Genomic DNA, 72,089 nt, shown 5'->3' on the forward strand with positions numbered 1-72,089 from the left:
AAGTAACTTTCTTATTTAAAGGCGTCGCTAAAAGCCAAGTCAAATCTTTGCAACGTTTTCACAAAGTATACTGCATTTACATTCACATAAAACATAACCAGAGCTTTTAACAATATTTATTATTCATTTTATAAAACTATACACTCTATCAAAGTAATTTGAGGGACAGTATTTAATTTTTACAGGGAGTCGCTAAATCTCGATTAATTCTTAATCTCACCTCTATGGCGTTTTCCTTTGGTCATGTGCTTCAATCGTACATTTTCTTGTGCTCTTTTGTATATTTCGCACTCAAAAACCTAAAATGTGGACAATAGCCTATTTTAAAAAACATTTTTTTTTTGAAAAAGTCTATTCAGATCATGCCCCCCCCCCCTTCTGAAGAAAAAAAAACACTGAAAAATGTACGGGGTTGTCCAATAAAATCGTGGAAATGGAGTCTAGTGTAAACTTTTTTCTTAATTTTCCATACTCTTTTATTCTTTAGAACTCTTTTTGTCAAAATAAACATCAAATGTCTACGAAAGACGAATAGGGCCACATAAAAAAATATTTTTATCTCGTAATTACGAGAAAAGATCTCGTTATTACGAGGTAATTATCTCGTAATTACGAGAAAAGGTCTCGTAATAACGAGAAAAGATCTCGTTATTACGAGTAAAAGGATCTCGTTATTACGAGAAAAGATATCGTAATAACGAGAAAAGATCTCGTTATTAGGAGTTAATTATCTCGTAATTACGAGAAAAGATCTCGTAATTACGAGGAAAGATCTCGTTATTACGAGTTAATCATCTCGTTATAACGAGAAAAGATCTCGTTATTACGAGTTAATCATCTCGTTATAACGAGAAAAGATCTCGTTATTACGAGTTAATTATCTCGTAATTACGAGAAAAGATCTCGTTATTACGAGTTAATTATCTCGTAATAACGAGAAAAGATCTCGTTATTACGAGTTAATTATATCGTTATAACGAGAAAAGATCTCGATATTACGAGTTAATTATCTCGTAATTACGAGAAAAGATCTCGTTATTACTAGAAAAGATCTATAAAAACAATATTGCAACCGTCAAGCGATAAGCGCGTGCAGTTATCAAAGTGACGTCACGAAAAATTTAACACTGAATTAAACGTTTTCGCCATTCTATAGATCCATATAAGGAAGTATATTTGCAAATGTATATATTTGGTTAAAAACAGAGACATAACTGTTTGATTTTTGTAAAAGAGAGAATAAAGAAGATGGGGGGATAAGATAGCGCAAATCCCCATTCGGTTTAGTCGTGAAATACAATTTTCAGTTTATTTTTGTCCAATTAAATCTATTCAAATATATTATAATACAAGTTTGCAAAAGCACAATTTCTAACTATATTCAGTTTTATTATGTTTAACAAACGATAAGAAAAAAAACCATTTCCTTGTATTTTGGTGGTTATCGAACCCACACCATAAAAAGCCTAGTTATATAAGGTTAGCATTACTTGTATGTCTGGTGCTCTTTTTTTTATCTTTTATTTTCTTTTTACTTAAGTTTGTACATATTAAAAATATATGCCAGAACGTACTGTAATTCAAATGCAATTTTAGAGTCAGAGCTCTCACAAAACGAAATTAACACTCTGATCGGAGAAATGTAAAAATTTGTCTGGTGCTCTAACCACTGAGCCACTTCAGCCACAACAAAGTACGCTGTTTAAATATTATGTGTGTTTTTGTCCAAGAATTTACGGACTTGTATTATTTTTTCAAAACGTTCAATTGTTAGAATACAAAATGATATTTTCAATGTATATAGTGTGTCATCTCTCAACGTTTTTGTCTTGAAAAAAGATATTTTCTCGTAATATAACGAGATAATTAATTCGTAATTATGAGATCTTTTCTCGTTATAACGAGAAAATTAACTCGTAATAACGAGATCTTTTCTCGTTATTACGAGATCTTTGCTCGTAATAACGAGATATTTAACTCGTAATAACGAGATCTTTTCTCGTAATAACGAGATAATTAACTCGTTATTAACGAGATCTTTTCTCGTTATTACGAGATATTTTCTCGTAATTACAAGATAAAAATATTTTTTATGTGGCCCTACTCGTCTTTAACTCGTAATAACGAGATCTCTTCTCGTAATTACGTGATCTTTTCTCGTTATTACGAGATAATTAACTCGTAATTATGAGATCTTTTCTCGTTATAACGAGATAATTAACTCGTAATTACGAGATCTTTCTCGTAATTACGAGATCTTTTCTCGTAATAACGAGATAATTATCTCGTAATAACGAGATCTTTTCTCGTAATTACGAGATCGTTTCTCGTTATAACGAGATAATTATCTCGTATTTACGAGAAAAGTTCTCGTAATTACGAGATAAAAATATTTTTTTAAGTGGCCCTATTCGTATTTCGTAAATGTCAAAGAGTTAAGTACTCATTGAAACAAATTTTGGGATTAGATGGTAATCAATACCTTTTTCTTAATTATTCTTCAAAAATTTTCTTGATTTAAAAACAAACGCAACGTACCTTACCTACTTATCGATAGCTTTTCAAGATATTCATAAATGAACATCATATAGTGTCATCAGATGTTCAAAGACAAAAAATCGGAAAAAGACAAAAAAGTTCAAAGTAGGTTGTGTTAGTCCTGAAATACATTAGTTACTTATGTTGATGACGCAAATTGTGCGTGCCTGTTCACGTGTCGAAAACAATTGAGAAAATGGACAAAGGGAGCTCCTCAACCCCTTTCGAAAGCCTATACCCCGCGCACAATATAGTGTTCGTTTGAATAACCTTGAATCTCTTCAAGCAAGAAAACTTTGTGGCAAGTTACGTCTCAATTTGCCCAGTGGTTCGGGAAATGTCAAAAATGAGAAAGGTTAAAAAAGAGACGGAGCTCGAAGACAGATAGCTGATAGACGGACTACAGACAAAATTTGATAAGAAAAGATCACTTAATTATTCTTTCAATTCAGGTGCTCTATTTAAAACGTAACATTTGTCGTAAATTTCTACTGAAGCAGTTTCTGAATTATGGTGGCATATTTCTGCCCCTTGTGTGCAAGTTATTTTCTATCAAATATGTCGACATGCAAGATAGATATGTTGACATGCAAGATAGTTATGTCAACATAACTATGTTGACATGCAAGAAAATTGCAATCAAATAAATATTATAAAAAATCTTCAAAAATCTCAAATATTGCCCACATGTGACATCAAACATGCTAGATGCTACTTATTTATGTTAACATGCAAGATAAATATGTTGACATGCAACTTAGTTATGTTGACATGCAAGATAAATATGGCGACATGCAAGATAGATATGTCGACATGCAAGTTATTTATGTTGACATGCAACTTATTTATGTTGACATGCAACTTATTTATGTAAACATGCAACATATTTATGTCGACATGCAACTTATAAGTTTTATAATGATTTAAAAATGTTGTCAAATACAATAACTTCTAGGTTTAATAGCGATTTAATTCTGACGACAATTTCTGTTGAATGATACTTTTCTGATATGTTTTAAACGACTGATACACTTTGAATATCCAGTCCTAGTTGTATTCCTAAATGTCGCACATAAAATAATGTGTAAACATTATGCCGCTTAAATTAAATATCGCGGACTTTAATGCAATATAACATACTAGTATATGAAGACTTTGCTTAGATGACTCGATGTTATAAAAGAGAAAAATTCCTTTCACTTTCAATTTTTTGGCATACAATTCTACATTTTCCTTGATATCACTATCCTGTGGTAAGAAGTGCGGGGGGGGGGGGGGGGCAACCAACGTTTCAATGAACATTTTCAATGGTAAAAGTAATGTTGGGAAAAAAGTAGGGGAGCTGGCCCTCCTGTTACTACGTACCTGTACTGTATATATGTTATAATTATATTATACATTTAGTCAAGGGTAAGCTACTGGGAAAAAGGTATATATATGCATATCAAAATATCTTCAATTAAGGTAGATTACGAAGGAATCTAGCAAGTGATCTAATGCATAAGGATGTAAGGGTCTTCATTAGTCATGAGCCAATCAAATTAATATTATCATAAGATTGAGACTGAACAATTTTACGTTTGATTTTACAAACATTTATGAGTTCAAGTCTTTTTACATTATATGATGAGGACAGACAAGGAAAAAATGAATTTCATCCTAAATAATGTACTGCATAGAATTGATGTCTGATTTAAATAAAATAATTAAAATAGTTATAGGATATCTTGCAGGCTAAATAATAAATCTTATGAATGCTGCTTCAACGGACAATCACTGTATCGATCTGGTAAAACTTGTCCACTACCAGTATTCAATGCAAACTATGAAAACGATACCTTTAATCATGTTCTTAGCTTGGAGAACATATATAGACATAAAAGCATAAAACTATTTTCGTCTGATGTGATGCTATGCATTAAATATGACCTCAAAATATTGTAATTTCAAAATTTCAAGAAAGTTATTGTTTATTCAATTGGAAAAATCGTTCACACGTCTGCACATATTCTATTATATAATAATATTTAAAATTATGTGAAGATTGATAAAATGATATAATTACATGTATTTGCATTTTGTCCTCTTTCATTTAAAGATAACACACAAGCTCGTTAGTTAGTGCTGTCACAGACACAATTTGTTTTCCCCATTCAAGTTTTGATTAATTTGGTAAATTATACAATCATATACATTCTATGAAGTTGCTCTTTGAGCTCATTAACAAACAAGAGGTCCATGGGCCACATCGCTCACCTGAGTAACTTGGGTGATGCAGATCTTTTTTAAAGATTAGTTCTATATATATTTCTATGTAAAACTTGTATTCCCTAATGTGGCCCGGCCCTACCCCAGGGGTCATGATTTGAACAATTTAGAATCTACACTATCCTAGGATGCTTCCACATAAGTGTCAGCTCTTCTGGCCCAGTGGTTCTTGGGAAGAAGATTTTCAAAGATTTTTCCTATATATTTCTATGTAAAACTTGGATTTTCTATTTTGGCCTCGCCCCACCCCGGGGGTCATGATTTTAACAATTTAATATCTACAATACCCAAGGATGCTTCCATATAACTTTCAGCTTTCCTGGCCCAGTGATTCTTGAGTAGAAGATTTTTTAAGATTTGTTCTTTATATTTCTATGTAAAACTTGGATTCCCTATTGTGTTCCCGCCCTACCCCCGGAGGTCATGATTTTAACAATTTAATATCTACAATACCCAAGGATGCTTCCATATAACTTTCAGCTTTCCTGGCCCAGTGGTTCTTGAGAAGAAGATTTTTAAAGATTTGTTCTATATATTTCTATGTAAAACTTGGATTCCCTATTGTGTCCCCGCCCTACCCCCTGGGGTCATGAATTTAATAATTTAATATCTACACTACCCCAGGATGCTTTCATATAACTTTCAGCTTTTCTGGCCCAGTGGTTCTTGAGAAGAAGATTTTTTAATGACCCCACCCTATTTTTGTATTTTCTTGATTATCTCCTCTTGAAAGGGGTCTTGGCCCTTGATTTTAACAATTCAAATTTCTCTTTACCCCAGGATGCTTTGTACCAAGTTTGGTTAAAATTGGCCCAGTAGTTCTTGAGAAGAAGTTGAAAATGTGAAAAGTTTACAGACGGACGGACAGACAGACAGACGGACGGACGACGTACAATGGGTGATCAGAAAAGCTCCCTTGAGCTTTCAGCTCAGGTGAGCTAAAAAGCATATTCATAAAGAATTACAAACTGCAAGTTTCTTTTTGTTTATTCTGAGAAAAAAGATTGCATAAAGTTTTAGATTTTTATTTTCAATTTTTTTTTTCAAAATAATATTATTCGGAGAATGAAAATCAGGCACGTAGCTATGGTTTTTCAAAGAGTGTCACGATTCCTTAGTAAAGCACACACTCAGAAAAAGAGGAAAGCATTGTTTAGACATGCATTACGGGCCTGCAAGTAGTGCTATAACAATTTGAATTATTTTATGTAAGGTAATTCCAACCTCCTATGATGTCATAGGTTTTTGCAAAAACTGTAATTCATACCTTATAGAAAAATATCTATGGAAAAATGCTTTACAATAAGTTTAATGATAAATATTGTTTAGTTAAAGAATTTTAAAAATGCCTATTTTCTATATTTAATCAATTATTCAATCTTTGATAAATGTTGATGTGCGCTTGATTTTTTCCAATTGAATTATTAAAGAAAATATACAACTTTTTTAAAATCTTGAATTTATAATATTTTGAGGTCATATTTAATACATGACATCACATCAGACGAAAATATTAAATGCTTCTACGTCTGCATAATTATGTATTCCAAGTTAAGAACATGATTAAAGATATCATTATCATAGTTTTGCATTAAATAATGGACAAGTATTAACAAATATAGTGACTGTCCTGGGAAGCAACATCCATAAGAATTATTTAGGGAAGAGCGTGCCTGTAAAAATTCAGTTTCAATCTTATGATAATCAATTTTATTGGCTCATGACAAATGAAGATTGAAGACCCTGACATCCTGAGATCAATTGCTAGATTCCTTGGTAATCTACCTTAATTGAGGATATTTCGATATGCATATATGTATATACATTTTCCCAGTTTTTTGCCTTTGGCTATAATATTATCATTATAACATACGTACAATACATGAATGTATATTTATGAATGTATATTTATATACATTTTTACCAACTGCTCTCATTATATGTAAGATCATGTTCTATCAATTGGATCCTCCTCCTTCTTTTGTTTGGAAATATCTTTTTTGCTCCTCCAAAGGCCCAAATTGGACTGATAAAATCTTGTATAAATCTGATGTTACAGGTTGTTCGAATTTTGTTGATTTTTTTCTCTTTGATTACATCGAATCGTCTAAGCGAAGTCTTCATATGTTATCTTGCACTTATGTATATATGTTATATTGCACTTATGTCTGCGATATTTAATTTCAGCGGCATAATATTTACACATTATTTTATGTGCGACACTAAGGAGTTTGACTTGGATAAATTGAAGCGTATAAGTCGTCTAAAACATATCATAAAGGTATGCATCAGAGACTGTTACGAAAGCGTAAATAGCTCTACACTTGTTGTGTTATAACTTTGTATATTGTCTTATATTTTATCGACATATCAACATATAATGTGTTATACCTCTTTATTTCTGCACATATTTTGAATTGTATTGAGCTGTATTTACATAATTAAAGGCATCTTCTTTTGTTCAATAGATTTTATTGCTTTAACTTTTATCGACTGAAATATTTTACTAATTTTGAAATATCGATCGAAACAAAATATTTAATAATGTCAATATAGTATTAACGATATGAAGAAATAAATATGAAGTTATATCGATATAGATATATAAATATTTTCGAAAAGAAGTCAGAAAAAGGTGTTTTTGAATTAACTTTGGCGGGAGCGGGAATTCCAATTAATCTTCATTTCACCTATGTACCATGTATTTGCTATTGTGTACGATTATAGGCTGAAACAAAATTCAAAAATATTTGAAAAAGGGAGATGGAGAGACATCAATAAATAGATTATTACCATTGTCATAGAGGGTTATTGTACCCATAACCACCTCTGAAGAGGGGGTCTATTATATATTCTATCATTGTTCACTGCCTATATCTCTTGAGTTCAGTGGGGGATTGTTAATCGCTGATGAAGCGAAAATAGAAAGTAACACTATGTATTATAAAAGTAACACTGATTATATATGTACTTTGTAAGTATTTGATGTTGTTCCACTCTGTGTTTTACATAGGATCTGACTCATGAATGCGAACCTCAACAGTCTTGAAACCCCCCTCCCCCCTCCCCCTTGTATAAAATATAAACACCAGATCTAACTTCTAACTTCTTATGCTTAAATAATATAAAATAATTTTTGATTTTAGCCAATCTGTATAAGCTTAGTCACAAAGTTTAAAGGAGGAAAGTGTAGTGTCAGCCAAAATAAATATATAACAAACAAAACACCCCAAGGATTTAATAATCTAACTGCGAGAATTTTCTAAAATTTGGGGACATATTAGAGGATCTCTGTTGTACTGAGTTTTTTTTAAAGCTGGATTAGGGGCACAAAGATAATCTTGTCTCTCCATCTTCAAAAGTGGTGATCGGTGCAATAGTCCACTATGGATCTATAACTTTTAATGTGTCTTCATCTCCCTTTTTCAATACTGGAGTATAATTATACTTTTTAATTTGATTCAGCCTTTAATCGTACATGATACATAAGCTTTCACTGAATCCCAAGTGAAGTGAAGCTTCATTGGAATTTCCGCCCCCGCCAAAATAATTCAAAAACACTGTATTCTGAATTCTTTATCACAAATATTTATAAATTAAAATCGATATCTTTATTTCATCATATCAACAATACTATATCGATATGATTAAATATCTTGTTTCGATCAATATCTGAAAATCAATATATTATTTCAGTCGATAAAACTTAAAGCAATAAAGTCTATTAAACAAAGGGAGTTGCCTTCAATTATATTATCGCAAATCTCGCCTGAAAGTATTACACTGCGGCCTAAATAGCGTTGCCTTGAGTATTGATACAGTTGGATTTGACAATTGAACAATTTGAATCACGGGTTTCATTCCAAAAAAACAAGCATTTTAATTGGTTGATTAGGACCCGCCCACTCTCGTGCAGTATCCTTTGCCCGAGTTGGAAAGCGTCCAACACTACTGAATTAAATATCCCCTTAGATTCCAAAAAATCCCCTGTTGTCCCCCTGTCAGTCCCTGACATTTTCCTGTCTCTCCCTGACTTTCTCCTATGATTCCCTGTCGTTGTCCCTGCTCTCCCTGTCCAGTCCCTGTCGTCCCCTGTCGTTGTCCCTGCCTTCCCTGTCTACTCCCTGTCGTCCCCTGACATTCTCTGATCTCCCTGTCCAGTCCCTGTCGTCCCCTGTCGTTGTCCCTGCCTTCCTTGTCTACTCCCTGTCGTCCCCTGACATTTATTTTGGCCAAAAAAAGGAGTTTAAAACATATTTTTGTTGCATTTAAGAGTGAAAAATGATATAGTCTTGAAAACTTTAAGTTTTTTTTTAAAATATAGGCTTACTTAAAAGTTAACACATTTTTAAATGCCTTAACAAAATCCCCTGTAATTTAGTTTCTATTACTTGTATCAATGTGATTTTTTTTTAGTTTGGTAGCATTTCGGGGGTGAAGGGCAGAGAATTGCATCATTATAAATAAGAAATAAATTAGCAATTTATTTCATCTTGTGATGCTAGACGGCTTATACATTGTACTTTATGGACCTTTTATATATATTTATAACTTTTTCTTTTTTTTATTTGATCTACTTTGAAACATCTTTGAGCGTAATAACTGTCTTTGTAAAAGAACTAGATTTAAACATTTGAGAATACATTATCAATCCATGCATGGGATATTTTGTTTTACCAAAGAATTAAAAAATTAATTGAAAGGAATGATATATGAATGCATTAATAAAATAAAAGTCTATTTGATAAAAAAAAATTATTAAATAAACTAAAGATATATTTTATTCATTTATTTTCTTATGTGAATAAATCTACAAATCGACTGAATTAAGAATGAATGAATAAATAGATAAATAAATAAATAAATAAATAATGAGAATTATATAAATTTGTTCATTTATTTTTTATTTTTTAATTTATCACTCATTTATATTCCCAAAAATCTGATTTATTAGTTTTATTTTATTTATTTGCTGAAATATGCTACAAAGTATTTTATTAGCATATTTAAACGACTTTTTATTACTTTAAGTCCATGATGGATATCAAAATAATCGTCGCATTATACACAATACTAATCCGTCAGTGAGATTTTTGATACTTTGCTTTGATTAAAAAATCGGTTTTCAAAACCCTAACACGGTTCTAAACAACATCAAAGCCATTGATGTTTACCAGTAATTAACTCGGGGGTACACAGTCATGACACCTATTATTTTTTTCACTGACCGCTATACCTTGTTTATATTGTGACAGGACGACCGTGTGTAGTTTGCAGGTGTTTGAAATAACATTTTCTCTTTGTATGAGAACTCATTTTTTTTTCAATCAAAACAAAATAAAAGTATCAAAGAAGCTATTGACGGGTAAAGATTGTGCATAATGAGACGATTATTTTGATATCCATCATGGAAGTAAAATAATTAAAAGCAGATTTAATATCCTTCAAAAATACTTTGACACACATTTTTGCGTAAATAGTTTTACATAAAATAAGCCAAAAAATCCCATTTTCGGGTATTTGATTATTTAATTTGTTTGTATTGTCAATTTTAAAAATAAAAAAGATTGTTTTTATCATAATTAAATACATGCAGTTAATAAGTTTTTTTCTTCTTTTTTGTTTACTAACTATTTAAAATCAATTATTGTATCGATTTTAAAAAATTAATTATTCTAAAATGCACCAATACCCCCTACTGTTTCTCTCTTTTTTCTTTCTTGTCTTTTTTTTAAATTATTTCTTTTTTTGAACAAATGGTACAAAGTCAAACCAGTACTTAACGAATAAAACAGATTACAACGAAATAAATTCATAGTAAATAAATAAATTAAAGTAAATGAATAATAAAAAAAATATTAATAAAATATTAATCTTTTTATTTTTGAAATTGAAAAAACAACAAATTAATGAATCATTTATATCTGCAAGAAATTGTGTTTCTTTAGTTTATTTTATATAAACACCTGCATGCGTAGATGTTCTACAAGGTATTTTATTAGCGTATTAAAACAACTTTTTATTATTTTAAATACATAATGGATATCAAAATAATCGTCTCATTATGCACAATATTAATTCGTCAATTAGATTTTGGATACTTTGTTTTGATTAAAAAATCGGTTTTCAAAACCCTAACACATTTCTAAACAACATCAAAGCCATTGATGTTTACCAGTAATTAACTCGGGGGTACACAGTCATGACACCTATTATTTTTTTCACTGACCGCTATACCTTGTTTATATTGTGGCAGGACGACCGTGTGTAGTTTGCAGCTGTTTGAAATAACATGTTCTCTTTGTATGAGAAATTAATTTTTTTTTCAATCAAAACAAAATAAAAGTATCAAAGAAGCTATTGACGGGTAAAGATTGTGCATAATGAGACGATTATTTTGATATCCATCATGGAAGTAAAATAATTAAAAGCAGATTTAATATGCTTCAGGAATACTTTGACACATATTTTTGCGTAAATAGTTTTACATAAAATAAGCCAAAAAATCCCATTTTCGGGTATTTGATTATTTAGTTTGCTTGTATCGTCAATTTTAAAGATAAAAACATTGTTTTTATAATGATTAAATACATGCAGTTAATAAATTTATTATTTTTTTTATTTACTAACTATTTAAAATCAATAATTGTATTGATTTTAAAAAAAAATTAATTATTCCAAAATGCACCAATAACCCCTGCTGTCTCTCTCTTTTTTTTTCTTTTTTTTTTATTAATTTTTTTTAACAAATTGTACAAAGTCAAACCAGTACTTAACGAATAAACAGATTGCAGCGAAATAAATTCATAGTAAAAAGAAAAAATAAAATAACTGAATAATAAAAAAAATTATTAATAAAATATTAATTCATTTATTTTTGAAATTAAAAATACAACAAATTAATGAATCATTTATATCTGCAAGAAATTGTGTTTCTTTAGTTTTATTTTATATAAACACTTGCATCCATAGATGTTCTACAAAGTATTTTATTAGCGTAATAAAACGACTTTTTATTATTTTAAATACATGATGGATATCAAAATAATCGTCTCATTATGCACAATATTAATCCGTCAAGAAGATTTTTGATACTTTGTTTTGATTGAAAAAATCGGTTTTCAAAACCCTAACACGGTTCTGAAACAACATCAAAGCTATTGATGTTTAACAGTAATTAACTCGACGTACACAGTCATGACACCTATTGTCTTTCTCACTGACTGCTATACCTTGTTTATGTTGTGTTCAGAGTGACCGTGTACAGTTTGCAACTGTTTGAAATAACATTTTCTCTTTGTATGAGAACTTAATTTTTTTTTTTAATCAAAACAAAATAAAAGTATCAAAGAAGCTATTGACGGTTAAGGATTGTGCATGATGAGACGATTATTTTGATATCCATCATGGAATTAGAATAATTAAAAGCAGATTTAATATGCTTCAAAAATACTTTGATACATAATTTTCCGTCAATCGTTTTACATAAAAAAAGCCCCCAAAAATCCCATTTCGGATATTTGTTATTTAATTTGTTTGTATTGTCAATTTTAAAAATAAAAAAAGATTGTTTTTATAATAAATAAATGCATGCAGTTAATAAGTTTATTTATTTATTTATTTGGCTTTTTTGTTTACTAACTATTTAAAATCAATTATTGTATTTATTTTAAAAACTTAATTATTCTAAAATGCACCAATACCCCCTACTGTCTCTCTCTCTCTCTCTCTTTTTTTCTTTTTTCTTTCTTTATTTTTTTTTTACAAATGGTAAAAAGTCAAACCAGTATTTAACGAATAAAACAGATTGCAGCGAAATAAATTCATAGTAAATTAAAAAAAATAAAATACATGAATAATAAAAAAATTATTAATTAAATATCAATCTATTTCTATTTTTTTTTTTGAAATTGAAAATAGTACAAATTAATGAATCATTCATTCTGCAAGAAATTGTGTTTCTTTAGTTTTACTTTAAAATTATATAAATTCTTGCATCCGTAGATGTGCTACAAAGTATTTTATTAGCGTATTAAAACGACTTTTTATAATTTTAAGTACATGATGGATATCAAAATAATCAGCTTATTATGCACAATATTAATCTGTCAATTTGATTTTTGATACATTGATTTGATTGAAAAAATCGGTTTTCAAAACCCTAAAAGGGTTCTGAAACAACATCAAAGCCATTGATGTTTACCAATAATTAACTCGGGGTTCACGGTCATGACACCTATTATCATTTTCACTGACCGCTATACCTTGTTTATGTTGTGACAGGACGACCGTGTATAGTTTGCAGCTGTTTGAAATAACATTTTCTCTTTGTATGAGAACTGATTTTTTCAATCAAAACAAAATAAAAATATCAAAGAAACTATTGACGGGTAAAGCTTGTGTATAATGAGACGATTATTTTGATATCCATCATGGAAGTAAAATAATTAAAAGTAGTTTAAATATGCAACAAAAATACTTTGATACATATTCATTGTTAATAAGTTTACATAAAATATGCGAAACAAATCCCATTTTCGGGTATATGATTATTTAGTTTGTTTGTGTCGTCAATTTTAAAAATAAAAACATTGTTTTTATAATGATTAAATACATGCAGTTAATAAGTTTATTTTTTTTTTATTTACTAATCAATTATTGTATTGATTTAAAAAAAAACTAAAATATTCCAAAGTGCGCCAGTACCCCTGCTGTCTTTTTTTTATTTTTACAAAAGGTAGAAAGTCACTCCATTATTAAAAATCAATAATTGATTTTAAATAGTTAGTAAATTAAAAAAAATAAACTTATTAACAGCATGTGTTTAAAGGTCTCCGGCAATGAAAATAAATCTACAATTTCTCGCTGAAAAATGGTAGTTTGTACTTTAAATGAAGTGTTTTCAAGTTTTCACCACCGAGCGTCGATTAGACACGGTAAACATTACCTGTAGAAAACCCCTGGAATATCTCAAAATAGACCGCGGGGGTGTGTCTATATCGAGCGATCTGATTGGCTGATTCAACCTGTGACGCAATATCTACCATTAGCTTTATCAAAACAACGTGAACGAAGCCGCTTTTTGGTTAATATAATCGTAATCATGGCCGAGGTAGACGTTCACTCCGAAGAAATCCAATTTATAGTACAACCGTATCAATTTGAACCAACTTTAAGATCGGAACAACCCCAATCTTCATCAGAATCTTCAACTGAAAGTGACTCAGAGCGAGACTCGGACATCGACGTGGCTGTGGTTGATGAATGGTTTGTAATGATTTTATTTCTTTTCCGTCAAAAAGATAAGCATAATAAGACTCTTAAAACCCTTGTTTAATGACACGCATAGGAAATTACACATGATAAAGTGATACGAATGCAGAGAACAGCGCCAATCGTAACCTTGGTTGACGAATTTTAAAAAGAGGTTCTGGCTGACAGATCGTTAAAATTCTCGGAAGTTTACTTTCAAAATCTCTTAAACAACCCAAAATATATATTTTTTATATGTCAATAGTGATAAAAAATTTTAAAAGTTCAAGGGTAATTACGATTGATATAATTATACTGATTGTGGAGTGCACGCAAGCCAATTGCCGCGTGTATATAATTATGCGCTAATTATGAAAATTGGGGAGGTTATATGAGTAGCCGAAGTGATAATTATTTTTTTATAATTAACACATGTAATGACTAGCCTGATATAGCCTTTTTACACTATCATTATTAGACTGCCTTACTTTTAATCTGTTTTGAATTCACTTTAAAATGGTTTGTCAATTTACCTTGCAATCAAGATAATTATACTGAAACTCATTTACAAAGTAATATGATTAAAAATATCAACAAATCTATAATAAATTATATACATCACAATTATTTTTATGTACCCCTGCAATGTGTATATTTTTACTTTCTCTTAGGTGCAACTGTCATAACTGTATTGACATGCCAACTGCCATAGAGAGGAGATGTTGCCACAGCTTTGGGGTGTGCCAGCTCAAACTAGAAGAAGCAGACATCACCTGCATTACAAAGCACGAAGCTTTCCAAGTCAATTGCCTCAATAAGCATGTCCTCGAACTCGCCTTCTACGAGTATCTAGACTACAATGGCCCAATAGGAGATGAAGAACCAGTGCATGAGTAAGTTTTAATATGTATTCCTGGTCATTAGACAAGGCAGCTCAAAATGTTTGATATAAATTCGTATCTCTGTTTTGATTATGATGAAAAGGTACAAAATAGTCGATGAGAAAGCATACAAAGATAAAACTTCCTTGTGCAACAAAAATTTTCATCATATTTTTGTTTTTCTGTGCTGATTTTACTGGTTTAAATTTTTTTCAGACTCTACCGCTACATTGCATATAGAAGATACACAAGATGGCTGTGGCATCGCATTGGTAAGAAAATCAGGAAAGTGATCCCGGCATGTGTTGTGAGTGCCATTCGTACCCCATTCCCTTCATCGCAGTACACAGGTTTCCAGTATCCTAGGGACTACTGAGCGTTATTAAAGACAAAAAGTGACAAAGTGTAACAGTGATTTTATCTTGTTTAAAACAATATAAAATGTAATTGACATTAACTTTGTTGTACAGACATATACATGCCACATTTATAAAATGTCAAAAGGCAGCAGCTGTTTTTGTATAATAAATATTAAAAAACAACCAAATTATTGTACTGTAAAATGACATGTATTACTGATGACTATAGTCAAATGATCAAGGAAAAGTAATTCATTTACATGCCAAAGCAAAGAAGATTAAAGGAACTTGTTTGACAAATAAAATATTTGAAAATGGGACTAGAGGTTTGTGATACTATCATTGACATCAGTCTCTTCATTCCTTACAAGCAGCTTCAACGGTTAAAACGTGTCCGGTATCTTCTGACTGCTTCACCTTTATCCACTCGGTTACCAAAAGCAGCCATTGGTGGTGGGCATTCCTGACGAAATGTCTCTTGAGCTACCTCATACGAGGGATGTCTTCTCCTTAGGTCGAAGGCTTCCTCCATTAATCTCTCTACATACTCTAAAAAAAATGAAAAAAAGTTAAATTTACTAATAAGAAAACTTATTCAATTCAGTCATCATGTTATTTTTGTTAAGGATTTTTTTTTTCAATTTATCTGAGTTATTTAGATTTTACTTTATAATGACATCGTTTATCTTATTAATACCAATGGTATTTCCTTAGACATTCCATTACCATATGAACATGTGTCCATCACAGCTTTCAGGGTGTGATCACCTTTCTTTGCCTTTGGGTAAGCCACTTTCCATCTTAGTTCACCACCTTTAGTAACAGCTTGTCGTCTTTGAGTGTTTTCATTTTGATGAATTGCAGCAAGAATTATTCTAAACCATGAGAGAAAAAAATACTGATAAATTGAAGATGATATTACAAATAATGTTACAGTTACTTCAATATGTAATTATGTTAAGCCCACAGAACTTAGAAAACAGTTTATACAAACTTTTATTGTAATTTTAATGATATAAAATGAAATAAATTTACCTTGCTTTCATAACATCATAAAAGAAGTGGTGAAACTTTGGTGCAAAGTGGCACACAGTCTTGTGGTAAGCCTCCAGCTGTGATGTCTGCTGTGCCGGTGAAAGTTTCCTGACATCCTTCACAAGTCTTTTATTTCCAACAATTAACTGCAACTCTTTGTCAGCTTTGGAACCTATGAAAACAAATTCATTATAATATAAAATAAAGTACCAATGTTTGTTAAACATTTTTTTTTCACGATATTTTGTTTGTTCAACTCAATATGAAGGTAAATAGTTTGCAACAAACATGAAACTTAATCAATAATATTTCGTCATGTAATGTAATTGCAGCCAAGCTAAAAATGATTGAGTATTATAAGACCAGTGTGGAGATATTTTACCTTTGGTAATCCAAGATCTATCAGCCAATGCCTGAAATCTATCCCCATGCCCCTCATGGATATCACACACATGATTCAAAATGGAAAGCCATTTCTCCTCCACAAGATCACCATCACCATCACTTGTCGCTGCAGACCAGTATAAATGATTCGAGATAGAGTGGCACCAGTCTTTGATTTTTTCACAGCCCTTCTTCTTTGCCAACAGTTGAAGTTTCTTGAATATACCTACATCAAAATTATGAAATATCAATGATGTGATTGATTGCACAAAACAATAAACTTGGAAATACTTGCTATCAACATTCATATTCATAACTTTACATCATTTTTATTTAATAAATTTACCTTTGGCAACATGCCATACATCAAACCAATGTCTGATTGAGGTTTCTTCTTTTGCCATATAACTCTTCACTTGCATGTGCCTGTCTGTAGTGAGATCAGTGATACGGACATTCCTTTCTCTAAGACTCTGAAGACAACGCTTCAAACCTTCAATCTCCATTCTGTATGAGTTTTCTGTCTCTGTTTCCTGCAAAACAAGGATTTGAAGAAATCTTTCAGTTTTTCCAACTTATTTTTGTTTTAAATTCTGGTACACATTTAAATAATTTGACCTATTTAACTATATATTTGCAGTATTGGAATATTGCATATTGATTGTATGAAATAATTCATATAAAACATATTTTGCTTTACCTGAACTAATTCAACTGCTAAGATCAATCCACTTTCAAGGTCCATTATTGAATAACTGCCATACTTTGCTGAATGTCCAGGACTACAGCACCTAGCATCACCACCCACTTTGACGTCTCTGGCAACACACTGTTGCAGTGCAGCTGTCTGGTACTCTATCCAGACGTTCCGCACCGCAGGGATAAGATATGAACTCTGAATATTCCTGAATGTCCTTTCACTAATGCACATAATGTTCATATTGTTAAATAGTTGAAGAGCTTTGGATACACTAGATCCTGAGAATAAAATACTCCCTGCTACTTCCAAGTTCCCAGAAGGTAGCCTGGAAGTCAATGGCTGGCTACCCCAAGTGAACACAAATCCACAAGCCGCGCAGGAAGACAACAAACGCACAAATGACCCCAGCCTGCTCTTTATCACAACTCTGCAATGCTCTTGACAACTCCTACAGGGTGACAAAAGTTCTTTCAAGCAACTCTCATAGACTATGTATTTCCTCTCTCTATGGGCTCGGTCTTCTTGATGGTCTGTGATATCCCTTGGAAACATCAAAAAATAATATTAAAATTTCCTTCAAAGTAAAGATAAAGTGAATGAGCAACAGACTTTTAAAAAGGTTTTGCTTACAATAAAATCAGATTTAAAGGAAATAAAAAAGTTTTTCAAGAACAAAATATAGATTTATAGTAAATGCTTAGAAAGATGGAGATATATTATGCTTACAGTTCATCAATTGCTTCATCAAAGTCATCATCAGATTCATCATCTGGAAGCCAATCTTCATCTTCCTCGTCAGAAATGTCCTCCAAGTCTGTGTCTTGTTGATCTTCACTGTTGCACTGGAGGGGCAGTACTGCTGCATCAGTCTCAGTTCCCACAGATTTCTGGACCACATCTTCCGTCATAGTTGCCGTTGATTTCAGGACTGGCGTTTGACAGAAATCTGTCATTGTACCAATAGTCCTCTGGATTGGTTTCAAGTCTAACTCTTCTGTCTGGATCCTCTTTACATAAACCTTCTAAAAAAAGAGAAAAAATTAAAAAAAAAACTGTAACTTTTGCATATATACCTTGTTACCTAGATAAAAGATATCTTCATAAATTTAAAAACTAACAAAAATATCTCCAGAAAATAGGAAAATACTTTTATCTCGGTCTGCATACATGCATCCCTTTTCTCCCCAACTGTTGGAGCTTCATCATGTTCATTGTTTTCCTCAAGGATCTCATCATCTGAATCAGGTTCAGGGGGCGGGGTGTTCAAAGCCTCTCGTTGATGACACATGTAGTCATTATATGCCTCTGATATGACCTACAACTCGAACATCAAAATAAATGAAAGAGCTTGTTGCATTTTTTTTCATGAAATTTATTAAAACATTATTTTATCTAAAAATGGGCAGCTCCACATATCTTTTGCGAAATAAAGCATAGAAAAACATTTCCCGCATAAGGAATCCTGAATTTCAAAATAAACTTTATTTTTAATTAGTTTATGTTGTATGTTCAATGCTGTTCTCTATTCAAAATTTCTGCCTTTAATTGTGTAAGTCTTTTTTTCTGTTCTAGAAAGTTCCTATATCAAATGTTAAAATTAACCATGCTAATTAAATGTGGAGAAAATTCAGAAACCTGTTGTTAGCCTGTATATTCTGAACTGTGTATTGCGCTCCATTCAAGAAATGAATATAAGGTGAGCATTATAATAAAAGCTGGGTATAATACATTATTTAATTTGTGAACAAATCCTATTTCTATAAATACATACCCTCTGTGCTTCCCTCTTTTTGAAAGCTGGCTTGATACTTGGTATGACGACTTGTGGCTGTTGTGGACCTAGGAGTAGGGTCGGGTACGCATCAGGCTTTAATCTTATTTTAAATCCTGTAAGATTCATTGATTCCACTACAGATAGATTCTTCGTAAAGCAGTCCGAAGTAAAATGGTCGGAGCAAACGACAGAATGATAATTTGGGGTCCATAATTTGTCTAACGTAGTGTTTGTCGAAGAAGGGTTGACTCTGTTTACTTGGTAGATCCACTTCAAATAAAGATCTTTCCTCTTTTTGACATTTGGAAATCTGTGAAAACTCACACCAGCAGTATTCTCTGGATTGTTATTACAATTCACAACCGCACAAATCACCATATTTTACTGATAAGCAGGTCTTTTTTTGATGTCCATGTAGTAGTACTGTAGTTTTCTTTTACCGCGCTGACTTCCGATGGTAGATATAGCGTCACTTCCGGTTTTTACGCCGGAAAGTTACGAGCGATTCCGAGAACTGCCGGAAATTTACCTGTTTGTTTATTGGCTGTTTACTACGCTTTATGAATGAGTTAGAAGACGGAGACTTTTACAAGTCTTGTGTATATGTTATTATGTTCCCCAAACGAAGTTGGGGAACATATTGTTTTTACTCTGTTTCTTATTATTATTATTATTATTATTTTTCTTCTTCTTCTTCTTCCTGGGTACTTTTTTGTCCTGGAATGATCTCGTAAACTATACATCCGACTAAGGTGAAATGTTTTTAGGGTCAGTAGATATGTTATGTAGATTTGCGGAACGAAGGTCATTTTGCGCGCACGTGCTTGCAAGAGCGTGCACGTGCTACATGTGTAATGACCGATTTAATTGATATAGGCGTAACTTTTTAAATTTTTGATGAAATGCTTTGAAACTTATAATATCAGGATATATTAATAGCATAGACAATATGACATGGTCGAAATAGCAAGATCTCACGCGCATGCACGTGCGCTTTGCTCTGATTGGCTGAAACTAAAGTCTCAATATCTTTCTTGTTTTTTGACGAAATCCTTTGAAATTTTGAAAATAACCATGCATTAGGATATCCTACAACATGATATATAGCAATTATCATGAAAACACGTGCATGCACGTGCGCTGCAATCTGATTGGCTTAAACTTTAAATAGCTATAACTCCCTTGATTTTCAACCAAACAGGATGGGATTTGGAACATAGATAGATATACTGGACTACTACAAGAAAATATGGTCACCATGCACATGCATACATGTGCATGTACGTGCACGGCAATCTGATTGGCTGAAACTTTAAACAGCTATAACTCCAATGGTTTTCAACCAAACGGGGTGGGATTTAGAACATAGATAGATGTAACGGACATCTACAAGAAGGTATGGTCACCATGCTCATGTATGCACGTGCGTGCACGTGAAATGAGCAAAATAAAAAAAAAACAATTGAATGAGCGTATCTTTTTAATACTTTTGGATTAAATACTTTAATATTAAGTATATTAAAATATATAGATTGTGTAGACAAGATGATATGGTCATTACGCACATGCATTCACATGCGCACGCGTGCAATGCTAAAATTTGAATGAAATTTGTACACTTCTTGGTAAACGTTTTTAAGTATCAAATGCATCGAGTTTGTCTAATTTAATGAAGCTTCCAGGGAAATAGGCACCAAAAGGGAGTTGGGGAGCGTTTGGGGAACATCTGTAACGGTCCCCGTTACAATTAGCACTAGTTTGCTTCGCGATTATGCAAAGTTGTTACGTATGTTTCCGGAGACCTGTAATTATTATAAAAACAATGTTTGTATTTTTAAAATTGACGATACAAGCAAACTAAATAATCAAATACCCGAAAATGGGATTGTTTCGCATATTCAATGTAAACTGATTTACGATAAATATGTATCAAAGTATTTTTGAAGCATATTAAAACTGCTTTTAATTATTTTACTTCCATAAGGGATACCAAACTAATCGTCTCATTATGCACAATCTTTACCCGTCAATAGCTTCTTTGATACTTTTATTTTGTTTTGATTGAAAAAAAAAAAGTTCTCATACTAAGAGAAAATGTTATTTTAAACAGTTGCAAACTGTAAACAGTCACTCTGAAGGTATAGCGGTCAGTGAGAAAGACAATAGGTGTTATGACTGTGTACCCCGAGTTAATTACTGGTAAACATCAATGGCTTTGATGTTGTTTCAGAACGGTGTTAGGGTTTTGAAAACCGATTTTTTCAATCAAAACAAAGTATCAAAAATCTTATTGACGGATTAATATTGTGCATAATGAGACGATTATTTTGATATCCATAATGGACTTAAAGTAATAAAAAGTCGTTTTAATATGCTAATAAAATACTTTGTAGCACATCAGAGTATGCAACAGTTTATGTAAAATACCCCCCCCCCCAAAAAAAAAAATAAAAATAAATAAATAAAACAAAGAAACCAAAAAAAAAAAAAACAAAAAACAAAAAACAAAACAAAAACCTCTAAAAAATGCCACAATTTCTTGCGGATATAATTGATTGACTAATTTGTTGTATTTCAGTTTCAAATATAAATAAGGAAATAGATAAGATAAAACTCATTAGAACACATTTTGGGGATATAAATGAGTAATAAATTAAAAAATAAACAAAGAAATGAATAAATTTATATAATTCTCATTATTTATTTATTTATTTATTTATTTATTTATTTATTCTTAACTCAGTTGATTTGAGAATAAAATAGATTTATAGTTTGTTTAATAATTTTTATTTATTAATTAGCCATTTATTTTATTAATGCATTTATACATAATTCCTTTCAATTAATTTTTTTATTCATTTCATTCTTTGGGAAAACAAAATATCCTATGCATGGATTTGATAATGTATTCCCAAATGTTTAAATCTAGTTGTTTTTTTTTTTACAAAGACAGTTATTACACTCAAAGATGTTTCAAAGTAGATCAAATAAAAAATGAAAAAGTTTATAAATATATATATATAAAAGGTGCATAAAGCACACTATATATGCCGTCTTGCATCACAAGATGCAATAAATTGCTAATTTATTTCTTCTTTAGAATGATGCAATTCTCTGCCCTTCTCCCCCGAAATGCTACCAAACTAAAAAAAATCACATTGATACAAGTAATAGAAACTAAATTACAGGGGATTTAGTTAAGGAATTTAAAAATGTGTTAACTTTTTACTGAGTCTATATTTTCAAAAAAAAAACACTTAAAGTTTTCAAGACTATATCTTTTTTCATTCTTAAATGCAACAAAAATATTTTTTAAACTCCTTTTCTTGGCCAAAATAAATGTCAGGGGACGACAGGGAGTAGACAGGAAAGGCAGGGACAACGACAGGGGACGACAGGGACTGGACAGGGAGATCAGAGAATGTCAGGGGACGACAGGGAGTAGACAGGGAAGGCAGGGACAACGACAGGGGACGACAGGGACTGGACAGGAAGAGCAGGGACAACGACAGGGGATCATAGGAGAAAGTCAGGGAGAGACAGGAAAATGTCCGGGACTGACAGGGGGACAACAGGGGATTTTTTGGAATCTAAGGGGATATTTAATTCAGTAGTGCAACGGCCTGATGATTGTCGAAAATCGATGGTGACTTTTGAACTAAAAACACACACAAACAAACTATAAAATCACTTTTTAGCATGTGATATATTCCTTTCACAGACAGTACATGTTTATAGCATTGATGACACACCTATTTTCATTTTATTGTACTTGTATGACAGTAATTTTCTATTCACGGCATTTTCCGTTTTCGGTGTTGTACCGCGTACTTACGTAGAAAGCATAATTATCCAACTTATGTAGAGGTCTACCGGGGCACATGATGAAAATACATATATTCATATGTGATAAAACATTGGATTTATTCAAAAGTTTACTGGGTTTTTTTTTGTTTTTTTGTCACGACTGTCAAAAAAACCATGTTTCAAATGTGTGTGTGCTACTGCTTTTTTAACTGTCGTCATGGTGATATTAAAACAAGTTGAAATCATTGTGTGTTTTTTTAAATGTAGTGCACTTTTTACTGTAATGGCGAATAAATCAATATTATTCATATGTTCACTATAAAATAATTAATATTACTAATACATTTTCCAAATTTAAGTACGTTTTAGTTTTATTAATGCACTGAAGAAATAAACTGGAAAACGGCCCCGTTTTTCAATCGCAAAAATATGCCATGGGTGACATGTATTATTTTAAGTCAACTTCTGCCAGCTCTGGATCGGATTTTATTTAAGAATTCAAGATCATTATACAGGTTACCCACACTCACAATAATTTAATAAGGTATTACATTTACACCATACATGTACATTTAGGTCCACTATATACTTCCGAAGTCTTCGCTCAGTAAGTAGAGGCCTACCACTTGTTTACAGCTGTTTCCATGTGAAAGTGGGTGGGCCTATAGAAAAGCACCAATAAGATTCTTTGTTGGATTTCGCAATTGTATTTCAGTCAGATTCATCAGTGTCGTCACTCAACGCAATAGTTTATTTGTCCAAGTGTATACTTTGAAGCAAGATTTGCGATAAGAAATCCTAATACAATTTAAAATTTGTGCATAAATAAGGAGGTATAACACTTTATATGTTGATAAGACGATGAAATATAAGACACTATACAAAGTTAACACAACAAGTGTAGAGCCATTTCCGCTTTCGTAGATTGTTGTCGTAAATAAATCGCCAAACCTTAGCTTGAAGTAATTGTATTTGACAACATTTTTAAAACAACAACACGAGGCGGTTATACGTTTCCGTAATAATTCGTTCTAACTAGATAACTATAATTCTTTATAACGAGATAGCTAATTCGTTATAACAAGATACTCACTGGTAATAACGAGATAAGAAACTCGTTATAACGAGGTAACTAATTCGTTATCTCACGAAAACTATAATTCGTGATAACAAGATAATTAACTCTTTATAACTAGATGCTAACTCGTTATAACGAGATGCTAACTCGTATTAACGAGATAATTATCTCGTCCTAACGAGTTAATTTTATTGTGATCTTGGCAAACAAGAGCCTATCCGGCTTTCGTAGAAAACACTGTTTCTATGAGGAATATGGATTTTTTAAACCTCCTATATTTCATTTTATTTTAAAAATACAACCCCCATCCCCCAAATATCTGTGCCACACCCTCCTAAATTTGGTAAGATAAAGAGGAAAATCGCTAGGTTGACCTCCAATATAGCGGGTAACGGAAAGTAACTCATGCCAAATTCGGGCCTATCGAAAACTATCTACACCCCCGCTTTTCACTTCAAATATATTAAGAACTCATGAAATAGTAAGATTATTCTCGGCAGCGATCATTGTTCTTCCATTATAAACAAAGACTTCCTGAACTGGACTGCTTAACATGAACGTAAACATTCAAATGTTGGAGCGAGGTGAACTTGCAGGACCAAACAACTTCTAGGTCATTGTGCGTCACAACATAGGAAAACGGCTACAAGTTCGTGTAGTGAATGCAATTTTTACTCGGAATTTATTCGTCTTAAATGTAAATATAAGTAAAAACAACAATGTTAAAAAGTTCACTGAGAAATGAACTGAGTTGGTAAGTGATCAAATCTACTGAGAAGCCCTTCGAATTTCACAGGATTTGATCACGTGACCAATTAAGTTTATTTCCCAGAGAACCTTTTTAACAATGTTGTCTATTTCTTCAATGAATTAAATTATTACATGTAAATATAAACGAACTAATCCAAATAGCCAAAGTCGCATGCTTTCATATTAAAATTACTTTAAAGGTATAACAATGTATCCAAGTACCTGAATTATAGCTGTGTCTTTCTCATGAATAACAAATGCCACATTTTCCAAAGAAGTATTTGGATTATCTTTAGAGAAATTGACAATGGCATTACACATTTCCTCTGCAACCCTATCTATCGGATAATTGAGTAAACCAGTTCCTAGGGCAGGAAAAGCAATGCTAGACATCGACCTTTTTTGCGCCTCTGATAAACAGTTTTGCATAAACTTTTGCAGCACCTTTAAAGCAATGAAATGAACATCAGAATTCTATACCTCTAGGTACCTTAAATAAATAACATATTTCAAACCTTTCCAACTTTTTATCTTAGCGACGTCACCAATTTACACGGCATTAATTATCTGTGTGACACACATCCCACAATAGTAGTTTGTGCTCCTTATAAGATTTATAATAACAGTTCATAGACTTTGCATTTGTTTGCAAAGTCTATCAAATTTTGTTATAAAATCGACAAAGAAAATTGTCCATTTTTCTGAATATTTTTTTGACTATTTGTTCCCAAAGTTTAAATGGGTTGCAGATACTAGTACCGCCATCTAGGTTATATGGGTCTTTTTAAATAACCAATATTTTTTAAAATGCATAAATTCATCACACTTTGATCAAAACACAGTATTATAAACTATAACAAAAAAATTAAGCAATAAAGAACCTTTCTGGAATTATCTTCCGAGTTTTTGTCCCAGCCTGGTAGGGCCCCATGGAATAGAAATCTGCAATACAAGTTTCCCCCACCAGTTACTGCAATCTCTCCGAACTCGATGCCTCGAGGGTATTTAGACTTACACTCTTGCTGGATGTCAATGCCCCCCATTTTTACGATCGAAGCTGATACTCCTCCTTGATTCAGTCTTAAATCTTTTGCTGTTGTATTTACAATGACATCCACCTGTAATGATTAACTCTCTTATACATGTAGTTTTTGTTAAATAAGGTGTTCTGTTTTTCTTTTCCTCAATTATTTATTTTCACCGTTTTTGTACTAATGATTCAACAAGAATTTTTATGAAACGTTCAGCATTGTTACAAATGATCTAAATTTACGGCGTGTTTTGAAATTCTGCTGTCGACAACTCAGGTCGCGAGTTACGATCAATTTCCTGTTTTCAAAATTCAATTTTGTCCGCCTGTTGAGTCCTTAAACTTTCAGGGATAATAGATCTGGACTGTTACATATATAATAAAGTTTATTTTTTAGTTGTCGTCATACCCCGTGTCCACCGGAAGTAATAAAGAATGTGTAATTCTTTTATCATTTTTTTTATGAAATGTTTATAATAGGGACATAATGATGAGTTTGAAGTTGTTTTAAGCTCTTCCGGACATAAAAGAAGTAGAACGGGACGAAATAGTTTTTCAATCTTTTCGGTGTTTTGAAAATCTTAAAGAATTCATGTACCTTTTTCCTTTCATCTTGAAGTTATTCATCCTTCTTTTATCAATCAAAATATCCCAGTCAAAATCTTATCAGAAATTAAACAGAAGATCTACTCGTTGCTGGCAATAAGATATCTTTTTTTTAAATTACGATTTTGAAAAGACAAGATTTTCCTACGATTTTCAAAGATGATGATGACGCATGAAATCTTAAATTAGAAGGTTTATTAATGTTGTTGTCGTCTCTTCCGGTTGTGATAAACGGCACATTTTATGTTTTAAAATTTGGTTTTGTTCACCCATTTTTCTCAGAAAGTTAAGGTTCTTTCAAAGATGAAGATGGGGACTCGGTTTAGGTGACATAGTAGATTTTCCCTTTTTCTTTTTTAAATCATACCATTTCCACCGAAAAATACACATGTATATATAAAAAAGAAACTTTCAAGGATCATTGCTTAACACGTATTGATGAGTTTTAATTCATTTTTAAGCATTTTTGGTCATACCGGAATTCATATAAAATTGATAGACTTAACTCATTTATGTATCGAAATATAATTTGAAAAATTAATTTTTTTCATCTATAGTACTATTATTTTTCTTTCCTTTTCAATGAAACATCTCAGTCAAGAACTTATAAAAAAAAAAAAAAGAATGAAAGACCTACTCCTCGCATGATTCAATGCTTATTACATTCATGCCAACAGTTTGGCTGCCTAGTGTCCAGGAATAAAGAGGAGGATTGTTAAAGATTGCATTAATTTTAGTAGCTTTTACCCCACTCCCCTCAGGCACCAGGGGGACAGGGACCATGAAATTCACAATTTTTTCCCCTTTACCTATAAATGCTATGCCAGCATTGGTTGAAATTGGTTGAGCAGTTTAAGAGAAGAGGCTGGAAATGTTAAAACGTGAAAGCAGGAAGAACGATGCACAACAAACGGACAAAACAGATAGCAATAGCTAGGCCACCTGAGTGACTCAGGTGACCTTATAATTTATCATGGTTGTTTCACTGTCGCGGATTGTGTAAGTGTGGAAGCATAGTAATGAGACACAGACAAACAGTCTTTAGTAAACATTTAGTAAACATAATGCTAAGTGATGACCATGATAAAGGAACTATTAAAGAGAGAAGACATTCCACCGCCTCTTTTAAAGAGAGCTTCTTTTGAGAAAGTCGTGACTTTGCTTTAAACAATGTGCTCCGAGGTTACATAGCATTCAATAAAACGAAAGAATTATGCAACAAAACAAAAAACGTTCAAAAATAACAAAACAATTCATGTTTATACATAATTATGACAATGATTTCTTGAAAATAAAATGAAGATTGAAACAGGTCGCACTTTTGGAACAGTCCTTGTATCTTAAAAAATCAAAGAGCGATATATGGTAAGTGTCTCAATTGGCCCCTTAAAATGAATATCTTCATTTTACTTTATATATAGCTTTAATTTGTACAGCTATGTATGCATCCTTTATTGGTCATTTTCATTTAGATTAAAATGCCGTTATTTTAGAAATATGACATCATAAAAATAAGGTTTTCCCGCCATTTTAGCATATTTTGTATAAAACTGTTTATTTTCAAGCAGTTTTTCTTCCAGAAAATATAGAGCGCAGTCTAGAACAAGATTTTTATTTTTACCAAAGATGTATCTATCCAATACTGATTAGTGACAGAAAAAATATGTATGTTCTACAATGGGCTCTATGTTTCCCATAAGTAAACACATCAAGAAAAAGGCATATTTTTGGCTTTTTTGTTAGATAGCAAAAATAACATTATTTCTGATGTCATTTACAGCTAGTGAGTGCATATAAATGTGAAAAATATATATGAAATATTTCTAATATAATCTCTTCTACAAAATAAATATCAATTAAACATATTTGAATGTCATTCTAAAATGTTAATTTTTAGGGGGGCCAAAATTGGCTCTTATCATATATACTCCTTTTTGCTTGTTTTTTTTTTCTTCAAATTGTGAAACACTATTAAAGTGGTCTTTCGATTAATGGTTATAATACTTAATATTTGGAGAATTAACATCTCATGTAAGAATTATTGTCGACAATCATGCATTGAAATCAACAGTGAAGGATGCTAGGGAAACTGTAAAATAATCTAGTTTATTATTTTTCTTTATTGTTCCAACTATCTGATTGGCTCAAACTGGATCACATGATCAAGTATAAAAAGTGTTACAGACTGGGTGTTTCTATTTTAAAAATTTATAAACCTGCTGTTTCTAAAATTGGAAACGTTCTTCTGTGAAGCAACAATAGTGCTGACGTCACAATAGTCTTTATCGACTTGATGTTTCTAAAAACAGATACTGCAGCTTGTTTTCATTACTGTGACGTCATAATGCAATGACATAACAATGCCTTGTATGAGAAGGTGCTGAGTATTAGAAAGAAAGATTAAAAGACATTTCTTATTAACTAATAAAAAATAATAAAACAATTGTAGCCTCGGTACAATCCCTCGATATATAGACCTTAGAGAAAGCATATCGACCTCGCACTTCGTGCTCGGTCGATATGCTTTCTCTAAGGTCTATATATCAAGGGATTGACCTCATCAAAAGGCTATAATTGTATAATATCTTGCGAGTGAATCTTTCATATTAGTTATGTATACATTTCTTATTTTCCTTGCAGATTTAGTTTTCTTTCATCATCAGGATATTAGTAAAATATTGTAAATTAATTACACCATAAATATCAATATCTAAATTACATTACATAGTTTTTTGCATATAAAGTGAATGAAAATCTATTGCATTCAAAACACCATAACACAGACACAGGGTGTCAAGAGGTAAAAGCATGCGTTTTAGTTTGACTTCATAATTTTTGAACGCCGAGGAAGTGCAACGTCACATGCAAAAATCAAACTATCACGTTAAAATTGACGAGAAGCTTTTACGTTGGCTGATACATCAACTGTACATATGTAGCTTACACGAAGGATAATACATAGGTTTTTGAATAGAAATTACATTTGCAGCTAAGGTAGAAAGTTAATAAAAAAATTAAATATAAGCAATGAATCATTATTTTTTTTTTGAAAGATATATACTAGTATAGTCTCATAACTGCAACGGTGTGTGCAAACAAATTGAGTAACGCGCATTTTTTTTTCACATACCTCTGCGTTAGCAATTCGGTCTTTCAATAATCTGACACAAACTCCACCTACTGTAAACTCTGCAACTTGTGACTGAATTCGTCCTGAAATGAAATCATTTGATTGTTTGAAATTGGTATTAAATTTTATTTAAACTGAATTAATAGTATAAATAATAGTATAAAACCAAATCTATAACGTTATTCAATAGGATACAAGTATACACAACACGACAAATATAACGAGAATCATTATAATAATATACATTTATTGCATGATAGTGAGGGAAATATGAAGACTTATTCAGCCAAGAAAATCATATTCCCCGAGGGCTTCGCCCGAGGGGAATATGATATTTCTTGGCTGAATAAGTCTTCATGTTTCCCGAACATTCATGCAATGAATTGTTTATTATACCGAAACAAGCAAAGCATTTGAAACTAGAGGTACTGTGAGCGATGAGCTCACTAAATGATACCCCCCGCCTCCCATATTGTTATAACTGGTGAAAAAGTCCATGTTTTCCTGTGGCCGGGAAATCCAAAATATGTGTCGGATCAAAAAGTAAAATAGGAGGTGCACAATGGCAATATGTAATAAAGATTCTGTGAAAGTTTCATAAAATTTCATTCAGTGGTATGAGAGGAGTTGCGGATAAGAGATGGGTACCCCAAAGCGTAACAGACGGACGGACGGACAGACGGACAGACGGACGGACGGACAGACGTACAGACGGACGGAATTAACGATTACTATATACCCTCCCGCTTTTCAAGCGGGGGGTATAATAAACATAAACTTTCAAATTCGACACCGCTCTCAAATTCACTTTCATTGTTAACGTAAAGTTACTATGAAACCCTTTGGTCAACACATTGTCATCAGTTTTGTGACGTAAACCAGGCTATTGTGACGTCTACTACTATCGGGAGTTTTCGTTCAACGAACGAGAGCTATATTGCGGGAAAAATCACTAGGTGTTCCGAAGAGGTGGAATATGATGAAAAGCGTGCCGACGACGGGAAATATGAAGTTTTACGGCCCGATCACGTGATAACCTAGAACCAATCAGATAACGCGTTGTGTAGAATATTTATATTGAGGTATAATAATAGATAATCTGATCATTACACACATCACCTAGAAATGTCGTAAAGACTGAAAAAAAAAATCAAAAAACTGGAAGACACATGCTGGATCTCCTATCCTTTTATGAAGAGATTTAAACATTAGAAGTCTTACAGAATTTCCTTTAAAATTGGAACATTATAGTTCCAGTTGAGCTTTGATTAGATCTTAATATTGGTAAAATAACTGGCTTACTGTCCTTGCTAGCTTGGAGATCTGCAGGTTTATGGTCATCTCCATTTTTGAGTTTCCCTTTAAACTCTTGTTTCACAGCCTCATTGAAATATTTAATCGTGTCTTCTCTAACATCACATAAAATTATTTCCTCAATACTGGATCCTCTTTCGTAACTAATGTGTGATTTCACTGCTTTAACTATGACAGAAGTAGCTTGATTAATTGGATAACCAAATATACCAGTGCAAAGGCCAGGTATTGCAATGGAATTGTAGCCCCTTGATTCTGCTTGTTCCAAAGCTGATACCACACAATCTGTAAGAGAGCTGCTTTCTTGATTATTTCCACCTGCCCAAACTGGTCCACAAACATGAACAATCATTTTACAGGGCAGGCAACCCGCTTTTGAACAAAAGGTATCTCCCTCGTTGAGCTTTCCATTTCTTCCTATATAGTCTAAATACTCTTGTTGAATGTATTCACCACCTAAAGATAATTGTCATATTTAGTGTTAATATCTATAAATCAATTACATTCCGAATTGACTTTTTGTTAATCCTCTGAGATTATAACATGGACCTTATGACTGTATGTGTACACAATACTGCAATTAAAGTATTTTACGTGTATCTTCTAAGAGTACTTCGATTTTTTTTTCCTCTTTACATCATTGTATTTGAGATAAAAAGAAATTTTCCTTACTTCACTCTTCAGATTACATATATACAGGATTCTTTTTTACAAGACACATCATTTATATCTCAGTGTAATAGTAAAGAGGTTCGAGAGACCTTCATTTAAGCGGAAAAAGTGTTTTAACGTGTTGCTTGTCTTACTGACCAGTGCTGTAGGGAATAGGTCTGTGATAATTGTACGGAAAATACTGCATAAAAGGGGTACATAGATTTGAAATGATTATTTTCTGTAAATTTCAATATATTATCAACCAGAAGTCTCTGTCAAGAATGTAGCTCTACTGGTATGGTACTTAAAGAAAGGATGAGAAAAGAAGGCATTGCCATCAGATCAAATCTGTAGAAGGAGAAGCTTTTTAAAGGAATTTCACAGAAAATTCTATTTTTAGTAACCATTGCAACACAGTTCATTAAAATCAAAAACCGATGCACTATTTTATGTATCTTAGTGTAGTCTACTTCTGCGCCAAGTTATATTGAAATCAGACCAAAACTGTAAGAGTAGAGTTTTGAAAAATTGTTTACAGACAGACAGACGGACGGACGGACGACGGACACTTTACTTTTGCATAAGTTCTTCTGGTCTCTGACCAGTAGAGCTAAAAATTATATACTGCTAGATTTTTTCAAGTCAAAATGAAATAAAACTTGTTTAGAAACTTTAATTACTCAGTACCTGAAAATGATTGCAACTACATGTACATGTCCGGATTTCGGGAAGCGTTTGAATCCTCCGCATATTGAAGTTTCATCATGAACTCTCACAATTTAAACTTTATACTTAGTAAAAGAATAAACTTGTTGCGTATTGATAAAAAAATTGAAATTATAATCCAGAAAATTCAAGTAGAAATGCAAGAAAGCAAACCCAACTCAGTTAAATATTAGACTGCGTTCAGTTGATAATTTTGGACTAAACAAATGGAACGCTCCCAATAAAACGTTTACATTGATAATAATAGAGCTTTAGTCCTGTTTGAAGACATTCATGTTTTACTTGATGTGAAGAAGAATGCTGTTGTGATTGAATTTTAATATTCAAGTACATTGTAAGTTCAGTTCAATAAACAAAATTTGTTTTTAAATTTTCATGGGCATAAATACTTTAATAGTAAACAATGCAATTGTGTTCTGATACCTTTAAGGGAAAAGACAAAATGAGCTACAAGGACCCTGTGCTAAAACCCCGAGTTTCCATTAGCTAAATTTTAAGGAACTCATCAAGTGATATACGCAGTGAAATTTCATTCTGTACAATTGTACTTATATATTTTACCTCTCGAAACAATGGCACCAGCTAGCCCACCCTGATGATGAAGGTCTTGATTTGAAGCATTAACAATCACGTCTACGGGAAGAGTGGTCATGTCCCCAACAAACACTTTTATAATGACACCTGCTTTCGTCTCATACTCTGTTTCGTTTATTATGAAAGGTCTATTTCTTCCTATTGAATCGGAAGCAGAAGCTAAACAGTCAGTCAATTGTGTAGGCCCCTCCTCGTCAATTTGAATAAAGCATTTGTGGTTCTTTTCAACAAAAGCGATTTTCTCGGTTAATTTTTTCAAGTATTTAGCGATTCCAGGTCTATCTATTTTGTGTTTTTTCCTATGGATATTCTTTAGCATATCTTCTATCCTCATTTTGACTTGATCAATTCCTGTTTTTGTTCCATTAATATTGATTTTGTTTCCAGTTTTCGTTATCTGAACTTGTTGTTCTTTCAAATCTTCACAGATTTCTTTAATGATTTCTTTAGAATAGTGGTCTAAAACTTTCAAAAAACCTGAAGGAATTTCCATCATATCACTCAGAATGGAATTGTTAGAAAAGAAATTCTCTATCAATTCTCTTGCAAGACCCAGATGCTCATTCAATGTTACAATGATAATTTTTCTAAGGTCAACCAGTGTGATTATATGTAGAAATCCCCCAAACGTTTTGGAACTTTTTAAACTGTTTACTTCTTTGATCCATTTATCGGAGGTTAAGAGATCTACAGAGTCAGGCTCTACATCAATGGGGGACTCCACAATGTTCTTCTTTATCAAATGGGCTGCTTCAACTGCTTGATCATCAGTGAAAGCATAACATATTAATTCGTCATTTTTAATATTAAAGCAGCTCATAATTTTCTTATTATTCAGTTCCTCTAATATTCGTTCAGAAACTTCATTCCTGCTTAAAAATTCTTGTCTGTTTTTTGAAAACTTTCCCGCTGAAGCATGGCATATCTGCTGACATTTTTCAGACACTGACGTTTTTGCTTGTTTGACATCTGAATAAAGACCATCTAAGATCAAAGTTTCATCATTCTCATCGATAGTAACTTTAATATTTGGAAAGGTGCTTTCTGTCGTTTCTTTAAAATGATCTTTAATCAAAAGGAGAACCTCATAGTGTTTCAACTTCACTATTTCAATCAATTGGTTCTTTTTCCTCTCAATCTCATTAACAACTCTAGACTTGATCAGTTCAACATCTTTTTTTACCTCTCCAACGTGATTTGGATAGCCCACAATAGCAATGTTACAACTGCGTTTGTCTTTAACAAATCTTACTTTGTTAGAATTTGGATTATTTAGTTTTCTAATTTCATCAAAAACCATCTGCCACGCTTCCTGCAGAAGGCTAATGGTCTCCACGTGAAGGATTTCCAGCAACTTATTTATAACATCTGCCATATGTTTCTTCCATGTTTTTGCCAATTTTCGACAATCTTTCATATCCTTTGTTAAAGTGCATTCCACTGTTATTTCTGAGGCTGCTTTGCTTGGCCATTTAATTATACCATGTGCCATTTTTGCTTCCTTATTAATGATTTCTTTAAAATCTTCCGAAACGTGCACAAATTTCATTTTTCTTAGGTCAAGATTTCTCACAACCATTGGATCAACTGGTGTAAATTTTGGTCCCTCCTCGGGGTTATAAGGGGTTCCAAGACAGTCATGGTATGTATGTACAGTCAAATTCATATTCTCTAGCATATGACTTCTTTGGCAAACTCTGTCACACACTAAAATGAAACAACAAATCTGTTATTTTATCTGAGATAATGTATTTAAGTCAGATACTGGAAGTGTTTTCCTTTTACATATTTGCACCAACAGAATTAGAAACACTTTTTCCAGAACATTGTTTATATTTGTTGAATTACTTTAATAAAAGGTGACGTAGACAAGATAAAAAACCCGAACTGCTGGATATTTCTTTCATTGTGTACTTGATCTGAGTTACATGTACGACTCGCTGCAGAACTGTAGCTCTCTGCTTGAGAAAATTTGGACAGTTAAAGCAGAGAGCAACAGATCCAAGTTGTACAAAAACCTTCGATTCAAGTACAAAATAAGACGAAAATAGTCCCATCCACATAATCTGCAATAAATCGGTTTTGTTATTATAATATTTTTAAAAGATCATAAATATTCATGTATAATTATATAAATTATATATCATATAAATATATGTACAAAACAATAAATGTAAATTACTTTTTAATGAATATTTAGAAGCACTTTGATAAAAATAATTTAGTAAAATAAAAACCAAGAATACATCAAAAATAACAACACAACCTTTTTTTACAATTTGACAGGTCGACAGGTAGACAGGGCGACGGGTAGACAGGTTGACAGGTCGACAGGACGAAAGGTAGACAGGTCGACAGATAGAAGCTTTTTTTATAATTCAATGTATATGTACATGTATTTAGTTATATCACTACAAGTATCATCTTACAGGGGGCATGCACTTATATCATAAGATATATGTACATGTACATCAAATGCCTAATTTTTATTGTCTTTTCATATGCACAATGTCTAATAACAGTTAGATGTATACATCTCCATTTGACAATCCAAACCTATGACGACATGTTGTCAGGTCAGCAGAATTACATATAAAATAAAAAGACAGGTCTACCTGTCGACATGTCATCCTGTCAACCCGTCGACCTGTTTACTTGTCGACCTGTCAACCAGTCGACCTGTCGACAACTTCACATTACTATTGATGTTAACCTGTCAACCCGTCTTACTATCGACCTGTAAACCTGTCAACCTGTCGACCTATCGACAACTTAACAGTACTATTGATGTCAACCTGTTGACCTGTGTACCTGTCAACCTGTCTACCTGTAAACCTGTCGACCTGTTAATCAGTCGACCTATACTAAGTGCACCTTACATTCATTGATAATTTTTTTAAAAAAATCATATGCAAGATACATATTTTTTTTCGAACATTCTAAAAATTTATTCGTACATATAATAATTGTCTGACAATATAGAATGCAATTGATTTATATAACTAATTTCCCAATAATGGCCCCAAATATTCATTATATTTACATTTGATTTATATGCAAAATATGCTAATGTTGCACATTTAGGAAAATAAATTAATATGCATAAAATATTTATTCTTACGAGAAAAAAAATTGAAACTATTTTCGTCTTATCTTGTACTTGAGCCAAGTTTTGTAAAAACCTTCAATTTACGCTTAACCGGTTTTAGTCGCTCACTACTGGTAATATTTCTTGTAATTTAAACTTTCCCCAACTTCAAATATTGTATCTAATAATTAATCATGCACTTAACTCTAATTCCTGACATCTAACTTACCTTTCAACGCAAACAAAATAATATTTGTGGTTACGGACGTCGAAATGGGACTCTTTTAAATCGATACTAATATTATTAAACTACATGTAAATACTGGACTGTTTCGCACCCCTTAAATATGGCAAGCCCTTTTACTATTTATTCGTAAAATAAATTTTTCTTTTAAAATGAGAGATATCCCTCTAGCAAAGAGAGATATCTCTTTAGCTTATGAAGATATCTCTTTAGCTTAAAGAGATATCTCTTTGACTAATAGAGATATCTTTAGACTTTAGAGAGATATCTCTTTCAACAAAAGAGATATCTTATTTTGAAATAGAGATATCTCTTTTAGTAAGAGAGATATCTTTATAAGCTAGAGAGATATCTCTTTAAGCGAGAGAGATATCTCTTACAGTTAGAGAGATATCTCTTTAACAAGTTTAAAAGAGATATCTCTCTTAATTAGAGAGATATCTCTTTAGATTTTCAAAAAGAGATATCTTTCTAAGCTAAAGAGATATCTCTTTTAATGAAAGAGATATCTCTTTTCAAATCACCCTTTAAATAAAATAACTAATTCTCCCGTTAAAAACGAAAGCGAAACAGGAAGTAATGTCTGTTAAGTCGTTCGTTTTCTGGTTATTGAAAAGAAGAGGATACAATGGACTGATTAATACAGGTAAACAACGTTTAATTTCTTTATTGTTTTAAGCGAAAGTAACAGGATTTCAAACCAAAACGTCCCCCAAAGATTGGTTCCATATTATATTTATTTCATTTATTTAGCTCACAGGACAGCTAAGCCGGGGATATAGAATGCAAAGTCAATAAAAACAAATTCGAAATACATGTACCCAATTTCATCGATCACGGGAATACAGGGTTGATTACTATGTCGATTAAACATAATCCTGATAGAATTAATGTTTTTTAATTAATAAATAATCCAAAAATAAACACGTCCAACATTACTTCTTTCATGTATACAGGGATGTATATATTCATTTTCAATATTAACTGTAGGACGTTAAACAACATACATGTACGATCAATATATTAACTGTAAAGCCATATGACCCCCTTCCCAAACACAGGCACCTGAAGTATGGATGAGAAGGATATGGAAATAACGAACAGTTTTCAATCTAATAATAATTCCCCCTTTTTTGAATATTTTATTTTAATTTTTTTAAAAAGAAAATGGGGGGGGGGGGGGGGTATTATCCATAATTCAGGTGCCCTTGTTCCCAAATACTCTAACAATTATGAGAAAGACATTTTATTTTCTTAAAATAGGCATTAGAAAAAGGAATTTTCTTATTTGTCTTAGCTAGAACAATCCCCAATTTATCCAATTGTGTCACCAAACAGGTCTGCACTGGGTCCATAAGACATTCATCATTTAATGGTAAAACATTTTATCTACATTTGTCATTATATTTTACAGGGATCCAGGAGGTACTGAAAAAAGGGACAATGCTTCGACTGAATGTGTCATCCATGTACCAGTATAGATCTGTTAATGAGGCATATCCAATAATTCTTATACTCATGAAGAGTGTGGCAACACCCAAGTAGTTATGATGGCACTCATTTAAAATCAGGTACAGGATAAATTTTTGGGCTGCACTTTTCTTAACTTCAATATTTCAAACTTACTAGTTAATTATCAAGTCCACAAAAGCTCAAACACCATGGTAAGTCAATGGACCATAATGATAGTTAAATTTGTCATATGCTTTCTTATCAAATTATCAATTTGAAATTTGATTGGTAAAAAACATTTATTAACGAGTACAATTCTTCTACTGTGTGCCTGTCATTAAATCCCAACAATTGCAAATGCACATCGATAGGTTCTCCATAAAAATTGCTAACTGCGCAGAATGATTGCACTTTTTTTTCAATGAACGACATTTTCTTAACATTTAATCCTTCAGTATAACAAGACAAATATTGCATGCTTATTTTAATACACTATAAATAAACTTAAGAACAAATTTAAGGATTGAAGTTTAATTTGTATATTTGGTAGTTACATGCGTAATTAGTTTTATATATAAAGGATGTACACAAGCATTTCATAACATTGAAAATATTCAAGAAAGTATTCACTTAATTTCTTGTAGATCCTCACTTCTAGGATGTTTTCCATGACTGTTTAAGTGTTTTTCTTCGATTTATATTAAGTAAACCTGGATTGATCTCTGATGCAGTAATATAGAGCCATGTCCATTCTTTAATATTCCATCATCCCACTGTCACAAAGTACTGAAATAAAAATGATTTTGATTTTAAAAATTTTTGGTTTTTATATGTAACATAAAATTCTACAGAAATTCAAATATTAAAACTACTTCAAAACAAGATGTGTTTGTGAAACACTATGCACCAGGCGGGAACAAATTCAAACAAGTTCTTTTAAGCATTTAGGTCACAGTCAAGGTCACATGGTCATTGGCCTTGGTGTCATTTGAAAGAGCTTAATTAGTGGAGTATGCAAATCAAATATGAAGTCTCTATCTTTAACGGTAAAAAAGGTATGGCGAAAGTTCAAAATGGTATTTATAGCATTAAAGTCACAGTAAAGGTCAAAAGTTCACTGGCCTTGGTGTCATTTGAAAGAGCATAATTAGTGAAGAAGGCATTCCAAATATGATTTCTCTATCTTTAATGTATCAAAAGTTATGGCGAAAGTTCAAAAAAGCTATTTTTAGCATATAGGTCACAGTCAAGGTCACAAGGTCATTGACCTTGGTGTCTTTTGTAAGAATTTAATTAGTGGAGTAGGCATATTAAATATGAAGTCTGTATCTCTCATGGTTCAAAAGTTATGGTGGAGGTTAAAGTTGACAACAGACAAACAGACATAGAAACAGGATATAAACAATAGACAATAATTCACTTATTTTATGATTGTATATATAAATGTGCCTGAATTTTGGAATCAATTTGTACAATGGTTTAGTGTCATTGAAAAAGATTACAAAATATCCAAAAGAACTGTTTTACTTGGTAATAATTAAGCTGTTTAAAAAATTTTCTTTTATTAGTTGCAAAAAATTTATTTACTATTCAAGATCACAAGATAGTAAGCCATTATTTATTGATGCAGTAAAGTTATTTAAGTATTACAGAAACATAGAAAATTGTTGTGAAAAAGTTTTTCAATGTAAGGACAAAATACTCAGTTAATGGGTCCTGTATGATAATGTGTACAACAAGTGATGAAAAAATCAAAATTGTATTTTTTTGTTAATTTATATCTACACATTTTGGTACATCTGTTTTGTTTTTGGATAAATTGTATGTTTAACTGTCATCTGTTTACATATATGTACATGTACATTTATTATGCCCCCCTTCGAAGAAAGGAGGGCATATTGCTTTGCCGCTGTCTGTCAGTCCATTTAGTTTCCATTCATTTTCTTCACAACCATTGCACTGAAATGAAATTTGGTATACAGCCTTACAGGTATATCAGATGAATATCTAGTCAAGTTCTGTTTTGGGTATGATCATCACGTCATTCATGACAGAGTTATGCCCCTTGGATTTAGAAAAATTCCAATTACTTGCAGCTTCCGTTCATTTCCTTTGCAGAGGTTGCACATAGTGAAATGCAATTTAGTATACAGATTTATCAGATGAATATCTGGGTCAAGTTCTCTTTTGGGTATGCTTGCACCATTTTTGACAGAGTTATGTCCTTTTGGACTTAGATAAAAAAAATTCCAATGTGGTGGGAGGGGGGCATAAGTATTTTACAAACATCTCATTATTTTTAAGTTTAGAAAGTGCACTGTGTGAGTGTGTGCAATTGTGGTGGTGAGTGGGTGAAAATAGTCTTGTGTTTGTACAGTGTAAATATGGATATGGAAAATGCTTCAAAATAAAGCATTTAAAAAAAGTTTTGGAAAGTAAGGCAATCATATACCAGTACTCAGAAATGCTTGTAGGAACACTTACATTTAATAATGTCATGACAGATGAGGCACATGGCTGGTCTTCATGCTGGATCAGTTCTTAATTAAAACCATCCAGTATTGTCCTAAGATTGCCAGATGTACAGACAAAACCTGTAATTTAACAAGCTTCTGTAACATGCCATTTGAATTATTACATAGGCCGTAGTTGTATGTGCAACTGATATTAATGTAGGACTAAGGTGCCTGACCTTACAAACATCAATTTATTTGATACAAATCTTAACTTTCTTAATTAAATTTTATCAATAATTTTACAAGAAAATTAGAATAAAAAATTGTCCTTTTTATACATAGAAAAAATTTTCATTTAAAATTTTTTATTTAAAAATATTTGTTGCATTTTCATATTTAGGGTACCCTTCCTAGGCCAACAATAAAAAAATGATTTGTTTGATGTACTTTGACCAACCTGTTAAAATAGCCCCTACCCATTTGCATTCATTTTTTGGGGGCACTTAAATTTTCTTAACCCCCCCCCCCTTAATTTCCATAGATGTTTTAAAGATAAGGTATCATATTTTTTTAGGATGCTTTTTAATTTATAAATACAAAGTCATTCTAACTAAATGAAAACATTAATAGATTTCTGAGTCTGTGGTTTTAAATATGACAGTTATCAATTTATTCAATGCTGTAAGGCATAAAAAAATAGAAATATGTCCACAGGACAGGAATGCCCGCCGAGGGTATATTAGTCATGCAAAATGAAAATTCGTATGAAATTTGATCAGAATATCTTGAAAAATGTTACAGTTGAATTGTTTACATCAGTATGTATCAGCATATGAAGTTTGACACTTATTTCAGAGATGTGAGGTCAAGGTCAAATAAAAGGTCAAGGTCATGTTGATGCAGTTGAATTGCTTACATCAGAATGTATCACCATATGAAGTTTGACACTAATTTAGAAAAATTGAGGTCAAGGTCAAAAGAAAGGCCAAGGTCAAAAAATGTTTGTTTCAGTTGAAAAGCTCTCATCAGTATGGTAAGTTTGATACAGTAAATCTCGTTTAGTACGAACATGAATATTGCGAATTCACGGGTATAGCGAAGTCATCTTGGATTCCCAGCTATGAAATTTCGATGAATTTCTTATAAGATTATAATGAATTATGGATATAGCGAAGTAATTTCATAGGTAGCAGCAACTTCGTTATAACCGAGTTTTGCTGTTACACCATCTTGAATGGTATGTTTAAAACTGAGCTAAACACTAATTTAAGAAAAGTGAGGTCAAGGTCAAAGGAAAGGTCAAGGACAAAAAATGTTGATGCAGTTGCATAGCTCTCATCAATATCTATCAGCAAAGTTTGATGAAATATCCTGTATAGTTTCTTTGAAACTGGGATTTGAACTGAGCTAAACGCAAAGTGTGACGCATGGACAGAAAGACGGAAGACAGACATGACAAATACTATATGCCCAGGCCATAATCATGGTGGGGCATAAAAATACTACCGGTACCTACCGACCTACCTACCAACCTTGATAAAAGTGGGTAGGAATACATCAAACAAAAATATTTTTAAAGCTGGCCAGTTGTTGACTAGTATATATTAGTCATTTTGGTATGCTATGTCTTATAAAAAATAAATTTTATATTTGTCTTAGAACTTATTTTGTTGCATCAATTTCATACCTGTATTTGATTCGCATTGTTTTGGATGCTGATAATTCAAAGTCAGTTTAGTCTTAGGTGCTGCTGACTTTGGATCTCTTAGGAACTGCATCTTTTATCTGTGACTGGTTCTCTTGTACCTCTGCTATAAATTAAGTTTTAGTGTATACAGTTGTGTGAATAAATTGAACAGACAGATTGATTGTATATTGTTTATCGTTCCTCTCAAGAATTTTTCACTCATATGGAAACGACAGTGGAGAGCTGCAAATTTTGTCCTAGGCTAATGACCTATACTCAGCACTCAGGGCCATTGACTGATTGAGCAGGAAGGGATCTTTTTTTGTGCCAACACCTGACCTACTGCAGCAAGGGGCCACAGTTATACTGTATCATCCCAAGGACAGGTCTCCACATCCCATGGTGGGATTCAAACTAATGATGTAAGGATCAAAACCTGATTTCGCGACTCTACTAGAGCAGACACTCTAACCACTGTGCCATGCAGGCGAATTTGAACAGACAGAAAAATTTACCAAAATCCATAAACCAAGTTCTATAAACAGGAAACATACTCTCTAAAGTGAGAAATATGGTCATCTAAATTTTATTTTATGCAGAGAGATGCATGGCAAAATATATGAACATCTTATCCTTGTGAAATAGATCTAAATTGCTACAAACATTTAATGCTCAAAAAAATAATCCACTGATACAAAGCAGGTTCAAGTTTACTGAAAAAAAAAGTATATTAAAAAATTACCCAAACAAAAGTGATGCAGCCAGCCAGCCACAATATCATAATTTATGATGAATATGACGTTGGTACCCATCAATGACAAAACTCCTCCTCTATTATCAGCTGATAAATAACATCTCGGATTCAAGAGAAATCTGTTAACAAATTAAGGCAAAAGATAATTTCGAAACCATTTCATTCGGTTAAGAATAAAACACTTCATTTTCCCTCAAAATAAACAAGAAACGGATGACACTCTGTGATTTGTTTACCTGTATTTCGACCGAAATATTCCTGGTGGACGCTCGCACCCAATTTCTTATGACATGAAATTCATACATCGTAAGTCGGACAACCCTTCGGCTTTGTAAAACTATTTAATTTCCCCCTGAAAGCTGTGTGTAAACCAGAAACATGCTGAAATCAATACACATTCACCATGACCATGTGCGAGGAAGTTAATATTATCGTAAAATCTCGCGAGTCACGTGACGAGACTTACAGACTCTGGACCGAATTTTCTCAGCTTTTGAAATAATGAATAAAAAGTTTACTTCCGGTAAAGGGAGAAGTCATTTCAAATGGAATTTGAATAAACATAATGAAGAGAGATATCTCTTTGCAATTAAGAGATATCTCTTTTTGCTTTAGAGATATCTCTTTTAGACCCTTTTGAAAGATATCTGTTTCACTTTGAGAGATATCTCTTAAGATAAACTTAGAGAGATATCTCTTTTACTTAAAGAGATATCTCTCTAAGTGAAAGAGATATCTCTCTAGGTGAAAGAGATATCTCTCTAGGTGAAAGAGATATCTCTCTAACGATTAGAGATATCTCTCAAGGAGAGAGAGATATCTCTCAAAGAAAAAAAGATATCTCTCTAAGTATAAGAGATATCTCTCTAACTCTAAGAGATATCTCTTTTTTATAGAGATATCTCTTAAGAATAAGAGATATCTCTTTAAGTTGAGAGATATCTCTTATTTTTAAGAGATATCTCTCTATAATGAGAGATATCTCTGTAATTTTCAGATGAAATTTATTTTCCGAATAAATAGTAAAAGGGCTTGCCATACTTAAAGGTAAATAAAGTATTAAAAAAGAGTGAATAGCATGATCATTCATCGGATATCATTATAAAAGCCATACAAAGCATTAATTACAAGGAATAATACATAAAGTTAGCGACAAAAAAATGGCGGCATAAATGGAAGGTTTTGTACCACTTGGATCTGTTGCTCTCTGCTTTATCTGTCCTAATTTTCTCAAACAGAGAGCTATAGTTCTGCAGCTACTTAACGACTACTCATCGGTAATAAAGTCATGCTCTTTGATTTTTTTTTAAATTTTGTTAGAAATGTCTTAAGAAAACATACCCTTATGATCTTCAAAGTACACCATACATGTATCATCATCATGGTTGATTTTTATATCAGTAACGCCACCACCACCACTTCTCCTTTCATTTTCAAAGTAAAGATTCATTTTACTCTCTAGATCTATCGTGTTCATCGCAAATCCAGACACAATTATACATCTAGAAATATGAACTTTTTTCACAGTCAGGTAGCATTTGACAAGTGGTTTCTTTTGACATATGTCCTCTATCTTTGTAAAATCTGCATTGAAAAAAGAAAAATGTCTATTTTCTTCCTCATCGATTAAGTTCTAATATTATCACTCTACGAGGGTTGTCCCAAAATTCCGTAATCGCGCTAGGAACCCGATGCCATATATTAATTAAAGTTTGAACATAGATTTAAAGAATACTAATTAATAAATTTGTGGATAAATATAGAGTAATTACACAAGTAAACCCTGTTTGAATGATACATTTTATTTTCTGGGGTAGAAGGTTGGCGCAGTGCCTAAATGTTGCAATTAAAAATCGGTAAATTATATTTAAAATCCTACGGAAAAGAAAATACTACTCTGTATTTTTTGAATGGAAATAAAAATTCCTTCATATAATATTGTATTATTAAATATATCTCCCTTAATTTTTGGGGTTTATGCTTTAACAAAGTCGAATTTTATGACGTTTTAAAAACACCGTGGTGACATTCTACTTTTTAAAAAATGGCCGCTTCGTTAGCACAGGCGATGCACTGGACTTGATCACGTGTTTTGATTCTGAATTCACTCCTACAGAAAAGTCATAAATGTTTGGTAGACAAGGAAATGTTTTCTTGTCCTTTGTATTTAAAATGACTTAAATGGTTTCTCCATGTATGTGAAAACGTAAAAAAAGTAATAGATACTCTGAGAACCGAGCTCACTAAATGATAACCCCTGCATCCCATATGATTATAATGGAGAAGTCCATGTCTTACTATGAGAGACCCAAAACAAGTGTCAGATCAAAAAGTAAAATAAGAGCTGCACAACTGCATTTTATAATAAAGAATCTGTGAAAGTATTGTTGAATTTTATTCACTGGTATAGGGTGAGCTGCGGATAAGAGATGGGTATCTCTCAATATTATAGAAAGAGTGGCAGTGTCAATATTTTGCTCTGGGAAACCAAGATTATGTTTCGAATCAAAATGTAAAATTGGAGGTGCACAATGAAACTATGTATCAAAGATTCTGTGAAAGTCATTAAATTTCATTTATTGGTTTAGGACATATACAGCTAGACGAACGGACATCCAAATCACTGTATTACCTACCGCTTTTCAAGCCGGGGGTGTTATATAAAGACAAGCTATAGCATGCAAGGGTGCCACTGTCCAACTCCAATAGAAAAAACAGACGAAAAGCCCGTAGAAATATAGGGATTTCAAATTATTATTATTTTATACCTGTACGTGCATATACTTTGTTTACATATTTGAATGTTTAATCCAATCAATTAAAGTAATTCAGATATTTTATATTTATATCTATAATCGTTATTCTCCAAAAACTTGAACTTTTGACAATTGTCTTATTTGACGTTGCAGATTGGTCCACTTCAAATCTTACTACTCGAATTTTTTTCAAGTAAATATGAAAACAGGAATTGAAATTTATCTGCCAAATGCACGTTTTATCAACCAAGAAAATTTTTCAAAATTTTTACTTCATCGACTTACATAAAAGTCAAAAAGTTTCAAAACTGTGGTATACATTAAGGAATAGAGTTTCCCACTGCTCTGTGCGTCCAACAAGTCAATGAGTTCATGTACGTTCTGTTAGTAAGATCATACTTCGTAAATACATGGTTAGTATTTTCGGGAATCAGTATTTTTTTTAAAAAAATCGGAATTTTTAAAGAGGTAGCTACCGATTAATTCCCTAAAGGTAATAATTGCCATGTCCTGCTCCTGATTGAAAACTACATCTTTCACATCTTCTTTTGTTCTGGCTTCCAAAAAATTGATAAGTCCATATTTCGTTGTTCCTGCTTTGAACCCTGTGACAAGTATCCTGTCTGGGTATACCGGAATCGGCTTGGAAGGCTGGTGACGCTTGACGTCCAAGAAAGCTCCATCAATTGTATGCTCTTGTCTAAGAACTTGTTCCACACCTGTTAAAAACAAGTTTAAAAAGCCATCAAGAATAAAATATCGGTTTGCCACAGTTCAATCTAATTCATTTAATCTCTTAAACCAACTTTACTTACTTTTCTCATTTTCAAAAGTAATGTAAAGTAGTCCATCTTCCACTTCACCTTTGACGCTTAGCACATCACCTCCCCCTGACTTCTTGTGGTCAAAGTACAATTCTATTTTTTCTTTGGATGTTGCTTCCTTCATACCTCTTACCTCAATAGTGCAACAATGACCCACTGTATCTTCATCTGCTTCTTTTTCAAAATCTTTCCCATTCAAACGTACTTTTTTCACATAAATTTGCCTTTTGTTTAAAAGAAGTGAAACTCTCTGGAGAACACTTAAAACAACTGGAAAGAAAAATATCTTACACTAAGTTCTAGTAGTGAAATTTCAATGATAGTTCATAAACACATTATTACATATACACCACCCACCCGCGTGGCGCTTTAAATAGAGCGTCTGTTCTAAGATCGCAAAGTAAGGAGTTGATCCTTACGTCGCGGGGTTGAATCCCACTGTGGGAGATGGAGACCGTTCCTTCAAATGAGGCCCCGTGTCGTAGTAGGTGCTGGCATGAAAAAAAAATCCCTCACTGCCCAATGGCCCTGAGTGCCGAGTATAGGACAAAAATTTGAAGCTCTCCACTGGCAAGTGGTGGCGTCTCCATATGAGTGAAAAATTCTCGAAGGAAAGTTAAACAACAAACAAACAAAACATACACACCATCAGCATCACGAAACCAAACAATAGCACTGTGAGAATCTTTATCGTACACCAATTTATCCACTTCTCCACCAGAACTTTTCTTGCGATTTTCAAAAAAGAGTAATATTTGTTCTTCTGTGGTTTCTGGAGAGAGATTTGTTACTTTTATTGCTCCTCCCTCATCCGATTCATCTTCTGAGCTATCATTACTGTCTTTCTGTAATGGACAGTAATCCTCAACTTCTATTTTCTGCTTGTTAATCATAAGTGGCGAGTTCTCATGCTTCTGAAGTACATTGTCTACAACTATCAATAAAATTTAATTATAAAATATAATCAAAAGTGATATAGGTTGGACATAAGATTGGTGTTCTTTTAACATTTCTTGTCTCTTGAGGAATAATTGCACACTCACTAATAATATACGAAGGAAATGCGTAAAAAATCATCCTGAAGTTATATCTATATAAAGAAAAAGTCTTTACATACCATTCGCATCTTCAAACCAGACGATAGCACTATTAGTTGTCTCATCAAACTCTACTTTCTCAACTTCTCTGCCCCCACTCTTCTTGTTGTTTTCAAAGAACAATTCTATTTCTTCTTCTGAAGTTTCTGGGGGCAGTTTAGTAACTCTAATTGTCCTTCTATGATCCTCTCTACCCCAGTCTCTGATACTGTCTTCCTCGTTGCGATGATATTCCTCTACTTCAATTTTTTGCTTGTTGATCATTAGTGGTGAGGTAAAATGCTTATTAAGAACACTTGCTACAACTGATAAGAAATTAAAAATTTAAGTGTTTAGTTTTTTGTTGTTTGGTTTTTCTTAGTCTTCAAAAGAATCATATAAATATTAGGAATGGCAATCGACAGCGATATTGTAAATGTGATAATAATCAGTTTTTAAAATCCTGTAACACAGAGAGCATTAGTATTTGCTTATTTGTAGTAAGATAGAGACCACATAACGGTTGTTAAAATATTTTTAAAAATTACTTTCTACTCATAAAATATTGTTTTTTTTTTTATTTATACAAAATTTTATTCACATAAGTGAATGGGATTGGGCAGCAGGCAAAGCCTATTTTAGCCCTCTCCCTAAATATTGTTTTAGTTATTTAAAGAAAGAGGGCGTGGGCAATCCCCGCTCTGAGACAATATGTTTCTCAATTTTCAAAATTCACGGAAACGTTAACGTTATATTTTTTTTTACAATCGTGTTCTCGGTAATCTAATCTTTAAATCATTTTATTTTATTTTACTGAATGACTAATCCTTTGACAATCTTTTTTTGAAAGTTGACAGTTGCACATTTATTGGAAAATGGGTTTTCTAGAGCCATAAAAAAGAATTTTGAACATGAATGGGTCAAGTCTCCATTTTTCTTTAACGCTTAAATGATAGAAACGCAAATGTGAAATCTATTTCATTTGTCCAAAAATGGAATCTGAACCCTTTCTATATCAAAATCAATCAATTCTGAAAAAATGTACGCTTCAAATAACAAACACGTTTATTTAAATCACACTGACAGATATAGATAACGCATATACTTCTTAGCGTAGTGGTTAACGCGTTCGGTAATGTGCCAAACCATGCGCTGTGGAGAAAGTTTGAATCATACGTGAAGCTTATTCTTTTTGTTTTTGTTTGTTTCTTTGTTTGTTTGTTTTTTTAATCTTAAAACATGAGTGAAAAAATAAATAATTGAGAAAATATTAAAACGATGAAAAACAGTATTAAATGTAAAAGATGATAAAAACCATATAATTTTAGAAAAAATATCGCTTTCATGAACTTTTAGAATTGAGAAATGTCTTTCTCAGAGCGGGGGATTTACAACGCCTTGTACGCCTCCACTCTTTATGAAAATACATGGAATAGTCTAAATGTCAAATAATGTATAATGATTGAATTTCATGATTAAAGGATTAATGACACCATTTTCAACAATCGACGATTTTTTTTATAAAACTGAATTAATTTAATCATTTTATTTCAGATAATATAAAAAAAGGTTTCCAAATATAAACAGCGAATTTTGTAAGCTTTGAAAGCTTCCTTCGTAGTAAAACAGATCTATCTAAAATCTGTTAAGGGTGTGTTCTCTCTAATTTGGTCGCAAAAACATGCATAAATACAGTGGGGGCGCTGAACATGATAAAAAAATGTTATTTTCCAAATTTTACGTTAAGTTACCGACGATATCTAGCAACATATGTTTTTCTTTTATATGTCTTTGGTATCATGCAGTTTAATTGATCATTGAAAGCTTGAAGAAAGTCTTTCAATTTATGTGTCATGGCTCTAATACAGGGGACATCCTTTTTTTTTTAAAAAAAAAAAGAGCATTTTATCGTGACAAGAAATGGGGACAATTCTTGCAAACACACCAGACATTTTTAAATTAAACGTCTATCAACAATCTTCACTTCCAATTTCGGCTTATGCGAGCTACAAAATAAAACAGTAAAATTCAGATATCATATATATCATTTGGGCGAGACACACTCACAGAATGTAGTTTAAGGATATCCGATCCTCAGCCAGGAAGGATAACTCCAAAAATTAATATTTTATTTGAAATACATCAAAATGAAGCTTGAAAGTTAATTTTTTTCATGCAACAATTTTCATTTTATTCATCTTTATAAGATTCAAGCTTTTTGGAAGTCTTGAGAAAGGTCTTATAAAAGTTGACTTTTACACACTATAAAAGGGAAAAAATTAATACAGTCTTAGAGAAATGAGATTTTCTTGTATCCAGCCGTAGATTCTAATGCTTATTAGCATGTTATGATATAAATGAGTGATTTGTGGTGTCTTGCAATGATAGCAAAAGCCTTTTACACTATGTATTATAGAATATATGATGGAAATAGAAGACAAAAAATACCAAATATGTATAAAAATCATGGCTCTGAATGCCTGGATACCTATTGTTTTTTAACCTAAAATATATTTGTTGATCAATTTGCAATTAGAAAATTCATTGCTGATATTCTAATTCGCTTTTTCTGCAAAAATATTGGAGATTTGACATTTTCCCTATATAATATGATTAACTTTAATTTCTAACTTTAAAGATATCCTGTGGATAAATTTACATAACTTTGTGGATTTAGAGATACTGTTATGAGTACTTTTGATTACTTAACTGCTATTTTTATAAACCTGAGGATCGGACTACCTTAAGCTTTATGTTATTAGTTTAACAATATTTATACCATCTGAATCCTCAAATGTAACAATGGCTGTTTTTCTCTCTTCATTGTGTTCAACTTTAGTGACAGGACCACCTCCACTTCTTTTCACGTTTTCAAAAAAATTGGCAAGAAAGTCTTCGTTTATTCTACTTGGTAAGCAGGAAACCTTGATGCTATCACAGTCATTTTCACCGTAAATGTTCACGTGGTAAGATGAGGTATCTGAAATTTTGAGCAAATATCACTTTATACTGCATGATAATAAAATGGAAAGGAAAAGATAGTACTGATACGATTTAAATTTGCATTTTACTACATGTAGTATGTGTATTTTAAAAAGTGTTGAAATTCTAATTAATTTCATAACTCCTCTATGAATTTCAAACTTAAAATTGCACAACACTTTAGCTTATTTATTTGCAAGTGACAGTTACATGTATTTAGTTTTCCATATTTTATAATAAAAGCCTGTATACTCATGTACTTTGGGATCATTGCGCGTTAGTAGTTGTTTGAAATAAGTATTTCGGAAAAAAAAACAAATTCAATCAGTTCAAATTTTACAAACTATTAGCATACTTGTTATAATAATATTTATCGTACTTTGCACAGGTATTCTCGTAGAATCTGTTTCCAATTTCTGGTTAAAGCTGGGTCGCTCGTTCTCGCTGTTTTCCAACGAAGTAGACCGGGAATATAGCAAATCTGTTCGTCTGGGTGGAGTTTTAAGTGAAAAATTATGGCTTTCATAGGAAGGTGGCGCTATGGCTCCTGCTATTGGCATTAACATGTTTGAATAATTTTGATAAAAGTCTTGTTCCCCGTAAGATTTAAAATTCTTTTGGTCCAATACTACCATTTGAGGATCATTTAGAAAAGGAGCCTTTGATATACTACCAGGTTCGATGAACATGGGTCCAGCAGATGGGTCCTCATGTAAAGGAATGTTCTGAGCATTTGATTTAATAACATTCTGCTTCTCTGAGGACACTAAGCTACCTTTTTCAAGCATTGGTTGTTGGTTATCCTGTCAGATAGGCGTATACATGTATTATAGCTATTATGCTATTATAGAATAGAATATTTATTCAACCAATTTGGGCCCACAGTATATATATATTATAGAGAGAGAGAGAGAACGAGGTAGAGAAAAATGGAGAGGAAGAGAGAAAGAAAAATCCATTTACTATTTTCCATATCACATCCTTATCAGCCCAAGACACCAATATCAGCCAAAGGACCGTAAACATGAGGGATGATACGGGATGATGTGGAAAAGGATAAGTTTTATTATATTTATTACATGCTAAGTAAAAACAAGAGGCCCAGTGGCCACATCGCTCACCTGTGCTCTGGCTCAGTAAAACTAAAGGGGGAAATCAGTTCAGTACTGGAATATTTAAATATAAATGTGGGTTCAAGTGGAATCATGATTGGAACAAATTTGAATCTACACCACATGAGGATGCTTCCAAATAACCATGACCAATTATAGCTTTGCTGTTCTTGAGAAAAAGATTTTTAAAGATTTTCCCTATATATTCCTATGTTAAAATTTTACCGCCCCTCTCATGGACCATCCATACCTCTGGGGTCGTGATTTGAACAAAATTGAATCTACGCTACCTAAGGATGCTTCCCCATTAGTTTCATCTTTGCTGGCCCAGTGGTTCTTGAGAAAAGGACTTTTAAGATTTCCCAATGATTTTCTATGTTAAACTTTGAAAAAACCCCATCATGACCCCTGATTGAAACAAACATGAATCTACACTACCTGAGGATGATTCCACATGAGTTTCATCTTTGCTGGCCCAGTGGTTCTTGAAAAGAAGATTTTTAAAAGCGGCATTACTTTTTCACTTATTTATAATTATCTCCCCTTCGAAGAGGGTGTGGCCCTTCATTTGAACAAACTTGAATTCCCTTTACCTAAGGATACTTTGTGGTAAGTTTGGTTGAAATTGGTCCAGTGGTTCTTGAGAAGAAGATGAAAATGTGAAAAGTTTACTACGACAACAACGGCGACAACGGCAGACAACGAACAAATTTCGATCAGAAAAGCACATTGAGTCTTCGGCTCAGGTGAGCTAAAAGTACAGTACACAACAACTTGTAAAAAAAAAATAAACAAATACCAGATAATCATTCACAGACTTCTTACATATTTCATCTAACATTAAAGTATGTTTTATATAAAATCTCAACAACTTGCATTAATCTCATGAAAATTGAAGTTAATTGCCTATGAAATATTATACACACACGAAAGAGGACAATACAAGTCATTTTTTCATACTATAACACTATTTTTCGTTATGAGTGGGTCTTCTCTCCATTTTTTAAAAAGGTAATCCTCAAAGCTTGCATAAAAACATACATATTTTGGTTTCCAAAATTATGGAGCAATGACCCACTATACCTTAAAAATATAAGTTTATGACATAACTTTCGTATCTTTTCGAGAAATACTTGAAGTCCCTTAAGTCAATGGTCATATCACAAACATGATTTAAATGCCACACTTCATCAGGACTTGTGTAGCGTAGTGGATAGCGTGCTAGTCTCAAAAGAGAATGCAACTCAGGATTTTTATTGCCAGGGTTCGAACCCAATGGATACCAAATTATTTTTCTTTATAAAAGAATAAATTTTAGCAAAAAAATTTCCGCAAAACTGTTTGTTAATCATGATTTTACAAAACTTAATGATGAGAACTTTACTCTAAATACAAAAATCACAATTTGAATATTAATTTTATATATCGGAAGCTTGTGGGTTTTTTCCACGCGAAGTTCACCCATCTCCTTTCATGTGAATCAAGCCTATTTTCACTATTTCGCCGCAGCCGCATCTGCTTCCAGGCCCGTGCTAATGACCTAAGCTACCACACAAATTGCAGAATAACATTTGTACATACCAATGAACAGCAAGAGATATGGGCTCAACCACCTCGTTTTCAAGCTACAATTCATCCTGTGAACCCACCCCGCTTTTCTGGTGAAATACCGGTTGAGCGAGTTTTGAGCTTAGTTTCGTATTTCTAGTCCATATCCCCTATACAGTAGTAGTGACACTAAAGTGTCATATTTCAATAAAATATACAAAGCCACCAATTCCCTCCAAATGCACCCATAAAATATTCTACCTATAAAATTACCTATAATATGCATTCAAACCTCAGGTTTCTCTATTTTTTCTAATTTTTGACCGGTACTTAATCCGAAACTAACCTCTGCCATCTTACAGTTACAGTAATAAAGGCAATCGTTTGTATCTTTTCCAACTTTGAAAGCGATGGTGACTCGGTACTTTATTGTATCAATACATTTAGGCATAAATGTGTCTGATAGTACTGTACTATCTATGGATTTACCGACACTTTCCACGGGAAAGCCCGGCCCATAAAGGAAAACGACAGAGAGGCCAAAAGTAGCTCTTGGTAAGTCATATAAATATTAATATGACATAACAATCAGAGGCGGATCCAGGAATTGAAGTTTGGGGGGGGGGGGCGCCAGATTCAGGCAGGGGGTCTGGGGGCCGCTTTTGGGGCCCAGGGAAGCTCTTGGATTTTTTATGCCAACTTTGACCATTTAAGGGCCCCCCCTTAAATCTGCCACTGACAATGCATTTCAAACTTCTTTCATAAAAATAGGCCTATTGTAACTCAGCATGACAAATAAACTTTACTTTAGTAAATTCAGAGAATGTAAGGAACTGTCATTTGATGATGGGGGCGGGGGGGGGCAAATTTTATGGATGTCAGATTATTTATTTGCAATGACGGACAGATAATTTATTTTTATTTCCAATATATTGTACACTGGGGACAGATTATTTTTGTTTTTCTTCTCTGGGAAAAACTGGTAAACATTGAAACTGTTGGCATGTTGTTTACTGGTTTGATGAAATTCACAAATCTTTATATTACTAGCTGCTGTTGTAATATAGTTAGAATATTCGTAAGATAGTGTGGCATTTTAGTGCAAGATTTTCTTGTTAAAAAGTGATTTGCCAATCAACTAATATAATTAAATAAAATTTTGGTTTTGCTGGTATACATGTATATTTATTTTTTTTTTCAGCCATCAAGATGGTACTAACTTTCTGGTATAGGACCATCCAACCTTTGTAGTAAATTTTCTCAGCACCTGTACATGTAACACTTCACCTATTTGGTTTCGCCACTTTGAGGAAATAGAGATGTTGGACTCCGTTAATTGTGGAACCAGGCCAGGGGGTCTTGTTGGATAGCTAGAGATGAAGAATGTTAAACAGGACCAGTTGAAATGCATTTTTGATGCTGGATAGCAGACCAGGGGATCTTGCTGTCAGCATAATAGTGATAATGGTTAAGTCATCATTTAAATTTTGCTATGCCAAATTTAATAAGTGTAGAAAATTGGCAATTTACAAGTATGACTTCTGCAAGTTATATATATACAATAACATGTATGTAATGGTTTGGGTCGTGGATATCATCCAGGGTAGCTCAGTCGGTATAGCAAATATGACTAGTGATGCAGGGGTCTTGGGTTTGATTCCCGGTTCATCCATATATTTTCTCTTTTCCTGTTACATATACATGTTAGTTTACTGAAATTCTATATATTATAGGATATACCCCGGTAGACACCGTGAGAAATATATTATAATGTTGACTGCAGCAGATAATATTGTATTTGTTAAATTTTATATATTACAGATAAATTACAGAGTACAAGATATATGAATGTGAGATTTAGACCATTCATGCTGATGATGATTCAACTACTGCAGCTCGACCGAAGAATGACTTTCCATCCCTTTCAAAAAGAGCAGGACAAGAATCGCTTGTTGAAAATGAACTAACATAGTCAATAGACTACTTTTCTTTGTCAGTTTTATATTACATGTATCTGTTGATTGAGTGTGTTAGATCTACATCAAAAGTGGTAACTATTCACTCCACATATAGATCCCCCCCCCATTTTTCATGTATAATCTACCATGTACGAGTTATGTCTGGTGTGGTAATAGATCACTCCATATGCAGCCTTTTTTATTTTACATGTTTAATGTACTATGTTATGTTTTGCTTATGTCAGTTGCAGTACTACGCTGCTGTAGATAATTCTTTTTTTTTTTTTTAAATGTATGCATAATTATATGTCGACTTGTGATGTCGGGTTCAATAATAGGCCACTCAACAGATTTTATGCATAATCTACCTTGTGAGTGTTTTTCAGGTTTGTTAATAAGCTGCTCCAGATATTTATGTAGAATCTTTTTTTTTAACTTTTTATATAAAATGTCCTGCATCAAGTGTTATGTCCCAGTGCAGCATTGTCATTTTGTTTTTAAATTTTATGTATAGTTTATGTATGCCTCAGGTCAAGGACGGTTATTAGCCTACCTGCTCATGGAATAGAATGACTTTTGATCAATTTGAAAGAGTACTTAAATTTTTTTCAATAATAATCTTATTATTCTATGAAATAGAATTTTGTGAATTGTGCAGTGCTAAGTCAGATGGACTTTTTAAATTATGTATGTCCAAAATGTTTTTTTCGGACAAAGTAGCATGCATTTGACATTTTAATAATTAGGGGGATTTTGACATTGAAATGAAAAAAATATTAGATGCATAAAGGGGGGGGGGTATTAGACCATTTTTTGACTTAATAGTTAATTACCTCTCAATGTGGCCAAGATTTCTAAGTGAGACATTGTATTGGACATTTTTTTCATACAATATATTTTTTAGAAATCTATAAGAAAACATAGACTTTATTTGCATGTATGTAATCAAAAGGGTTCATGTTGAAGATTTTTTTAATATGTTTTTTGATTACATTACAAGTATCTATTGTTGAAATATAAGTATATAATTTAATATTTGTTGAGGAATTTTCTAAAAAAAATAAAAAATAAAGCACATTATTAACAATTCATTTTTTATGTATTATTTCAATATTGATTTAACGAGGCCGAGTCTAATTATTTCTGCCCAAGGGATTTTGATAATTTTTTGATAATTAATTTTTACTGTTATATTTATAGTTTTAGGATTAAAATATCGAATGTTTACCACCCCGTGTTCTTAGTGGGCCATCTTAAATGTTGTTAAACTTTACTATTGGACCCTATGGGAATTTGTTGGAAAATCGCCAAATTATTACATTTTTTCCATATTTTTTGTACTTCTGCCCTAGGGATTTCTTTTTCATTCAAGTAAATGAAAGTAAATGTAAAAAGTCACCAAATTGTGAAATTTAAAAAAAATTCATTATTTCGATTGGTCTAGGTCGAAGCCAAATACATGTACCTCTAAAATTGCCATATTACGGTAAAAATACATATCTATGGTGACGTTGTTAGAGCCATTTCAACGTTCTTTTTTCAATAATTGTCGTAAAATCACATTTACAGATCAGTAGGAGTTACAAATAATGTTAATTTTGTATTAAAATTAAAATAATTAATGACTGCATGAAATTAAAATACTGCGCAAAGTGATGCGCACTCGAATTAGACTCGTCCTCGTTAATTACAAGTTTTAGTGTGAAGGGAGATGGGAGGTAACTCTTTATGTTATTACTCTACATGTACAATGTATATTTCTAATTTCATAAAAATATTTTCTTTAGTCATTTATTAGAAATTGGTTTTTACTTCTGATTTATTTCAGAAGCTAATTTGCTATATAGTTTTTTGAATAGCCACTTTAATCATTATTCTTACCTTTATGACGGGAAACCAAAAGAAGGGGGGGGGGTAGTTGTGGACCATTTGGTACCATTATTAGTCCTCAATGTGACCAAGATTTTTTGAGTGAAGAATGGTATTAGGTAAATCTTTTATATAATGATAAAAAATTAAAATTCTATTGGACAGATTTTTTTTTTAGAATTTAAAAAGTGTCAAATCTGTATGCCTGAAAATGGTCAATTTTGTTAAATTTCAAATGTTTTACATGTTGTATTCTATTAATTCATCTATATTCAGACAATCCATTGTTCAAATAAGTTAATAATATCAATAATGTTTAAAAATAATTTTAAAAATTGAATGTATGTTGCATAATAATTTTTTCATGTGTAATACATATCTTGTATTATGATTTTTTGAGTGACTGGAAAGGGGAGGTAACTCAGTGCCTCCTGGTTACGTAATTTACCCACAATGCCATTTTCATATTTCGACTAAGTGTTCATTACACATCCCTTTACGCCATGTGAAAATTTCAACAAAATCTATTGACAGGTTTTTTGGGGTCAGGTGTCCTTAGCTACCTTAATTAGTATTTCATTTTGCGTTGAAAGTTACGTATCGATATTTTTCATATGGATCGGAGAAAAGAATAAAATAAGGAGAGGAATTCACTAAGTTATTTTGAACTTGTTTCCAATCCTTTCGATTAATATCAATAAAAAATGTTCAAAACAAAAGAAGAAAATTGCACCAAGTATGAACAGCGATATTACTGTATGGGGGAAAGTAGACAATTTTGGTAATGATTACCATGGCTGTTTCTAAACATACTTATTTTCACAATTCAAGAAAAAATTAATTAACCAACCCTTTTCTTACCTGAAGCCAGTCATCAGGAATGTCTGATACGGAACTCGCAGTAATGTCCAATGTAAAGTTAAATAGCCTGAAATGTCTCTTATTGATCCACTCTATAGCACCTAAAATTTGTTTTAATATACATGTTACCTTTTATTAATTTAAAAACCCATATAACGTAAATTGATTTGATCCCCCCGCCCCCTCTTCCTCTGGTATTTAGGGATTGGTAGATGTTCGGGTTTTTTATTCTTGTCAAGAACTTTATTTGTTGAGTGGATGTGACCAGGAAATTTTTTTGGGTCCGCGTAAGCATGTTATTCAAAAATATTGTTGAATTCTAACTTTAACAGTGATAATGCAAACAGACGCACACACACAAACACACCCTCTCTCCCACACCCTTAAACACACACACACACCCTCACTTACACACACACCCTCACCCTCTCTAACACATCTATACAGATATAAAGACGGACGGACAGGGAAAAACTATCAACCCCCAAATCTACGTTTACCGGGGATAAAAATCAGGTTATGTGTTCTCAAGTCATTTACTCCTGGCCCAAAAAACATAAAGTGAGAACAGACTTAAGTCAAAATTTTGATTGTATTTATCTCCAGTTTTATTTAACATGTGTGCTCAAGAAATAAAAGAATTGTATAATATTTAAATTTAGAGAAATGTCGAAAGTTCTGATTTGTTATCAAAGTTATAATGGTTTTGACTTAAGTGAGTCAAGTCTGTTCTTACAAGCATTATTTATTAGATCTTAAATTATTATTATCATTATTATTATTATTACATGCTGCCCAGTATTAAACTTCTTAAAATAACATGTATAGCAATTTTACTTACTCTCTTGATCCTGTAACATAACAAGCCATTTTGAGCCATCTTCGATTTGTTGTGTCCGCTTGAAATCAAAAACCATTGCTACGTTATGATCTTCTGTTTCAGGAGGAAAGCCTTCCACAACCACGCAACATTTGCTGAATTCATTGCGACTTTGACTTTGACCTTGCGAAGTTAATTAGATGCATTAAAAAAAAATTACCTTGGACTAAACTTTAAAACAAGAACTACGACTCTCACATGTCAAAGGCGTACATGTATTTCTTATAGCTCCCTTTCTACAGGTCTAGGCGGCCTCTGTTTTTGGAGGATAGTTTTCATCCCCTAAAAACAGAGGATAGAGGTGTCGCCACCTACCGGACTTTTCAAAACAAAGGGCAGTCTACGCTGATTTTTCAACCAAAACAAATAAAATGTTAAATTTCATACGATGGTGGTTAAATCTAGGTATTAAGTTTGCTGTTCTGAACGGGACTACAGAGGGCGGAGCTACATTGCGTTTTGTAATTAGCATTGTATACTGTTGTATTAGCCAACTAAAATACAGCACGGTCAAATAATGAATCTGATTCAATTTATCAAAAGCACGTACAAAAATTAATTAAATGCCGATTTTTTTCCCTATTATAAATTTTGGAGAAATATTTTCCTAGCAGTGTATAATGTCAAAATTTCTCAAAAATATTTTTTAAATTATTCCCAACAGAATATACATTATATTTTGAACCAAACGATAACGAAAATTCAAAGTTACGGGAAAAAAATCGTAGGTTGGATAAGTTCCTGCAAACATGTTTGCTTTCCCTGCTTTTATTGTGTCCCTTTCAAATAAAAGTAAAGTCCATGGGTTCACGGATGCAGCATACATTAGGTGAAATCCGCACCCCTCCATTTTCCTCTCTTCTCGTGAAAACTCATTCAAGTCCCATCTTAGCCCCCCCCCCTTTTTTTTTTATTCATCTTAAATCTTTATCTCTGACGACTGCAGTACATCTCTTACTTCGTTTTTAATGTCGCAATTTAATAACACATAATAAAAATATGTGTCATCAAAGCCCATCGAAGAACTGACTGTATCTGTATCCAATTAAACTGAGATTTTAAGACCCCTGAAATAAATTAGGATCAATCTCCATCTACAGCAAGGTTAAACCGTCCTCTTTATCACAGTTAAGACTGAATAAAATTCAATCACGTCTATCTCATTGTCAAAACCAATCTGACTGAAACTTACGTTGTCCGTGGAAATATATATATACTGCGGATGCATACTCTCCGTCGAGGCCTCATATAGGAATTTGGATGCTGCACAGCTATAAAGTGGGCGGCGGTACTTTTTCTTGATTTCTCTAAATAATACTTATTTTATCTTAAAATTGTTTTATTTGCTAAAATTATCAGGTAGAGTATTTTTTTTCTTTACAGTACGGTTTCTCTTGTGTTTCCTTTTTTTCTAATTTTGAATTAAATGAAAATAATATCATGTATGTACATGTATTGTTTGAGCATTTATGTGCCTGTTTATTTGTCTTAGAGGGAAAAGGGTACAGGGGTATACCTAGGGAAAAAAACATAAAAGTTAAACAAAATAACAAGAAATATTAAGTAGAAATGAATCGTAAGAAGTGTCAACTTTGAAAGTGCCACATACAATCGATAGTTTAATGATTGAACTTTTATTTAATTGTACTCTCGTGCAAGCTTGCACTTTTTGATTAAAGGTAGGCACGAGGCGTTTGAAAATTACCTGTGTTATCCTCTGAAAACAGAAGATAAACTATCCGACATTGCATTGCGGTTTCCATATATGATGAAAAATTTGGCTGCCATATTGAATTTAGCGATCCTCCAAAAACAGAGGCCGCCCAGACCTGTTCTATGGAGGCATTTATTTCAAATCGTATGTAAGTTTTAAATATTTTTAATATTCCTAACAACCGAAATGAATTTGAATTACCATAGATATTAACAGTAGTAAAGGAACAAGAGGCCCATGGGCCACATCGCTCACCTGAGAATCTTTTGTCATATTGTTCTTTACCAGATTCCCCCCTTGTAATACATATTGTGGCCCCGCCCTACCCCCTGGGGTCATGATTTGAACAATTTAGAATTTACACTATCCCAGGGTGCTTCCACATCAGTTTCAGCTTTTCTGGCCCAGTGGTTCTTGAGAAGAAGATTTTCAAAGATTTTTCCTACTTATTTGTATGTAAAACATTGATGCCCCATTGTGGCCCCGCCCTACCCCCTGGGGTCATTATTTGAACAAATTAGAATCTACACTATCCCAGGGTGCTTCCACATGAGTTTCAGCTTTTCTGGCCCAGTGGTTCTTGAAAAGAAGATTTTCAAAGATTTTTCCTATATATTTCTATGCAAAAATTTGATTCCCCATTGTGACCCCGCTCTACCCCCCGGGATCATGATTTGAACAATTTAGAATCTACACTACCCCAGGGTGCTTCCACATGAGTTTCAGCTTTTCTGGCCCAGTGGTTCTTGAGAAGAAGATTTTCAAAGATTTTTACTATATATTTGTATGTAAAACTAAGATTCCCCATTGTGGCCCCGCCCTACCCCCGGGGGTCATGATTTGTTCAATCTAGAATCTACACTATCCCAGGGTGCCTCCACATAAGTTTCAGCCTCATTAGCCCAGTGGTTCTTGAGAAGAAGATTTTTTAATGACCCCACCCTATTTTTGTCTTTTCTTGATTATCTCCCCTTGTGAGAGGACTTGGCCCTTCATTTTAACAATTTAAATTTCCCTTCACCCAAGGACGCTTTGTACTAAGTTTGGTTAAAATTGGCCCAGTGGTTCTTGAGTAGAAGTCGAAAATGTGAAAAGTTTACAGACGGACGGACAGACAGACGGACGACTAGACGGACGCACGACGGACAAAATGTGATCAGAAAAGCTCACTTGAGCCTTTGGCTCAGGTGAGCTAAAAACTTCAAGAGTACTGTTCAGTAATATATCTGAGAGGTGGAATAAATCAAGGAACTTTTGGAACATTTAATTAAATTACCAATTCTCCCTCAAAATCAACAGCATAATTTCTTACATGTACGACTTTTAAATTTTATATTAATTCAAGTATTCCCCGCGATAAAGAAGATGGGGGATACGACGGGCAGCATCCGTGTAGCATTAATTTCCAAATACGACATGTAAGAAATGGTGAATGATTTCTTAGGTTTCGACTTACTCTGTGGATCCTGCAAGAAGACAAGCAATTGAGACCCATCTTCAGCTTGCTTAACCTTCTGACTACGAAAAATATATTCTTCGTCCATTTTGTCTGTTTCTGTAGGAAAGCTCTCTACATCCACACAACATCTGCTTAAGGGGGGTTTCCGGCAACCTTAGGTGCAATAAAAATAAAAATTTCTTCAAATGACTAAAGTGCTCTCTAATTTGATCAAATTTCAAGTCCTTCGGATAAAGATATAATAACTATGCCTACATGTGCCTGAATGTACGTTTTGTGACTATAATGTTTACTTTTGCAGACCAATGTTTTTGATATGCTCTCTAAAACTGCGCAACTAGTCAGTGGCTGTTCCCTCTATGAAACCTTCTTTGACGCTTATATCAAGAATTCAAAGATAAATTATTTTCATCCTATTTTAAATGATAATTTAAACAGATATGAATAAAAAAATAAAATGTCTTTCTTCGGTTATTAGTACGTTATTTAACGTTGCAGTTTTTGCAGAAAAAATATACATAATTGTATTTTTCTTCAACCGTTGCGACAAAAATACCCGTGCTATCAACCAAAGAAAGCATTTGATAAATTACGATAGACAAAGAGTTTTCCTCCAAAACTTATGGGAGCTCCAAGCTTAAATTTTCAGAAAATGTTCATCATATTTCCGTCATATTGAGAACGAAGGCACAGTGCCTCTTACAATTGCGTCAAATTATACCTTAAAAGCTCTTACCAATATCTGTACATTCCTCGAGCTCTAATTTCATATAATTCTTTTCTATCTTGAATAACAATAGAAATTGTTCACAATGAACTACTTTTTTTACTTCCTCTTGAATAAAACATCTTTTCCAGTCTTCTTTAAATTTCTGAAGTCCTCGAATTGATTCAAAATAGAAGGTTATTATAAGGCTCCCAAGATCCACCTTGAATTTAGCCTGATACTTTTTCTGAACGAAAATTACGAAATGAGCAAATTCACTCATAATACCAATTCGAACACGTTTTTGATCTTCAAAGGCTAGGTTAATCTTTTCCTGGAATTTCTCCAGTAAATCGTTGATGAAGACAATATCTTCCTTCCTTGAAGACGACTCTAAAAACTCTGTAATATTATCTTCTATCTTGGAAATGTCTTGCACTTTTGTTTCCTTGTCGATGAATTCTACCATTCTATTCAGAGTTTGTTTTAGAGTTTCCATCATTTTATCAATATTGTCGTTTGTTTCAGCTGATTTTTTTCTTGTGAGGACGTTTATTTTGACGACTAACTGATAACGCCCTGTTTTAAAATAAAAATCACAAATAAAAACGTATGTATTGCACAGTGTTTGCATAAGCAATGACTTCTATTATAATGATACACGAACAACAGAGAATCACTTGTAAAACATTAATTTCCGAGTCTATTTTTTTTTTGTCCATCGCTCATCATTTCGTAAGTTCTATGGTCGATACATTGACCTTGTCAGCAAATACAATTTATCATTGAGTCAAATGCTGACTGACGTTTTTCATACCAATTATTAGTCCATTATTTATACACTGAATTGACGACGGATTTTTTTCCGTTATTTCCTGATCATGACAACGAGCACACGGCGGGTGTGACCGGTCGGCAGGGGATGCTCACTCCTATATGGCACCTGATCCAACCTCTGATGTTTCGGAGGTCTGTGTTTGCTCTGCTCTTATTTTGTATATTGTTTAATGGACTTTGAGACTGAATACTGTTTGTTATCTCAATATCCTTCTCTCATCCAGCTGATATCCGATGCATCTTGTGGTATGTAACTTCCATATTTAATTATTTGTTGTTTTACTATTAAAGATTTGGGGTTGACATGTGTCTGTAGTTCAAAGTTCATTTTGCTACAGAACATTTTTCTTTCTTAAATATGTATGCTGAATAAACGGTAACTTATTGTTAATGTTCATAAACTAATGTGTAAATTGTATTTTTTCTAATGTATTATTTATATTTGTTATAGGTCAATGTCTTTTTTCCATATACTCAATAAATAAAATGGATACACCATCTTACTCATCATTTTCCCTGAACTGCTCGGTTACCTTAGAGTTTAACCCACTTTTACAAAAAAAATCATATTTTAACCTTGGTCATAACTTTTGAATAGTTTGTGCTTAGTTCTCATACGTCAATGTGCATTTATTGTGACAAACCCTGTCAATAGTTGAATCCACACTTTTCTAAAGTTATGTCCCTTGGCCGCCATCTTAAGGGATAAACCTCACAGTAGCCTTTGTAGTTTTCAGGTTTGTAACTTTGTCATTTGAATGGGAAAAGTCGTTGCATTGTGTATACTGATTGCCCCATGTAAGGGCTACCCAAACATCGAAAGAAAACAATTTAAACACAGTGGATTCATCATAGCCCGCCAAAATGTTTGGTAGCATAAGAGGAGTAATGTAATTTCTTTCCCTTTCGATCTTTTGGTTGACCCCGCAAAAGGACACAACTTTTATAAAGTGTGGATTGGACTTTTGGACTGGATGTTTTGCTTATTTGACCCCGGCCTAAAAATTTGTCCTACTTTTTTTTCTTTTTACAAAATTCAACCTTGGTCATAACTTTTGAAATGTAAGCACTAGGGTTTTCATTTTCACAGGTCTATTCATCGTGGCAAGATCTTGCTTTGAACACCATCGATTTTGAACTGTTGACCTAGACCTTTAGTTTCTGACTTGCATTTCAGAAACTATAAACCTCGCCAATATTATGCCTTAGGGGACATTAGTGTTTCACAAACACATTCCATTGTCAACGGCTTTTGCAAAAGCGAGAGGACATTAAATCTCTCTCGTCTGTCCGTCTGTCAATTTTTTTCATAAAAACTTAAGGGGTACCGACCTTCTGATAAGAGAGATAACTTTCTAAGTACAAACTATGAATGCAACTAACAATTTTTTTAATCGAGTTTGCTAATTGAGACGTCTGAGTCGTCAGTTCGATGAAATGTAACATACGATGGAATTAACAATAATTTCTATTTCTTTTATCAATTTCTTTGTAATTCTTTTATTAGTCCCCTACCGGTGAAACCGGGGGGACTATAGGTTTCCTCAGCGTCCGTCCGTCTGTCTGTCTGTCCCGTCAGTCTGTCCCACTTGATATTCCGCACTTTTTTTCTAAATGCTTGCAGATATTGAGCTGAATTTTGGTATGTGAGTGTATCTTAATGAGTTACAGATCAAATTTGAATTTCGCTTCGCTTCATTGATTTTTTACAGAATTATGGCATTTTGAATAATTTTCATAATCACTTAAATAAGATCGGGTTCGAACTGCACTAACTTCCGATTGTCGACAAAAATATGAAGCGAGGAAAAGACGGTGGAGAAATGAGTTGAATTTTCGTCTTAATGTGGATTATTTTTTTAGTATTAAGGCAATTAGAACTTGAAAATCTTTCAGTTTATCTTGGACATGACTTTTGCATATTATAAAATGACATCCTGAAGAAAAAGGGGAACCCGGTAGGGGACATGTATTGCTTATGCAATACTCGGTAACTGGAAAAACCCGAAACCCCCCCATTTTTGGAGAATACCCATACAGGAGGAGTGAAACCCCAATAAAGTGGTGGAAACCCCTAAAAATTGAATGTAATGGGATACTATAAGGCCTAAGGTGATGTTTAATTGAATGATATTGACATCCGTAAATTTTTATAGCCAATTTTACCTCAGAATCGACGGGTTTCTTCTTGTCTTGATATACTGCACACCACGCCCGATCTAAATTCGCGATCGCTGAAGTCGTTTCGAGTAATCAGTGGAAATAATTACTGTGATCTTGATCAATATGAATATTATATTATGTATGAATATTAATTTTAAAAAAAAATATTTGTAAGGAAAACTTAAGAATATAAAAGAAGTATGAAATATTTATCATGTTGAAGACATTACAGTGCAATGTTTAATTGAATTTTTTAAAAAGTATTTAACTAGTCCATTAATCAAGAAATAAAGTCATTTTTATAAATTCCAATCATTTATAATATGTAATGAAATTTAATTAATTAATGAATGAATCTGTTAATGTAATTATTATAATGAAAGACATTACAGTGAAATTTTTAATTGAATGTTTTTTTTTATGAATTTAACTAGTCCATTAATCAAGAAATAAAGTAATTTTTCTCAATTCCAATCATTTATAACATGTTATAAAATTAAATTAACTAATGAATGAATTTGTTAATTTATTTAATTTTTAATTAAGGTGTTTGTTTTGAAATGTTTTCATCTATGTTTAATAATTAATTTTTAAATTCAGTATTCATTCATTATTATATTCCAGTAACTAATTTTTTGTTTTAATGTTTTTGGTTCTGTTTTTTTTTTTTTGGGGGGGGGGGGGGGGGGGGGGTGTGTGTGTGGTTTTTTTTTTTTTTTTTTTTTGGTTTGTTTTTTGTTTGTTTTGTTTTGTTTTGTTTTTTATGCAAGTAATAGAAAAAAATATACTCATTGATATAAGAAAGCAACATGTATCCATAACAATGAAATTATTAGAATCCAGGTCTATGAAATAAAAAAGTCTGATAAAAAATAATAAAATGTGCATGTTGCATATGTGAATCCTTGTACAGTTGGCATTGTAACATTATTGTGAGAATATTATTCACACCTCAGCTAGCTCTGTTGTTTTGTACTGGGATAGACAGGCACCCCTGTGTGTGTACATGCACTATATACACAGCTGTTGACACTTGGTCAACTTGATAATAAACACCTTTTGTTTAAACACCTGTGTTCCCAGCTAGTCTGACCAACCCCCGTCTGGCAGGGCATGTGTATATACATTGAACCTGTACTATTCTCAATTGTACAGTTATGCTTTACAGAATTTCATTTTAAGGACGTTACCACACACATAAGGAAAATATGAATTTTGATAATTTTGATAATTCATGACAAATTAATAAATAAAGACCTTTTAAATTAGTAATAACTGAAAATATTCATAGTTTCCTTATGTTCCCAGCTCTAGCCACGTGGAGGCCTCCTTAAGTGTAGAGCCATGATTTGAATTTTGAACAACACCAAACAGTATTCACTGGTCAGTACCCGTCTGGCGGGGGAGGAATACTGCCTGATACTAACCCTACTCTAGAAAATTAAAAAAAATTTACTCTTAGTCCTAACCTAACACAACACCAAACAGTATTCACAGCTGGTCTGCACCCGTCTGGCGGGGGAGGAATACTGCCTGATACTAACCCTATTCTACGTTCTAACCTAACACAACACCAAACAGTATTCACTGGTCTGCACCCGTCTGGCGGGGGAGGAATACTGCCTAAGATACTAACCCTACTCTAGAAAAAATAATAAATATACAATCTTAAAAACATTTTTGGTTTTGTTTTTTGGTTTAAGACTGACTGATTATTGGCCTCTGATCTACTATATTTTAGATTTTTTTTTAAAGTTGTAGTCCTGTCCACTTTTTACGCTTTTGTTGACCTATCTTTTTACCTAAGGTACGTGGTCTAACTATACTGGTAGTACCGTCAGTTGATGTAAGCGTCGTTTTGTCTGGCGGAATGTAAAGTTTGAATCTTTTGTACAACCTATCTCGTTCGTCTGTCGTTTTGGTCACCCACACTGATTTTGAAACTCTGAAATGATCATGTGAGTCTACTAGTTTCAATTGTCCTATCCCTACAAGTGATTTTCTAAGGTCTTTAAATTGTGATTCTATAAGTGTTGTCAGTATATTTACCAAATCAAGGAGTGGTTTTGATTTCCAATCAATTGCTTGTTTTAAGACATGATTTAATGATTCTGAATTATTGTTTGTCCATGGTCTATCAACAATGTCATGCCTGATAGGGTTGTTGACTTTTTCTTTGAGATTTGGTTGTATTTTTTGAAATATTTTAGAAATTTTCCTGAAAGCCCCTTTGATAGGTCTTCTATTTGCTCCGAAATGTGATCAAAACAAATACTGTCGTCAGAATTTATCAACCCTTCATCACTGAAAATAAGGTCTAATATTTTTTTGTCTGTCTGCCTTGTCCACACTATCATCAACGAGTTTTTGTTTTGTATTTTGATAAAGATGTCTCTTACACAAAATATGGTTTGCTTTTTTTCTGTTTTAGGAGTTCAGACATTTCCTGCAAGACATTACATGGCGTACGTACAAATTCCTGTTTACGTTTAGAATTTCCATGAGGGGCTAGCCCAGGGAATAAGCTCAAATATTCTACCACAAAAATTTCCCCTGAATTTAAATATGAAATACGTTTTTTGTAAGAGGAGTCCAATTTTAGGGTTGTGTAACAGCGAGTTAAAGTCAAAACATTGGAAGGGTCTGGTTGTGGTTCTAATGGAACAAAAGTCACATTTCCCTTAATTTTTTTCCTAATGTGGTAAAGATTTTGCTTTAAAAAGAGTAATTTGTATTCCCCAGATTCTTGTTTCAAGAGATGAGTTTTTGGAAAACCACTACCTTTTGACCAGGCCCCACATTCATCAGGGAATGAATTTCTTCCATTCTCTACTATGTTATTATGATTCTGAACCACAAAATACACATTGTTTTTTAAACCCTGGGGAATTGAGGGATGGGCTTTTGAAATGGGGTAAGAAGTGAGAATCGCTAGTAAGTCATCTTGATTTAAGAAGGATTTGTCTAAGGCACCATTTACCAATTTGTGAACTGACTCATTAAATTATGTATGCTTGGAGATGATCAAATAATTTCAGTTATCTTTCAACCAGTTCAGACAGACATTTTTCATAGTTAAAATTCCATCAAAACTTCAGATCTTTTATTTTGTTGTATGATTTTTTTTTCTTCTGTTTTTTTCTTTTATTTCATATTTGTTGTAATTTAAAGACAATTAAAAATGTAAACAACTGATGTAAAATATTTTTTTTTCTATGAAAAGAACATAAAAAAGTTACCTTGAAATAAAATATCTATATATTTGAAAATTGATATGTTATTTTAATTTACTATTTATTTCAGGTTTCAGTATTTTCATCTTTTGACTTTGATTTATTTTTTGTTCTCTTTGTAACATATAAGTAATTATTATTTTTATTTTTAATTATTATTGTTGCTTTGAACCTTTGAATTTCAAATTTTTATATCCCTACATTCAGAATTTGTCTAAAATCTCAAAAATAAATTTAGTATTTTCATATTTTGAATTTTATTTATTTTTTTGTTCTCTTTGTAACAAATAAGTAATGAATTATCTTTACTATTTTTTTTGTTAATGTTGCTTTGAAGCTTTTGGATATTTTCATATCTCTAAATTCAGATTTTCTCTAAAATATCCTAAATGAAATTTTTTTTTTAATTATGGCTCTACAAAAAGTAGGCCTCCACGTGGCTAGAGCTGGTAACATTGGGATAATATGAATAACTAGATGAGATCTCGTTGCGAGCAACGAGTAGGTCTTCCGTTGAATAACTCGATAAGATGAGATGTGATTTTGACTGAGATATTTGTTTAAGGAGAATGCCAATAAGTTATCCTTCATTAAATTTAAAGTTTCTGATTTTAATCATGATATTCTGAACATCTTTTGTCCACTATGGGTTATGAAAATACTCCCCTTTTCGAAACGTAAAGCATAAAAAATATAGCATTTTGGTTCGTTGCAACCCTTATTACGTAATACATAACCAAAATTTTATAATATATTGTTGCAAAGCATTAAGATGAATACTTTTGCTTCATTAATGTATAATAAAATATTGATCATTAGAGAGTTATAGATAAAAGACTTTTGGCCCTTCTAATTTAAGGAGTCAGCCCCATTTTCTTGGTATCGAATGAAAGGTCTTGTGATTTTGAAGATTTTTTGTTCAGATTTATTTCAGAGATTTTTATTTGTTGTAGAGATATGCTAAATGAAATATTTAGGGGCCACCGTACAAGTCCTTAATGGGGCCGTTTTACAAAACTTCAAAGTACGCATATTGTTTAGATCATCATTCTGACCATCTGTTGTTCAATATCCCTTATCAAAATATTCCCTCTTTTTGAGATATAAAGCGTCAAAGATTTGACATTCTGGCCCCTTCTGACCCCTAATTACGTAACATTTGATCAAAATTGTATCATATATTGTTGCAAATCGTTTAGATGAATACTTTTGCTTCAGTAATGTATAACAAAATATTGATCATTAAAGAGTTATAGATAAAAGACTTTTGACCCCTCTGAGCCCCTAATTGAAGGGGTCAGCCCCTTTTTCTTCATATCAAATGAAAGGTCTTGTGATTTGAAAGATTTTTTGTTCAATACTTATTCAGATTTTTTTTCGTTGTTGAGATATGCTCAATTGAAATATTTAGGGGCCACTCCTATTAGTCCTTAAAGGGGCCGTTTTACAAAAATTCAAAGTATGCATATTGTTTAGAACATTATTCTGACCATCTTTTGTTCAATATCCCTTATCAAAATATTCCCCCTTTTCGAGATATAAAGCGTCAAAGATTTGACATTCTGGCCCCTTCTGACCCCTAATTACGTAACATTTGATCAAAATTGTATCATATATTGTTGCAAATCGTGTAGATGTATACTTTTGCTTCAGTAATGTATAACAAAATATTGATCATTAAAGAGTTATAGATAAAAGACTTTTGGCCCCTCTGAGCCCCTAATTGAAGGGGTCAGCCCCTTTTTCTTCATATCAAATGAAAGGTCTTGTGATTTGAAAGATTTTTTGTTCAATACTTATTCAGAGATTTTTTTCGTTGTTGAGATATGCTCAATTAAAATATTTAGGGGCCACTCCTATTAGTCCTTAAAGGGGCCGTTTTACAAAAATTCAAAGTATGCATATTGTTTAGAACATTATTCTGACCATCTTTTGTTCAATATCCCTTATCAAAATATTCCCCCTTTTCGAGATATAAAGCGTCAAAGATTTGACATTCTGGCCCCTTCTGACCCCTAATTACGTAACATTTGATCAAAATTGTATCATATATTGTTGCAAATCGTTAAAATGAATACTTTTGCTTCAGTAATGTATAACAAAATATTGATCATTAAAGAGTTATAGATAAAAGACTTTTGGCCCCTCTGAGTCCCTAATTGAAGGGGTCAGTCCCTTTTTCTTCATATCAAATGAAAGGTCTTGTGATTTGAAAGATTTTTTGTTCAATACTTATTCAGAGATTTTTTTTCGTTGTTGAGATATGCTCAATTGAAATATTTAGGGGCCACTCCTATTAGTCCTTAAAAGGGCCGTTTTACAAAAATTCAAAGTATGCATATTGTTTAGAACATTATTCTGACCATCTTTTGTTCAATATCCCTTATCAAAATATTCCCCCTTTTCGAGATATAAAGCGTCAAAGATTTGACATTCTGGCCCCTTCTGACCCCTAATTACGTAACATTTGATCAAAATTGTATCTTATAATGTTGCAAATCGTTCAGATGAATACTTTTGCTTCAGTAATGTATTACAAAATATTGATCATTAAAGAGTTATAGATAAAAGACTTTTGGCCCCTCTGAGCCCCTAATTGAAGGGGTCAGCCCCTTTTTCTTCATATCAAATGAAAGGTCTTGTGATTTGAAAGATTGTTTGTTCAATACTTATTCAGATATTTCTTTTCATTGTGGTAATATGCTCAATTGAAATATTTAAGGGCCACTCCTACTAGTTCTTAAAGGGGCCGTTTTACAAAAATTCAAAGTATGCATATTGTTTTGAACATTATTCTGACCATCTTTTGTTCAATATTGCTTATCAAAATATTCCCCCTTTTCGAGATATAAAGCGTCAAAGATTTGACATTCTGGCCCCTTCTGACCCCTAATTACGTAACATTTGATCAAAATTGTATCATATATTGTTGCAAATCGTTAAGATAAATACTTTTGCTTCAGTAATGTATTACAAAATATTGATCATTAAAGAGTTATAGATAAAAGACTTTTGGCCCCTCTGAGCCCCTAATTTGAGAAGTCAGCCCCTTTTTCTTGATATCAAATGAAAGGCCTTGTCAATCTGCACAATTATTCTTCTATATGTTTTAACAAAATATGAATAGATATGAAGATATGAGAAAAAAGATGTCAAATTTTGTGAGATTTTTCTGAGATATTTTTCGGGCTCTACCGAGCTTCGGCGCCTTTTGCGCTATAAAGATTCGGACGCCTGCCTGCAACTCAGCAAACCTTCATTTACTTTCACTGGAAATCTTGAGTCAATATCTTAAGCCGTTCCTGAGGAGTTTCCAGGACAAGCAGACCCTCTAAAAATCATAAAACTGCCCATATCTCACGACCGGAAGTGATGAGAGCAAAAATCAAAAAAACCTATCAAGATCGATTAAATAGCTATTACATATGCAAATTTGATGTAAATCGGCTGAGCCATCTCTGAGAAATCGCGTGCACAAAAATCGGTTGGAAAAAAAATAATAATAATAGGGAAAAAGAAACCGAAGAATAACTAGATAAGATCTCGTTGC

At 32.6% G+C, this 72,089-nt stretch overlaps 3 protein-coding genes and 1 long non-coding RNA gene across 4 annotated transcripts; 1 reads left to right on the plus strand and 3 right to left on the minus strand.

Moving 5' to 3' along the window:
- The first annotated feature begins 13,635 nt into the window (after positions 1-13,635).
- On the plus strand, positions 13,636-15,328 carry LOC134257959 (uncharacterized). The gene is made up of 3 exons (XM_062740532.1): positions 13,636-14,073; positions 14,730-14,951; positions 15,156-15,328. Exons 1-3 carry the CDS (start codon positions 13,910-13,912, stop codon positions 15,313-15,315), a joined length of 546 nt encoding a protein of 181 aa, XP_062596516.1. The 5' UTR covers positions 13,636-13,909; the 3' UTR covers positions 15,316-15,328.
- A 118-nt stretch (positions 15,329-15,446) lies between these two features.
- LOC134257958 (uncharacterized) lies at positions 15,447-19,775 on the minus strand. Its single transcript, XM_062740531.1, has 9 exons — positions 19,189-19,775; positions 18,565-18,732; positions 18,144-18,439; positions 17,418-17,958; positions 17,064-17,250; positions 16,716-16,943; positions 16,334-16,505; positions 16,025-16,173; positions 15,447-15,847 (listed from the first exon to the last, which is right to left on the minus strand). Exons 1-9 carry the CDS (start codon positions 19,567-19,569, stop codon positions 15,675-15,677), a joined length of 2,295 nt encoding a protein of 764 aa, XP_062596515.1. The 5' UTR covers positions 19,570-19,775; the 3' UTR covers positions 15,447-15,674.
- Positions 19,776-22,271: 2,496 nt separating this feature from the next.
- On the minus strand, positions 22,272-34,372 carry LOC134257957 (protein mono-ADP-ribosyltransferase PARP14-like). The gene is made up of 6 exons (XM_062740530.1): positions 32,848-34,372; positions 30,895-31,362; positions 29,593-29,675; positions 25,708-25,944; positions 25,049-25,270; positions 22,272-22,334 (listed from the first exon to the last, which is right to left on the minus strand). The coding sequence occupies exons 1-6, from the start codon at positions 34,370-34,372 to the stop codon at positions 22,272-22,274; spliced, it is 2,598 nt and encodes an 865-aa protein (XP_062596514.1).
- Positions 34,373-40,156: 5,784 nt separating this feature from the next.
- Positions 40,157-42,590, minus strand: LOC134257951 (uncharacterized). Its single transcript, XR_009990042.1, has 3 exons — positions 42,550-42,590; positions 41,808-41,931; positions 40,157-40,258 (listed from the first exon to the last, which is right to left on the minus strand). It is a non-coding gene; the product is annotated as an uncharacterized LOC134257951 (long non-coding RNA).
- Positions 42,591-72,089: the final 29,499 nt, after the last annotated feature.

This window comes from Saccostrea cucullata, unplaced genomic scaffold (genome assembly GCF_032062105.1).
Source record: "Saccostrea cucullata isolate Sc308-1 unplaced genomic scaffold, CSIRO_AGI_Scuc_v1 ctg1128, whole genome shotgun sequence".
NCBI classification, from domain to species: domain Eukaryota; kingdom Metazoa; phylum Mollusca; class Bivalvia; order Ostreida; family Ostreidae; genus Saccostrea; species Saccostrea cuccullata.

Coding starts and splice junctions, on each gene's coding strand:
- LOC134257959 (XM_062740532.1), top strand. CDS start 13,910: ATGGCCGAGGTAGACGTTCACTCCGAAGAAATCCAATTTATAGTACAA. Junction 14,074..14,729: donor GTGGCTGTGGTTGATGAATG/GTTTGTAATGAT, acceptor ACTTTCTCTTAG/GTGCAACTGTCATAACTGTA. Junction 14,952..15,155: donor GATGAAGAACCAGTGCATGA/GTAAGTTTTAAT, acceptor AATTTTTTTCAG/ACTCTACCGCTACATTGCAT.
- LOC134257957 (XM_062740530.1), bottom strand. CDS start 34,372: ATGGCACATGGTATAATTAAATGGCCAAGCAAAGCAGCCTCAGAAATA. Junction 29,676..30,894: donor TCTCCAAGCTAGCAAGGACA/GTAAGCCAGTTA, acceptor ATTTCATTTCAG/GACGAATTCAGTCACAAGTT. Junction 25,271..25,707: donor CGGAAGATAATTCCAGAAAG/GTTCTTTATTGC, acceptor ATTGCTTTAAAG/GTGCTGCAAAAGTTTATGCA.
- LOC134257958 (XM_062740531.1), bottom strand. CDS start 19,569: ATGGTGATTTGTGCGGTTGTGAATTGTAATAACAATCCAGAGAATACT. Junction 18,440..18,564: donor GTATGCAGACCGAGATAAAA/GTATTTTCCTAT, acceptor CTCTTTTTTTAG/AAGGTTTATGTAAAGAGGAT. Junction 16,944..17,063: donor TGTATGGCATGTTGCCAAAG/GTAAATTTATTA, acceptor ATTTTGATGTAG/GTATATTCAAGAAACTTCAA.